The sequence below is a fragment of the Lissotriton helveticus genome, chromosome 7 (genome assembly GCF_964261635.1).
Source record: "Lissotriton helveticus chromosome 7, aLisHel1.1, whole genome shotgun sequence".
NCBI lineage: Eukaryota > Metazoa > Chordata > Amphibia > Caudata > Salamandridae > Lissotriton > Lissotriton helveticus.
This window is the reverse complement of record NC_136068.1, coordinates 1501435163-1501507251: the sequence shown is the minus strand read 5'-3', so window position 1 is coordinate 1501507251 and position 72089 is coordinate 1501435163. Positions and strand designations below refer to the sequence as shown.

Genomic DNA, 72089 nt, shown 5'->3' with positions numbered 1-72089 from the left:
ATGTCTTTCCTGGACCGGAATCAAGCATCCTAGGACCGGTTTCTGGCTATCAGCCGTCTTCAGCCAAGATAGCTTGACTCCAGTGGTGTGGAGAGCATGGGACTCACGTCTGAGCATACCCATCCCACTTGGGGTGACAAATGCAAAACAACAGTTGATGGACAGAATGCAGAACAATGTCATACATTCACCCCAGTACAGAGATCTGGGCCTAAATCCATTGTTTTGTTGCACTCCACACCCCCTCAGTTCAGAAATGGCCATATGCAAATCAGCCTTGACCCTGTGCCTCATGGGAACAGTCCAGCCTGAACTGCCAAGCCATGTCTTTCCTGGACCGGAATCAAGCATCCTAGGACCCGTTTCTGGCTATCAGCCGTCTTCAGACAGGATAGCTTGACTCCAGTGGTGTGGAGAGCATGGGACTCACGTCTGAGCATACCCATCCCACTTGGGGTGAAAAATGCAAAACAACAGTTGATGGACAGAATGCAGAACAATGTTATACATTCACCCCAGTACAGAGATCTTGGCCGAAATCCATTGTTTTTTGCACTCCACACCACCCCAGTTCAGACATGGCCATATGCAAATCAGCCTTGACCCTGTGCCTCATGGGAACAGTCCAGCCCGAACTGCCAAGCCATGTCTTTCCTGGAACGGAATCAAGCATCCTAGGACCGGTTTCTGGCTATCAGCCGTCTTCAGCCAAGATAGCTTGACTACAGTGGTGTGGAGAGCATGGGACTCACGTCTGAGCATACCCATCCCACTTGGGGTGACAAATGCAAAACAACAGTTGATGGACAGAATGCAGAACAATGTCATACATTCACCCCAGTACAGAGATCTGGGCCGAAATCCATCGTTTTTTTGCACTCCACACCACCCCAGTTCAGACATGGCCATATGCAAATGAGCCTTGACCCTGTGCCTCATGGGAACAGTCCAGCCCGAACTGCCAAGCCATGTCTTTCCTGGACCGGAATCAAGCATCCTAGGACCGGTTTCTGGCTATCAGCCGTCTTTAGCCAGGATAACTTGACTCCAGTGGTGTGGAGAGCATGGGACTCACGTCTGAGCATACCCATCCCACTTGGGGTGACAAATGCAAAACAACAGTTGATGGACAGAATGCAGAACAATGTCATACATTCACCCCAGTACAGAGATCTGGGCCTAAATCCATTGTTTTGTTGCACTCCACACCCCCTCAGTTCAGAAATGGCCATATGCAAATCAGCCTTGACCCTGTGCCTCATGGGAACAGTCCAGCCTGAACTGCCAAGCCATGTCTTTCCTGGACCGGAATCAAGCATCCTAGGACCCGTTTCTGGCTATCAGCCGTCTTCAGACAGGATAGCTTGACTCCAGTGGTGTGGAGAGCATGGGACTCACGTCTGAGCATACCCATCCCACTTGGGGTGAAAAATGCAAAACAACATTTGATGGACAGAATGCAGAACAATGTTATACATTCACCCCAGTACAGATATCTTGGCCGAAATCCATTGTTTTTTGCACTCCACACCACCCCAGTTCAGACATGGCCATAAGCAAATCAGCCTTGACCCTGTGCCTCATGGGAACAGTCCAGCCCGAACTGCCAAGCCATGTCCTTCCTGGACCGGGATCAAGCATCCTAGGACCGGTTTCTGGCTATCAGGCGTCTTCAGCCAGGATATCTTGACTCCAGTGGTGTGGAGAGCATGGGACTCACGTCTGAGCATACCCATTCCACTTGGGGTGACAAATGCAAAACAACAGCTGATGGACTGAATGCAGAACAATGTCATACATTCACCCCAGTACAGAGATCTGGGCTTAAATCCATCTTTTTTTGCACTCCACACCACCCCAGTTCAGACATGGCCATATGCAAATCAGCCTTGACCCTGTGCCTCATGGGAACAGTCCAGCCCGAACTGCCAAGCCATGTCTTTCCTGGACCGGAATCAAGCATCCTAGGACCGGTTTCTGGCTATCAGCTGTCTTCAGCCAAGATAGCTTGACTCCAGTGGTGTGGAGAGCATGGGACTCACGTCTGAGCATACCCATCCCACTTGGGGTGACAAATGCAAAAGACCAGTTGATGGACAGAATGCAGAACAATGTCATACATTCACCCCAGTACAGAGATCTGGGCCGAAATCCATCGTTTTTTTGCACTCCACACCACCCCAGTTCAGACATGGCCATATGCAAATGAGCCTTGACCCTGTGCCTCATGGGAACAGTCCAGCCCGAACTGCCAAGCCATGTCTTTCCTGGACCGGAATCAAGCATCCTAGGACCGGTTTCTGGCTATCAGCCGTCTTTAGCCAGGATACTTGACACCAGTGGTGTGGAGAGCATGGGACTCACGTCTGAGCATACCCATCCCACTTGGGGTGACAAATGCAAAACAACAGTTGATGGACAGAATGCAGAACAATGTCATACATTCACCCCAGTACAGAGATCTGGGCCTAAATCCATTGTTTTGTTGCACTCCACACCCCCTCAGTTCAGAAATCGCCATATGCAAATCAGCCTTGACCCTGTGCCTCATGGGAATAGTCCAGCCTGAACTGCCAAGCCATGTCTTTCCTGGACCGGAATCAAGCATCCTAGGACCGGTTTCTGGCTATCAGCCGTCTTCAGACAGGATAGCTTGACTCCAGTGGTGTGGAGAGCATGGGACTCACGTCTGAGCATACCCATCCCACTTGGGGTGAAAAATGCAAAACAACAGTTGATGGACAGAATGCAGAACAATGTTAAACATTCACCCCAGTACAGAGATCTTGGCCGAAATCCATTGTTTTTTGCACTCCACACCACCCCAGTTCAGACATGGCCATATGCAAATCAGCCTTGACCCTGTGCCTCAAGGGAACAGTCCAACCCGAACTGCCAAGCCATGTCTTTCCTGGACCGGAATCAAGCATCCTAGGACCGGTTTCTGGTTATCAGCCGTCTTCAGCCAGGATAGCTTGACTCCAGTGGTGTGGAGAGCATGGGACTCACGTCTGAGCATACCCATCCCACTTGGGGTGACAAATGCAAAACAACAGTTGATGGACAGAATGCAGTACAATGTCATACATTCACCCCAGTACAGAGATCTTGGCCGAAATCCATTGTTTTTTGCACTCCACACCACCCCAGTTCAGACATGGCCATATGCAAATCAGCCTTGACCCTGTGCCTCATGGGAACAGTCCAGCCCGAACTGCCAAGCCATGTCTTTCCTGGACCGGAATCAAGCATCCTAGGACCGGTTTCTGGCTATCAGCCGTCTTCAGCCAAGATAGCTTGACTCCAGTGGTGTGGAGAGCATGGGACTCACGTCTGAGCATACCCATCCCACTTGGGGTGACAAATGCAAAACAACAGTTGATGGACAGAATGCAGAACAATGTCATACATTCACCCCAGTACAGAGATCTGGGCCGAAATCCATCGTTTTTTTGCACTCCACACCACCCCAGTTCAGACATGGCCATATGCAAATGAGCCTTGACCCTGTGCCTCATGGGAACAGTCCAGCCCGAACTGCCAAGCCATGTCTTTCCTGGACCGGAATCAAGCATCCTAGGACCGGTTTCTGGCTATCAGCCGTCTTTAGCCAGGATAACTTGACTGCAGTGGTGTGGAGAGCATGGGACTCACGTCTGAGCATACCCATCCCACTTGGGGTGACAAATGCAAAACAACAGTTGATGGACAGAATGCAGAACAATGTCATACATTCACCCCAGTACAGAGATCTGGGCCTAAATCCATTGTTTTGTTGCACTCCACACCCCCTCAGTTCAGAAATGGCCATATGCAAATCAGCCTTGACCCTGTGCCTCATGGGAACAGTCCAGCCTGAACTGCCAAGCCATGTCTTTCCTGGACCGGAATCAAGCATCCTAGGACCCGTTTCTGGCTATCAGCCGTCTTCAGACAGGATAGCTTGACTCCAGTGGTGTGGAGAGCATGGGACTCACGTCTGAGCATACCCATCCCACTTGGGGTGAAAAATGCAAAACAACAGTTGATGGACAGAATGCAGAACAATGTTATACATTCACCCCAGTACAGAGATCTTGGCCGAAATCCATTGTTTTTTGCACTCCACACCACCCCAGTTCAGACATGGCCATATGCAAATCAGCCTTGACCCTGTGCCTCAAGGGAACAGTCCAACCCGAACTGCCAAGCCATGTCTTTCCTGGACCGGAATCAAGCATCCTAGGACCGGTTTCTGGTTATCAGCCGTCTTCAGCCAGGATAGCTTGACTCCAGTGGTGTGGAGAGCATGGGACTCACGTCTGAGCATACCCATCCCACTTGGGGTGACAAATGCAAAACAACAGTTGATGGACAGAATGCAGAACAATGTCATACATTCACCCCAGTACAGAGATCTGGGCCTAAATCCATCGTTTTTTTGCACTACACACCACCCCAGTTCAGACATGGCCATATGCAAATCAGCCTTGACCCTGTGCCTCATGGGAACAGTCCAGCCCGAACTGCCAAGCCATGTCTTTCCTGGACCGGAATCAAGCATCCTAGGACCGGTTTCTGGCTATCAGCCGTCTCCAGCCAAGATAGCTTGACTCCAGTGGTGTGGAGAGCATGGGACACACGTCTGAGCATACCCATCCCTCTTGGGGTGACAAATGCAAAACAACAGTTGATGGACAGAATGCAGAACAATGTCATACATTCACCCCAGTACAGAGACCTGGGCCTAAATCCATCGTTTTTTTGCACTACACACCACCCCAGTTCAGACATGCCCATATGCAAATCAGCCTTGACCCTGTGCCTCATGGGAACAGTCCAGCCCCAACTGCCAAGCCATGTCTTTCCTGGACCGGAATCAAGCACCCTAGGACCGGTTTCTGGCTATCAGCCGTCTTTAGCCAAGATAGCTTGACTCCAGTGGTGTGGAGAGCATGGGACTCACGTCCTGAGCTGTTGCCAGGTGAGGTGAGGTATCCACCCGTGAAATTATTGGTGATGACAACAAATCCTGTAGATTTTTTCAAAAAAGATATCACAGGTGTTTGTATATTGTATTGTTCCAATTTCACTATTATTTTATCACATAGTTTTTTGCAGTAGCAATTGTCATCTATGTCCTGAAGAAGGCCGCAATCGAAGATTGCAAAACAACAGTTGATGGACAGAATGCAGAACAATGTCATACATTCACCCCAGTACAGAGATCTGGGCCTAAATCCATCGTTTTTTTGCACTCCTTCCCACCCCAGTTCAGACATGGCCATATGCAAATCACCCATGACCCTGTGCCTCATGGGAACAGTCCAGCCGGAACTGCCAAGCCATATCTTTCCTGGACCGGAATCAAGCATCCTAGGACCGGTTTCTAGCTTGACTCTAGTGGTGTGGAGAGCATGGGACTCACGTCTGAGCATACCCATCCCACTTGGGATGACAAATGCAAAACAACAGTTGATGGACAGAATGCAGAACAATGTCCATACATTCACCCCAGTACAGAGATCTGGGCCTAAATCTATCGTTTTTTTGCACTCCACACCACCCCAGTTCAGACATGGCCATATGCAAATCAGCCTTGACCCTGTGCCTCATGGGAATAGTCCAGCCTGAACTGCCAAGCCATGTCTTTCCTGGACCGGAATCAAGCATCCTAGGACCGGTTTCTGGCTATCAGCCGTCTTCAGCCAGGATAGCTTGACTCCTGTGGTGTAGAGAGCATAGGATTCACGTCTGAGCATACCCATCCCACTTGGGGTGACAAATGCAAAACAACAGTTGATGGACAGAATGCTGAACAATGTCATACATTCACCCCAGTACAGAGATCTGGGCGTAAATCCATCGTTTTTTTGAACTCCACACCACCCCAGTTCAGACATGGCCATAAGCAAATCAGCCTTGACCCTGTGCCTCATGGGAACAGTCCAGCCCGAACTGCCAAGCCATGTCTTTCCTGGACCGGAATCAAGCATCCTAGGACTGGTTTCTGGCTATCAGGCGTCTTCAGCCAGGATATCTTGACTCCAGTGGTGTGGAGAGCATGGGACTCACGTCTGAGCATACCCATTCAACTTGGGGTGACAAATGCAAAACAACAGTTGATGGACTGAATGCAGAACAATGTCATACATTCACCCCAGTACAGAGATCTGGGCCTAAATCCATCGTTTTTTTGCATTGCACACCACCCCAGTTCAGACATGGCCATATGCAAATCAGCCTTGACCCTGTGCCTCATGGGAACAGTCCAGCCCGAACTGCCAAGCCATGTCTTTCCTGGACCAGAATCAAGCATCCTAGGACCGGTTTCTGGCTATCAGCCGTCTTCAGCCAGGATAGCTTGACTCCAGTGGTGTGGAGAGCATGGGACTCACGTCTGAGCATACCCATCCCACTTGGGGTGACAAATGCAAAACAATTGTTGATGGACAGAATGCTGAACAATGTCATACATTCCCCCCGTGTACAGAGATCTGGGCCTAAATCCATCGTTTTTTTGCACTCCACCCACCCCAGTTCAGACATGGCCATATGCAAATCAGCCTTGACCCTGTGCCTCATGGGAACAGTCCAGCCCGAACTGCCAAGCCATGTCTTTCCTGGACCGGAATCAAGCATCCTAGGTCCAGTTTCTGGCTATCAGCCATCTTCAGCCAGGACAGCTTGACTCCAGTGGTGTGGAGAGCATGGGACTCACGTCTGAGCATACCCATCCCACTTGGGGTGACAAATGCAAAACAACAGTTGATGGACAGAATGCAGAACAATGTCATACATTCACCCCAGTACAGAGATCTGGGCCGAAATCCATCGTTTTTTTGCACTCCACACCACCCCAGTTCAGACATGGCCATATGCAAATGAGCCTTGACCCTGTGCCTCATGGGAACAGTCCAGCCCGAACTGCCAAGCCATGTCTTTCCTGGACCGGAATCAAGCATCCTAGGACCGGTTTCTGGCTATCAGCCGTCTTTAGCCAGGATAACTTGACTCCAGTGGTGTGGAGAGCATGGGACTCACGTCTGAGCATACTCATCCCACTTGGGGTGACAAATGCAAAACAACAGTTGATGGACAGAATGCAGAACAATGTCATACATTCACCCCAGTACAGAGATCTGGGCCTAAATCCATCGTTTTTTTGCACTCCACACCACCCTAGTTCAGACATGGCCATATACAAATCAGCCTTGACCCTGTGCCTCAAGGGAACAGTCCAGCCCGAACTGCCAAGCCACGTCTTTCCTGGACCGGAATCAAGCATCCTAGGACCGGTTTCTGGTTATCAGCCGTCTTCAGCCAGGATAGCTTGACTCCAGTAGTGTGGAGAGCATGGGACTCACGTCTGAGCATACCCATCCCACTTGGGGTGACAAATGCAAAACAACAGTTGATGGACAGAATGCAGAACAATGTCATACATTCACCCCAGTACAGAGATCTGGGCCTAAATCCATCGTTTTTTTGCACTACACACCACCCCAGTTCAGACATGGCCATATGCAAATCAGCCTTGACCCTGTGCCTCATGGGAAAAGTCCAGCCCGAACTGCCAAGCCATGTCTTTCCTGGACCGGAATCAAGCATCCTAGGACCAGTTTCTGGCTATCAGCCGTCTCCAGCCAAGATAGCTTGACTCCAGTGGTGTGGAGAGCATGGGACTCACGTCTGAGCATACCCATCCCACTTGGGGTGACAAAGGGAAAACAACAGTTGATGGACAGAATCCAGAACAATGTCATACATTCACCCCAGTACAGAGATCTGGGCCTAAATCCATCGTTTTTGTGCAGTCCACACCACCACAGTTCAGACATGGCCATATGCAAATCAGCCTTGACCCTGTGCCTCATGGGAACAGTCCAGCCCGAACTGCCAAGCCATGTCTTTCCTGGACCGGAATTAAGCATCCTAGGACCTGTTTCTGGCTATCAGCCGTCTTCAGCCAGGATAGCTTGACTCCAGTGGTGTGGAGAGCATGGGACTCACGTCTGACCATAGCCATCCGACTTGGGGTGACAAATGCAAAACAACAGTTGAGGGACAGAATGCAGAACAATGTCATACATTCACCCCAGTACAGGGATCTGGGCCTAAATCCATCATTTTTTTAAACTCCACACCACCCCATTTCAGACATGGCCATATGCAAATCAGCCTTGCCCCTGTGCCTCATGGGAACAGTCCAGCCCGAACTGCCAAGCCATGTCTTTCCTGGACCGGAATCAAGCATCCTAGGACCGGTTTCTGGCTATCAGCCGTCTTCAGATAGGATAGCTTGACTCCAGTGGTGTGGAGAGCATGGGACTCACGTCTGAGCATACCCATCCCACTTGGGGTGACAAATGCAAAACAACAGTTGATGGACAGAATGCAGAACAATGTCATACATTCACCCCAGTACAGAGATCTGGGCCGAAATCCATCGTTATTTGCACTCCACACCACCCCAGTTCAGACATGGCCATATGCAAATCAGCCTTGACCCTGTGCCTCATGGGAACAGTCCAGCCCGAACTGTCAAGCCATGTCTTTCCTGGACCGGAATCAAGCATCCTAGGACCGGTTTCTGGTTATCAGCCGTCTTCAGCCAGGATAGCTTGACTCCAGTGGTGTGGAGAGCACGGGACTCACGTCTGAGCATACCCATCCCACTTGGGGTGACAAATGCAAAACAACAATTGATGGACAGAATGCAGAACAATGTCATACATTCACCCCAGAACAGAGATCTGGGCCTAAATCCATTGTTTTTTTGCAATCCACACCCCCTCAGTTCAGACATGGCCATATGCAAATCAGCCTTGACCCTGTGCCTCATGGGAACAGTCCATCCCGAACTGCCAAGCCATGTCTTTCCTGGACCGGAATCAAGCATCCTAGGACCGATTTCTGGCTATCAGCCGTCTTCAGACAGGATAGCTTGACTCCAGTGGTGTGGAGAGCATGGGACTCACGTCTGAGCATACCCATCCCACTTGGGGTGAAAAATGCAAAACAACAGTTGATGGACAGAATGCAGAACAATGTTATACATTCACCCCAGTACACAGATCTTGGCCGAAATCCATTGTTTTTTGCACTCCACACCACCCCAGTTCAGACATGGCCATATGCAAATCAGCCTTGACCCTGTGCCTCAAGGGAACAGTCCAACCCGAACTGCCAAGCCATGTCTTTCATGGACCGGAATCAAGCATCCTAGGACCGGTTTCTGGTTATCAGCCGTCTTCAGCCAGGATAGCTTGACTCCAGTGGTGTGGAGAGCATGGGACTCACGTCTGAGCATACCCATCCCACTTGGGGTGACAAATGCAAAACAACAGTTGATGGACAGAATGCAGAACAATGTCATACATTCACCCCAGTACAGAGATCTGGGCCTAAATCCATCGTTTTTTTGCACTACACACCACCCCAGTTCAGACATGCCCATATGCAAATCAGCCTTGACCCTGTGCCTCATGGGAACAGTCCAGCCCGAACTGCCAAGCCATGTCTTTCCTGGACCGGAATCAAGCACCCTAGGACCGGTTTCTGGCTATCTGACGTCTTTAGCCAAGATAGCTTGACTCCAGTGGTGTGGAGAGCATGGGACTCACGTCCTGAGCTGTTGCCAGGTGAGGTGAGGTATCCACCCGTGAAATTATGGGTGATGACAACAAATCCTGTAGATTTTTTCAAAAAAGATATATCAGGTGTTTGTATATTGTATTGTTCCAATTTCACTATTACTTTATCACATAGTTTTTTGCAGTAGCAATTGTCATCTATGTTCTGAAGAAGGCCGCAATCGAAGATTGCAAAACAACAGTTGATGGACAGAATGCAGAACAATGTCATACATTCACCCCAGTACAGAGATCTGGGCCTAGATCCATCATTTTTTTGCACTCCTTCCCACCCCAGTTCAGACATGGCCATATGCAAATCACCCATGACCCTGTGCCTCATGGGAACAGTCCAGCCGGAACTGCCAAGCCATATCTTTCCTGGACCGGAATCAAGCATCCTAGGACCGGTTTCTAGCTTGACTCTAGTGGTGTGGAGAGCATGGGACTCACGTCTGAGCATACCCATCCCACTTGGGATGACAAATGCAAAACAACAGTTGATGGACAGAATGCAGAATAATGTCCATACATTCACCCCAGTACAGAGATCTGGGCCTAAATCCATCGTTTTTTTGCACTCCACACCACCCAAGTTCAGACATGGCCATATGCAAATCAGCCTTGACCCTGTGCCTCATGGGAATAGTCCAGCCTGAACTGCCAAGCCATGTCTTTCCTGGACCGGAATCAAGCATCCTAGGACTGGTTTCTGGCTATCAGGCGTCTTCAGCCAGGATATCTTGACTCCAGTGGTGTGGAGAGCATGGGACTCACGTCTGAGCATACCCATTCCACTTGGGGTGACAAATGCAAAACAACAGTTGATGGACTGAATGCAGAACAATGTCATACATTCACCCCAGTACAGAGATCTGGGCCTAAATCCATCGTTTTTTTGCGTTGCACACCACCCCAGTTCAGACATGGCCATATGCAAATCAGCCTTGACCCTGTGCCTCATGGGAACAGTCCAGCCCGAACTGCCAAGCCATGTCTTTCCTGGACCGGAATCAAGCATCCTAGGACCGGTTTCTGGCTATCAGCCGTCTTCAGCCAGGATAGCTTGACTCCAGTGGTGTGGAGAGCACGGGACTCACGTCTGAGCATACCCATCCCACTTGGGGTGACAAATGCAAAACAACAGTTGATGGACAGAATGCTGAACAATGTCATACATTCCCCCCGTGTACAGAGATCTGGGCCTAAATCCATCGTTTTTTTGCACTCCACCCACCCCAGTTCAGACATGGCCATATGCAAATCAGCCTTGACCCTGTGCCTCATGGGAACAGTCCAGCCCGAACTGCCAAGCCATGTCTTTCCTGGACCGGAATCAAGCATCCTAGGTCCAGTTTCTGGCTATCAGCCATCTTCAGCCTGGACAGCTTGACTCCAGTGGTGTGGAGAGCATGGGACTCACGTCTGAGCATACCCATCCCACTTGGGGTGACAAATGCAAAACAACAGTTGATGGACAGAATGCAGAACAATGTCATACATTCACCCCAGTACAGAGATCTGGGCCGAAATCCATCGTTTTTTTGCACTCCACACCACCCCAGTTCAGACATGGCCATATGCAAATGAGCCTTGACCCTGTGCCTCATGGGAACAGTTCAGCCCGAACTGCCAAGCCATGTCTTTCCTGGACCGGAATCAAGCATCCTAGGACCGGTTTCTGGCTATCAGCCGTCTTTAGCCAGGATAACTTGACTCCAGTGGTGTGGAGAGCATGGGACTCATGTCTGAGCATACCCATCCCACTTGGGGTGACAAATGCAAAACAACAGTTGATGGACAGAATGCAGAACAATGTCATACATTCACCCCAGTACAGAGATCTGGGCCTAAATCCATTGTTTTGTTGCACTCCACACCCCCTCAGTTCAGAAATGGCCATATGCAAATCAGCCTTGACCCTGTGCCTCATGGGAACAGTCCAGCCCGAACTGCCAAGCCATGTCTTTCCTGGACCGGAATCAAGCATCCTAGGACCGATTTCTGGCTATCAGCCGTCTTCAGACAGGATAGCTTGACTCCAGTGGTGTGGAGAGCATGGGACTCACGTCTGAGCATACCCATCCCACTTGGGGTGACAAATGCAAAACAACAGTTGATGGACAGAATGCAGAACAATGTCATACATTCACCCCAGTACAGAGATCTGGGCCTAAATCCATCGTTTTTTTGCACTCCACACCACCCCAGTTCAGACATGGCCATATGCAAATCAGCCTTGACCCTGTGCCTCAAGGGAACAGTCCAGCCCGAACTGCCAAGCCACGTCTTTCCTGGACCGGAATCAAGCATCCTAGGACCGGTTTCTGGTTATCAGCCGTCTTCAGCCAGGATAGCTTGACTCCAGTAGTGTGGAGAGCATGGGACTCACGTCTGAGCATACCCATCCCACTTGGGGTGACAAATGCAAAACAACAGTTGATGGACAGAATGCAGAACAATGTCATACATTCACCCCAGTACAGAGATCTGGGCCTAAATCCATCGTTTTTTTGCACTCCACACCACCCCAGTTCAGACATGGCCATATGCAAATCAGCCTGCCCCTGTGCCTCATGGGAACAGTCCAGCCCGAACTGCCAAGCCATGTCTTTCCTGGACCGGAATCAAGCATCCTAGGACCGGTTTCTGGCTATCAGCCGTCTTCAGACAGGATAGCTTGACTCCAGTGGTGTGGAGAGCATGGGACTCACGTCTGAGCATACCTATCCCACTTGGGGTGACAAATGCAAAACAACAGTTGATGGACAGAACTGCAGAACAATGTCATAACTTCACCCCAGTAAAGAGATCTGGGCCTAAATCCATCGTTTTTTTGGACTACACACCACCCCAGTTCAGACATGGCCACATGCAAATCAGCCTTGACCCTGTACCTCATGGGAACAATCCAGCCCGAACTGCCAAGCCATTTCTTTCCTGGACCGGAATCAAGCATCCTAGGACCGGTTTCTGGCTTTCAGCCGTCTTCAGCCAAGATAGCTTGACTCCAGTGGTGTGGACAGCATGGAACTCATGTCTGAGCATACCCATCCCACTTGGGGTGACAAATGCAAAACAACAGTTGTCTACTGTGAATTCCCATAGAAGCCCATGTTCACACCAGAACATGGGATTCTAAGGGCATTCACAAGGGCGTATTATCAAGCCCATTATTGCCACTTTAGCTGCAGTTTTCTGCCGCTAAAGCGGCGATATTGTTACAAAAATCTTGTTGTGGGTCCAAATCATGCTAGTCCTCCTTCACATTGGCTAATTCCTCATTGTGTATAAACTGTACATAGCTGTTGATGTGTCTCGTCTTTGTAGGCCAAATTGCTTATGGCACATCACTGACAATTGTTTGTGACATTCTACCAGATGCAGTAACACTGGATTGGAATGACCATGCGATCAGGAACTGTTGTACTGCCATGTGTCTGTTTATTGGTTTAAATGATTTGGGATTCCTTTTGTGAGGTAGATGATATGGCTCCAACTGATGACATAGACCAATTTTATTTTTATCATTCTATAGGAAATTGCCTGATATATCCCCTCCTTATCTTATCTTATCTTAAGGGGATTTTCTATAGCGCTTTGACACCATAAGTTTCCTGGCGCTGATTGAGTGCTGAGAGGTGTAAAAGCGGGGGTCTAGCCAGACTGTGTGAAAAGGCAGGTTTTCAGGAGTTTTCTGAATGCCAGAAGAGAGTTGGAAGATTTAAGCGGAAGGGACAGCGGCTTCCAAAGATTGGGAGCCAGGTGAGCAAATTTACGGCCGCCAAATTTTTTAAGCTTGATTGAGGGGACGACTAAAAGTTGGCGATGAGAGGACCGTAGGTTGCGAACCGGACAGTAGAGAGTGATCAGGAATTTAAGGAAGGCGGGAGAAGTCCCAGACACAGCCTTGAATGTCAGGCAGCCGATCTTGACCGCAGCTCTCTGTTCAACCGGCAGCCAATGGAGTCTGCGAAGTAATGGTTTCGCAGACTGCCACTTCGGGATTTTATAGGCCAATCTAGCCGCCTGGTTCTGTACAATTTGGAGCCTGTGGAGGAGGGATTTGGGTAGGCCATGGTACAGAGAGTTTGAAAGGCGGGAGAGCACCAAGGCGATCAACACTTTTATCAGAGCCTCAGGTGTAAGAAGGTGAGAGGCTTTCCTGATTTGTCTTAGCTGGAACATTCATGATGACACAACAGCACCCACCTGAGGCTTGAGGGAGAGCTCCGTGTCAGTAATGACCCCAAGACTCTTTGCTGACTTGGCCGGGACAGGCGGGGAGCCAAGCTCCACCGGCCAGAACTGTGGACCCCAGTAAGTGGGGCTGTTGCCCGGTAGAATTAGCTCTGTTTTCCCCGGGTTCAGCTTGAGCTGGTTAAAATTCATCCATTGCTGGATGTGTAACATAACCTCTTGACAGTCGAGAGCTGCATTGGGAGTGTTGAGGGGAAAGATAATTTGCAGATCGTTTGCGTAATTGAAGACGGTGATGTTCCACCTCTTCAAGGATGGATGAGCGGTTGGAGATAAAGATTAAAAAGCAGAGGGGATAGGGATGATCCCTGGGGCACTCCGCAGGTGGATGGTACCTTAGCGGCCGTGAAAGGGCCTAAACGAACCGCCTGGGTTCTGCCCGACAAAAAAGATTTAAGCCAGGCAGAGGCCAGGCCCCGGATGCCGGCCTGCTCGACACGGTGGACAAGGATGTTATGGTCCACCGCGTCGAATGCCGCCGACAAATCCAGTAGAACGAGCGCCTGAGGTGCCCCTTTATTGGCATTACCCCTTAAGGAATCCATAACTGCCAGGATCACAGCCTCGGTGGAGTGGGCTGGTCTGAAACCGGCTTGATTGGGTTCCAGATAGTTGGAACACTCGATGAATTGAGAGAGGCAACTGGTGACGTGTGCCTCCAAGAGTTTGGATAGGTAGGGGCACCAGAACAGCCTCCTAAAGGAGTTGGGTACCACACCTGTCCCAAGAGAGGTGTTTAACAAAGGCAAAATGTGGTCCGGCAGAGCCAGGCAGATGTCGTGGAAAACTAGAGGGGGGGCAACAATCATTGGGCGAGCCAGATTTGACTCGGGCAGCGAGTTTGGCCAGAGTGATGGAATCGAGAACAGGGAAGGATGATAGTAAGAGTGGGTTTCCAGAAGAGGAAGCTAGTGTGGCAGCGGAAGAGGCAGGAGGAATAGTATTCTTAATCTTGATGATTTTTCCGATGAAGAAAATGTTTAAGGCGTTGCAGGACTCTTGGGTGGGGGCCTGAAAGGGGAGGGTCCTGGTGTCAGACGTGAGCTCACTCATGACTCTAAAAATCTCCTTGGACTTGTTAGGGGCAATGAGGATCCTTTCAGAGATATGTGAGGATTTTGCTGCTATAATTGCATTTTTGTATTTTTTCCGTGCAGCGACGTATACCTCTCTATCGGTGGGCGAGTAATTACGTCTCCACCTAAGTTCCATCTGGCGCAGTTCAAGTTGCTGAGTTTTCAGGGTGGCATTAAACCACCTGTGTGATTTGCAGTGCCGGGAGCAAGGGAATCTGGAGAGGGGGGCAAAATGGTCGCTGGCTTTGGTAATCCAGCTGGAGAAGTCCTCCTCCAGAGTGTGGACAGTCGCGACACTGCGCGGCGGGGGACAAGTCTCAGCCAAGAACGAAAGAAAATCTTGAGAATCAAGGGCGCTCCATTTACAAGCGACCCCACCTGCCAGAGGAGGAACCTTCACACGGCCCCTGACTGTGATCACAGTGTCGATCAAATGATGGTCCGACCAGATGCAAGGAGTGATCACGCGGCAGGAGAGCGTGAGGTTGTGGGTCCAGATATGATCTAGAATATGGCCCCTGATATGGGTAGGAGAAGTGACAAGTTGGGTCATGTTAAGACTAGAGAGGACTTCAAACAGCTCGGCCGCATGGGGGCCAGCGTCGCTATCATTGTACCAGTAGTTAAAGTCACCAAGGACAGCGACTCGGGCAGATGAGGTGATCAGGTTGGCTAGCTGGTCGCTGAAAGCGACGGGAAATAGAGGCATAGAATGGGGGGGGCGATAGAGAACAATAAGGGTAAGGGCTCCCCCTCCAGTTTCCAGGCTGATGATGAGATTATCCACATCAGCGAGGGTGAAAGAGGACGTGGAGATGAATTTGAACTCCTTACGAATGACAGCTGCCACCCCTCCGCCAGCGCGACCAGAGGGTCGGTTCATATTGAGCATGTAGTAGTCGGGGGGCAAGGATCCCCTCCTTCCATGTTGGTATGGTCTGCACCCGAAAATATAATCACTGACACAGAATATTTGAGTCATGTTTGATTTGCTATGTTTCTGACATCATGCCAGCCTATGATTGGGACAATGAAATGGATATGTTATAAGACAAGCCACTTGTAAGTACATGTTGGTGTGACATAGTGATCCTGAGCTGCACATTATTTACCTGCAACATATACATGCATACACAAGTAGCATGTTTTGGCACTGTAAAGTTCACATGGGAGTTCATATATACATTGCTAAATGTGAGGGTTACTTCAGCAAACAATGAGATTGTGACTTGTGTTATTTTTAAAGTGTTAAAGATGAAGAGATACATTGTGAAAAACAAACATAAAAAAGTGAAGTAGTCAGGTGAATGAAACCACAGTTGTAGATGCCAAATTTCAAAATACTACACCCATCAGAAAGGGAAAAGTATTCAGGTATAGTTCACAGAGTGAATGTGTTATACACACTGGAGGAAATTAATAGTTGAAGTGTCTTGCTGGTGGTGGGTGTCTTGCCATCCACACCTAATGGATTTTTACATCGACATCCCCACTTGAGACCGCTGGTGGGATCCGCTGCTGCAGAGACAGGGGTGTCCACCAGCATTTCTTCCTCTGCCAGGGACTCTCTTCCTGTGGCTGCTGCAGATGTAGAAGGCCCATATGTAGTTGGACCACCGGAAGAGGTAGATGGTAGTGGAAAAGCCCTGCACAGGGTTGTGCTGACATCCTGCAGCACCTCAATGAGCAGGCCCGTGTTGGTGTTGTGGGTGGCTAGCTCCTGGTGTATGTGCCTCTGCAGCTGTTATATCTCTCAGATTTCCATCAATACCTGGCCCATCACGTCTTGGGAGTCCTGATAGGCTCCCAAGACTTGGTTGATGGTGGCATGGGTGTGAGTGGCCCCAGTGGCCTTGCTCAGTGTTTCCACAGAACCCCTTCCATGAACCCTACCAGTATGTGACCTTGGCCCAGGGTGCACTCTCCCAATGATTTCTGGTTCCTCTGTTACTGGGCTGGTGATGGCCACCTCAGAATCCAGGACTGGGCACCACAAAATGGTGGCGACTGTGCTAGGTACACATATTGTGGGGACTGGGGTTGGCTGAGGTGTTGTAGCTGGGGTGGGAGGTGGTGGTGTGGGCATAGTGAGATTCACTGTTGACGTCTGCCTAGGCTGACCAGATGTGCTTGGACCGTCATCCACGTCCACATGTCCAGAAGTATTGTCATCACTGAGGGCTTCATCCAGGAGTGGAGTGGGAGTCTGTTAGGTTGCCAAGGTGCTGTGCCAGATCAACCTATTGTGAAGTAGAGAACATTGTTATTGGTGGCAGTTTGGTATTTACCTCCAAATGTTTGGTGTCACGGTAAGTAGAGGCCTTGGCATTGAACTTGTTAACAAGATATTTGGACACATTCAATACATTTACTATAATTGAGCAGCTAATTAGATGTGCTGATATGCTGCATTTTGGATTTAGGAATGAACATGACATCTCCCAAACATTTAAGCCAACATAGTGGAGACGTAACATATGTATTTGACCATTCCAAGGCCTAGTTGTGTTCAATACTGGTGAACACACAACTTGGTTGTATATTTAGAATGAGATATCATGTGAGCAGTGCAGAGTCAATGGGTCACCTGCCACTTCTAATCAGCTGACTTAGCATATTGCCTAATAATATTTGAGGTACACACTTGGTATTGTGTCGCTCATGCCTACAATAGTTTCAGTTGAGAAGCCAGCACAACATAAAGATACATAGGCAGAAATGTCTCTGAGTAGAGCATTGTATGTAGATTGTTCATTCCATGAGAAATAAACATCAGTTGTTACATGTCAGACAAGTGAGAATGGGCAAAATCACTATGGCATCTTGTTTCCTGTTACAGAAACTGGACCTCTTCTCTTCTTCCTAACACTTGCAAAATGGTTACAGTAACTTACTTGTGGTCAAAATACATTTGGACTGTACCATACATTTACATGTTGACACATGCTGAGATCTGGAATGATGATTTAATAGTAATATACTTACAATCACCATTCCAACATGTGGCATGTAATGGAGATTGATAAATGTGATCTTATATTCAACATTACACATTGATACAGACATTCAAACACCTCTGATTCTTTGAATAGTGCAGGTTAGGAAAGTAGATCGACAACACAATAGCAAAAGCTGAGACGAGAGCATACAGTTCTTGAAGTATTGTGACAGTTATTGAGATGTAACTTACCAGACTCCACTCCCCCAGCTATTCCTGTCAAGCCCTCAAAATACAGGATGACCAAGACCTTCTCCTTTCAGGTAAAGAGTTGTAATAGGGCACTGAGAAGAGCACCACCAGTTCTCTGGGCCTCCAGTTGTTGCTTGGAGGCCAAGGAACAAACCTTTCCCCTTAGTCATTCCACCTCTTCCCAATTTCCTCCTTTGCCCACTGGGTGGTACCTACGGCATTCACTCTGTTGACTATCCTGTCCCACATTTACCTTTTCCTACTGAGAGGAGTATGATGGACCTGGGTTTCAAACAATTGTGGCTCTACTCCTATGATTTCATCCACCATAACTGATAACTCAACCTCTGAAAAACGTGGATTTTTTGACGTGACATGACAATAAATTAAGTTCACAATGGCAAAAACACTAAAGAATATCAGGAAAAAATGCAAAAAAATGTGCGCAGAGTCTTCAATGGGATAGGGGAAACAAGGGCTGCCTTATCTAAAAAAAAAAAGTGTGGTCTCCGTCTTGCTGTGCTGTAGTGGAGAGGCAAAGGAACATGGCCTGGGATGGAGTGTGTTTTATAGTGTGATTTGCAGGTGTGTCCCCTTGGCCAATGGATATCAGCTGTGTTGTTTTTCTATCCATCTGATGGGCACTGTTCTGGTGGTTTGCTGAGAGCGTACCGTGACAGCCTACCGCCGAAAGGGGACCACCAGTACATCTGTAATTGACTTGGCGGGAAGCTGCAACCCAACGTTGTAGTCCACCGTGGGCCAGGCAGGACACATTCCGTCAATGGCAGTCAGTAGTTCAGGCTGCATGCATTGTAATATGACAGGTAGAAGACCACTGGCTCAGTGGTCTTCTTGGGACCACCACATTGCGGTATGGCAGTAAGACTACCAAACTTGTGATCAGCCCTAAAGCCACAGATGGAGCTTTATATTGCTGCAGGTAACTGCAAACAACATTCTAAAATAAGCTTTCATGGCATCTACAGAGTCAGATAGGAGCCAAATGGGTTCCATCATAAAACATCGAAATACATTACACTCAGCACCCTATCAACATGTCAGATTTGCCTAACCATGCTTGCGAGAGAATGCGGTTGATTTCTTTGGTCCTCATCAGATTGGACATCATCTAATGGTCATTATTGATGAATACTTCTTTTTTCCCTTGGTAGAAGATCTTTCATCTATTGCTTATAAAAAGTTTATTGAAAGATTGGATGGTATCTTTGCAACATGGGTTATCCCTGTGATCTTAAAATCTGACAACAGTCCACCCTTCAATAGTTGAGAGTTTTGAGACGTTCTCAGCCATCTCAATGGAAGCGCCAGAAAAGCACTCCTCTTTGGCCTTGTTGAACGATTCATGAGTACTTTAAATAAAGCTGTGCAGCGTGCTGCATTAGAGAAGCTCGTCCTCAAGATTATTTTAAATACCAATCTTCAAAGATTAATGATTGACCCCTCACTTTACTACAAGGGAAAGCTCTGCAATGTTAATTTTTGGAAGAGCCATGACAACAAAGTTAACTCAATGTACGAACCTCAGATCAAAGATGGAGAAGGCGATTTGTACAGAAGATTTTGGTTGCAAACGAAAAATGAAAATGTATGCTGACAAGCAATATCATGTGTAAGATATCACTAGTTTGCAATCCAGAAGAAAAAAGCTGAGGTCTTACTGCCCAAAGGACACATGGTGACTGCCCGATTTCTTGGGAAGTCCCTCACTAGAGATTCTTTTCACTTCAGACATGTGGCTCTTTACTCACCAAACATCAATGTCACCGTAGAGGCTGGGTCCAGACAGACAGTTAATGATCCTGCGACTGCTTTTGCTTCCACCTCACCTATGCAGATCACTAACACTCTGACTGTCAGCTCCCGGCTTCTAATGACCCAATGACGACATGTGAGTCAAGCGCCCGGAAGGCTCATTGAAGAGTTATAAATACATATGTATTTGTAATTATTTATATATTCATTTATTTATTTATTGTTAAAAGGTATACGTTTTTATTTAACAAAGGGTAACTTGTAGTGTCATGTAAATCAAGAATGACAGGACTCTTTTGGTTCTTAATGGACTCTGTAGACCTGTGACGTAAGTGTTGGAAGGTAATGAAATTAATGCAGGTTTCGAACAGAGAGTTCTTGCTTGCATGCTGTTGAATAAAGACGTGCATAATAACTCTCTGTGTGGGACATAATAATTGGTGAGTGCCTGGACTGGGGAGGATGCTACTAATGCCAAAAGGCCTTATTGTAGTCGCACACAGACAGCTTTTTAAATGAAACACAATATTATACAAAACTATATTAATATACGATATTAAAAACCTAAAAAAGGTTGTTGAAACAGCACAGACTCCCTATTCTTGAGCAAGCGTCTTTTCAGCCAGCTCAGGCCAATCATGCTTGAGATCAGTGCAGGGGTCGCATGGGGAGTCCGATGGTCTCCCAGGGACTGCTGGGACCAGAGAGAGAGGAGTGCAAGGCGGCATAAGGTAAGTCTATTTTTTTGATTTTTTTTAGTATTAACCCCAACCACAGTATCTCTCACCTGCTTCCCACTGGCCCCCTCGCTACACCACATCCCCACCACTCGCCACACCAGTCTTTGTCTCCACCAGCCACCACTGCTGTCATTACTTTTACTGCTTTTAATTTAAAAACTAACTTAAAGGTAGCTCAGAATGTTCCCATCAAAGACCAATGTGGAAATTAGGAGTAAACTAAATAGAATTTAAATATAATTTTACCGCTGTGGGAGGGTGGGAAGCTCTACAATCAATTTCACTGTGAAGGTGAGCCAGCTTGCTGATAATTAAGTTATATATTTGATCCAAAGCACCAGTAAAACTGCAAGAACTTTAAAGAGGCACAGAGTTTGGTATGTGCTCCTCACAGTTACAGTTTGTGCACAGGGTCCTGTAAAACCCCTAGGTGATCTAGTGAGCCTGGGATGGGTCTGGTTGAGAACAACAGTTGTCTGAGGAAACCAGTTCGATGTCACAAGAGGCTTAAGTGGCTAGACAGTAACCCTACCCCTAAGGTGCAGCCATTGAGTGTTGATCGGATTCGATATGTATATCTTAGAGTCCTGCTATGTGATTACCTCTTTCTTTGCTGCTACTTGCATGGTGCTTCCCATTCAGCTGCTGGAGAAGGATTAACTGTCCTGAATTAAGGACATTTTAAAAGACCACCTCCTCTCTTTTACATGCAGCCGATTCCTCACGGCGGCACTCATTAAGGGGCTAGCATTGCTCTGACAAGCATTTACTTTTCTGTGTCATGTATTTAAAAAGCATGTGAAATGGCCATGTGCACTAGAAATGGAAAATATTTACTGTCATCTATTGTTCTTTATTCCTAGAGGTGCAGCTAAACGTCAGACTCTGTGGTATGAAGCAGTTAAGAGGCTGCTAAGTTTAAATGTATGCTAGAAAACAAAATCACTTCCATAATAGAACATAATTTCAGTAACTCCAAAACCAAATGTAAACAAGTTATGTCTGTATGTCCGAATATCATCTAACATAAATATTATGTCCTACATTTTATTTTTAAAAGTAGCACCCCTTTGGGTGTAGATTTTCTATTGAGGTCATGATATTAATGTTAGATGATATTCTGACAGTAAAATTCAGATACTGCATCAAGCAATGCTGAGCATTCAACGTTGGAAAGACTTAGGGGCCCATTAGGATGCCACCCTAGCGGTGCTGGGACCGGCCGCCAGTGGTGCGGAGGTCCCGCACCTGCGAGTAGGATGCCACCACCACCGTGGTGGTGGCATCCTTCATTCCTAGCATTGTGGCGGGTGGTGCTCACAGCAATGCCCGCCACAATGCTGGGAATGCACTGTGTGCATTGTCATGCACAAGGTGACAGGCAGCGCGAGGTGCCTGCCATCATGTCCATGACAATGCAGGGGGGTACCATAGGTACCCCCCATGTGCACCCCCACCTCCCAATACCCTGGGGGCCCGCAAGCTGCAGTGACAATGTCAATTTGGGCCTCAATTGTCACACATGTTCCCCTATTAAGTAATATTTACCCTACCATGTGGGTAGCAAGGTGCTCTTAGGGATGACATTTAGGGGTCGATTCCGATCCGTTAAAAATCTCCGTCCGTACGACTCACATCCGGAGCCGTTTCCGTACGACTCGTACGGACGCCGTACGACCGGACGATTCCGATCGGGCGACCCGGATGCGATTCGTACGGTCCACGTCGATTCGTACGGAAAAGCGCACGATCACCTACACACCGTACGGCGCGTACCCCTCATGTTCGCAGGGGTACGCGCCGTACCCCTGGGATCATGGGGGTACGTGTCGTACACCCAGCGTACATGGGGGGTACGTGCCGAACACCCAGCGTACATGGGGTACGGCACGTACCCCATGTACGCTGGGTGTACGGCACGTACCCCCATGATCGCAGGGGTACGGCGCGTACCCCTGCGATCATGGGGGGTACGCGGCGTACCCGGGGGGGCCGTTCCGTACCTGTTTCGGGGCGAACTCTGACTGTAAGACAGTTTCCAGCTCCCGTAGAAAAAGGGTCGTACGGAGCGTACACAACACGGATCGTACTTGCCGGGTCATAAAAAGCAGCCGCGAAGCGTATGGACGTCGTGTACAGCGGCTTCCGAGGGCAATTCGTACGGGGATTTCATTCGTACGGTCCCTGGTACGATTCGGACGGATAGCTGCATCGGGTGTGGATCGTACTACGTCGTTCGTACGGAGACGGTTACGGGTACGATTCGTAAGGAAAAAATGCTCCGTACGACGATTCGGAGCGCTTTTTACGGGATCGAAATCGACCCCTTAATATTTAAAATCAGGTGTTCCTATCCGTCAAAGAGTGAATTTGACGGATGTATGTCATTACAACGCATGCTTTTACCACGCATGCCTTTACAACGCGGTTTTTACATCGCATACCATTACAACGCATAGTGCTTCTGGGTGCTGGATAGTGAATAGTTTAATTTACTATTCCAACTCCAGTCCCCGTGGACACTAGGGAAGTTTATTGGATAGTAAATTAACCTATTCCCTATCCTATAGCGCCCCCCAGAGCAATGCGTTGTAATGGTTTGCGTTGTAATGGTTGCGTTGTAATGGTAGTGCGTTGTAAAAGTTTCGTTGTAAGTGATGTTTTCTGAATTGGACAGGTCTGGCCAGCAAGGTTTAAGCTGCTGTTGTCAAGCTACACAGATATACATATACTTTGGCCTTATAGGAAAGTTCAATATGTCAGTCAGGTTTTAAGTCAATTTCAACATGTTTTAGGGGTCAGAGCTCATGTCCTGGACACTGGATAGCAGAGTACCAGTGTCTGAGTTCAAGATTATTAGTTGGGGGTGTGCAAACTTGCATAATCTACTTTTGTGTAATTACAGAAACATTACGAAAAATTAAGCAAAAATATGTGAAATCAAATTTTGCCTAAATGTTTGGTGCAAGGATACATTTAAAGAAGAGAACTGTGAACAACAGCCAGTTACATCCTATTGTGCCTAGGCATTAACGCTAATTTTATTTACCCCAAATGACTCTGAATTGTGCCGTTCACTGTAGATCTTTACACCAAATGGCACATAATTATACAAAGTGGCACTATACTCAGGCATGGACCTGGGAAGAGGGTTCTTCCTAAGAAAGGCCACTAATAGAGAATGCAGTACTTTTGGAAAGTGGGTCAGCAACACATGCCTTCATCCTTGCCTTGTATCTAACACATTACGGACAGTGCCTAACAAACAAGGAGCAGGAAAAGTACGCAAGATTGGATAGCTGAGGTGGGCACTCGGGTAATGGGTGATGGGCCAGTATCTGAATTACTACTGAAGGCCTCTTTTCTTGCCACCTTGATGGATGATTTGGTCTATGTTTTTGGTGTTCAGATGGTGCCAGCTGCTCATTGGGCACCTGTGCCGTATTTCTGGAGGCAGGTGGGCTTCTATTACCTCCCTTTAAACAATAGGGCGGAGATATCATTCTCAGTCTCTCACTGAGGCTGCCCATTAATGTATGCAATTGAGCAGGGGCAGTGGGCCTGAGCAGAAGTGGCCTCACTTATATTGAGGTATGATTCCCCATTGCAAACTAATCAGTGTACAAAGAGTACAACATTTGCATTTTTAATCTCAGTGAAGTTAAGAAAACATACCTCTTTTAGACAAACACCTCTCCTTCTATTTATAATCCTGAAAAGGTGCTATCTGTAAATATGGGCATTTTTTTTTAGGTTGCCCGGGCCTTTTATTGTTTTCAATCCAGCCCTGAATGTACGTGCTTTTCAAGTTACAGATACGCAACGAAAGACAAAACTGATTGGCGGTGCCAGAAAATCTAAGAAGCAGAAAACAGCAGAAAACAAACTTCTTGCTTACAGCCCACCCTCGTCACTGTTTTCCTGGAGAACTTTCAAGGCATGAGTCCAAGGAAAATTTCATGTCCTGTGCCTTTTAAAAAAATGCTAACACACACGAGCTGTCCTTGTTTGGGATCGGTGAGCACGCACAATTAAGTTAACATTATCAATTGACCCCATGTTGTGTGTGACACGTTCAGCCAGTCGTTACTTAGTAATCTCTTGTAACCAATACTTCAAATGGTGAAAGCGAAACTGCAAATTCTAGAAGGCACTGTACTATAGGCTAAATGTCAGGCAAGCATGAAGGAGCCCCCAGGACATGGTTTATGTTGCAGAACCAAGGTGAACTCCTTGTTACAACACCTCCAATTCCCAGCCCAAGCCTTTGTGTTTAATAGCTATTATCTGGTACTTTAGTCCAAATGCTGAATAATATGTAGTGGACAAAAGCTATAACCATTGTGTTATATGGATGTGGTTTCTACAGTGACCTTTGGAGTCCTGTGGCAATCTTTCACTTAACTATCGCTGGTAAAAATGAATTCCATTAAGGGTAATGAATAATGCTGTACTGGAGTGTGTGCTGGCAGCTCTCAGTAGGGATGGCTTGATAACTGAGTCATTGTGATTGAGGTAAAGGGGTGAACAGTAAGACCGGCAAGCAGTTTTTTGGTTTTGACTGCACAGCGCTTGCACTGTAATTGTGAAATCTATTGTTAGTATATAGCTTAAAAGGGGCTTACATCTCGCCCCCTTGTTTTTCATTGGTTCCTGTGCTTGCCACTTCCTTTTCCTCCATTTCTATTGGTTTTAGCAAATTATTTCCTGTTCTTCCTCGTGTTTGCTCTTATCAGTTTCCCATGGCCCAAGTGCTGTTTACATCCACTTTGTGGGACATTTGTTGTTTCTCACATTTGCCTTGACAGCTGTACATTGGATGTCACTTTGGCTCCCTACCTTGTGCTACCGACACAATGTACATCTCACACATAGCTCGATTGTAAACATTGTTACTTGCTGTTGCTTTTAGACAATGCAGACAAACAGTTGATTTTGTATCTGTTATTGGCACAAAATTGTTTTCCATGAGACTTGGAATGCATTGTTCTCCAAGTCTCTCTTGCAGCCCTAAGCCCTGCCCCCTAGGTTACAGGTTTCATCTTGACTTGAGGAACGGCATTGAGTAACTGCAGAAGTTTTACCAGGTAACCTTTGTTTCACTTCTCCTTGTTGTGGCTCACATTATCCTCTATTTCTTGTTTAAGTGTGCCTTTACCCTCTATTTAATGCAGCTCTGTAAATGGAGTTGCCTGTCTTACAACCCTGATGGTGTTGTTTGATAGCAGTGTCCTGTAACTATTTGAAGTGGTAAGACATCACAGAAGCTTATTGCGGCACCATGACACTCCAAGAGTTAACTGTGTTTCAAATCTTTTCAACTCTTAACTGACACCGTCGGTTAGAATACACTTATCAGTATTCCAGTGGACATAGCACGCTGGCATTGTATGCTGAGCTGGTGATCTCCACGACCCCTATGGCTCACACTGATCTTTCAGAACGGGGTGAGTCTCTAGGATGTATTGCCCTTTCTTCCTTCATTTACAGTGTTATGAATGCAACAGCTCTGTCAGCGAAGGATGCAACTTTCTGACAACTACTCTAATGGCTTTTGCTTTCCAACTTTCCATTTTAGACCCTAATGTTTTTTTGCCAATTTGCAGCACTGCTGTTTCCATTATGCAAGCATCCATGAGTTGCTTTCTCTACCAACGTCCACTCTCATTCGCACCCCTTCCCGCATCATGCAGTGTCCCTCCGTCTAGATAGCCATGCACACTTTGTTTCAGAGAGGGATTTATTGGTGTGCGATTGTTGGGCTACCTGATGAAAACTTGAATAAGCCATCTGCCGTCCTCATCCCTAAAACTTCCACAATGAGTGGCAGAGTCTGGTAGGAATAGAGAGTTGAAGACCCATGAATCACTGAAGAAATGCTGCCACAAGCCACTTCCTCCGAACAGATCTTTACTCTCCTTCTGCTATTGAAGCACTAAATTCTTCTTCCTCGGTGTCGGGCTCTGCTTCCCAGCTTGCCATGCCAATGAACTTAATAACCAGTCTGCAGGGGATAACACAGAAACACATGTAAAGTGCCCCTCTTTCCAAACTTTTGCTGATGGGTTTTCTTGGTTGCCACAAAGACTCTGTCCTTTAACTTGGACACCAGCGATCCTGATACTGGGTTATTCATTTATCTTTCGAACACTGTCTTCTAGATCAATGCCTATGCCTTATTTGTGCTTTCAGTTCTCAATCCATACAGCCATTCCTCCAGGCTCTGTTAGCACTCCCCACTCTATAATCCCTCTATAGTCTCCCTCAGTTTGTGTTTCTTCATGCATGCTTTCATTCATACCTCTACAGCCTGTTAAGGTATTTTATATATTTGCCCTATGAGCTGTCTCTTTGTCCTGTGAGCTGTCACTTTACCCTGTTGACCTCCCCAATTATCGTCCATGATTGAAATAGAAAAGCAAATCAGCCTGAGTTCTACTGATGTTTGCAACAATTACTACTTTTATGGTTGTATTTATTTAGTGTACAACTCATTCTACAACTAGGTTGATACACGAGTAACTGTGTTGTTTTTGGTACTACTACCGTAATGAATTCACAATATTTCTATTCTTACTATAGCAGTATAGAACCCGTCTCGTCATATGATTCATAGTATGCATCGCATACCGCCATTTTTTCAAAATAAGGCCATTGCAGATAGCAGAGCAGCCTTGTTTCCTCTCTAATGATCAGTTCTTTTTTTTATTTTTATTTCAGTACATTTTTATTGATTTGTACATATACATACACATACATATAAGACATATAACATACACTTTAAATGGACAACTCGTTCCAGGGTTTCTGTCCAGCTCGTTTGGGTTGTGTATCTCTACTATACAGATGTATAAATACTAGGCTGATCCCCCTATCCAACTGTCCCCTTATAGGGTGGGGAGGAGGTGTACAGGGGAAAGGAAAGAAGAAAGGAGAAATTGAGAAGAAAAAGATACAAGAAGTTGATTTGTTTACCTCGTTTGTGAGCTTTGCCTATAAACATTTGCATTGCTTAAACACAGTGAAACCTGACAAAATCCATTAAACCAAATAGGGGTAACAAATAAGGCCCTGGTCAAAATCTCATATTAATAGATCCATTCACAGCTTCTGGATTTAGGGAAATGGGACTATATATGTTTATTGAGAAATACAAAGATGTTGCTGAACTGCTTGATATTAAAAGTCCAGGAAAACTAGACTCTTATGGGTTAGCTTGGGGTATCATTACTATAGTATTCTTAAGAACAGGAAAAGCTGAAGCTTCTTTCCTCCCCCAATTACAGAGGACGCAGCTTACATAGACCTCTGCGCGACGTAAGAGCACTGAGCCAGAGAGCAAATCGTACATGAATCCAATGGGTAATTGCCTTTTAAAACATCACAATATAAAAAAAAACATCACCAATACTGTCGCAGAGTCCGAGAATGAAAGGCAGCAGTGGCTTATGATTATACACTGCGCTTGTTTACCATGTTTTGGGATGGTGCTTCTCCGTGTTTTTTCCTTCAGGATTTTGTACACTGTGTTCTAGATTCGAATTCTACTTGGTAGTGAATCCTTTGTGTATCGCCCCTTTGAGCTTAATTACGCATATACTGTTGTATCTGAAAGACTGGGAGCACAGGTCTGTGCCAAATTTGGCAGCACTGCGCTCCAACATTTCCAAAAGGCAGGCATGCGCTGTATTTTCAACAATAGGACCCACCCCTGCGTTTTCTGTAGCGCTGCTGCTGTATATACAACTTTGTAATTATTTTAAAAATGTACATTATAAATGAAGATGTATATGAGAGTTGGTTAACAAAGAGTATCACAGTGATGAGAATAAATATATAAGATGAACTGTATCTATTAGAGGGTATGTGTTTACGAGTTTAGTTGGGGAAGTAAGAGAAAAATGAATTAGTTCCTCTATTATATTCTGTATTTTATTGAAAATAATAGTACAGTCTTGTGGAAAGTTGCAATGAGGAACTAAGAATGTTTTAAATGGCTAAACATCATGTGCAGAATAGATATATCCATCATTTGCACTTTGGAAGTTGTAGTACTTTCAGGAGGTGCAGTTGCAGAATGGTGGAGAGTGGTGGAGAAAGGGGTCGTGACCGCTGAAGACCTCTCAGCAATCCAGCTGTGTGGGACTTACTCAAAGTAACAGGAAGGCTTGTTGGCCTCCGAGGACCCTCAGCATCCAAGGGAACTTCATCCCCCAACCAGTAGTGTGCAAGGGGGTACGTTTGCACAATGATGGAGAAAGGGGGAGTGGCCTCCGAAGTTCTCCCAGCAATTGCGCTGGGTGGGACTTATTGTAGGTAATAGGAGGGCTTGTTGACCCCCAAAGACCCTCTGGAGCCAAGGGGATTTCAACCCCCAAACAGAAGTTTGCAAGGAGGTACGTTTGCACAATGGTGGAGAAAGGGGGCGTGGCCTCTGAAGACCTCTCAGCAATCGCGCTCTGTGGGACTTACTGGAGGTAACAGGAGGGCTTGTTAGCCCCTAAGGACGCTCAGCATCCAAAGGGACTTCATTCTCCCACCAACACTGCACCAGGAGGCACGTTTGTAGAGTGGTGGACGAAGGGGTCATGGCCGCTGAAGACCTCTCAGCAATCCAGTTGTGTGGGACTTACTGGACATAACCAGAGGGCTTTTGGGCCCTAAGGACCCTGAGCATCCAAGGGGACATCATCCCCCAACCAACAGTGTACCAAGAGGAGCATTTGTGGAGTAGTGGAGAAAAGGGGTGTGGACTCCGAAGTCATCTCAGCAATTGCGTTCTGTGGGACTTACTGGAGGTAACAGGAAGGTTTGTTGGACCCAAAGGACCCTCAGAAGCCAAGAGACGTCATCCCCCAACTAGCAGCACATGAGGAGTCACAATTGAAGAGTAGTGCCCCCCTTCCTTGGGCTTATTTTGACCCAGAGGACTCCATCCCCCAGGGCCAGGTATCTTTAGAATGGGGAGAGAGGGCGTGTGGGCCCCGGTCCCCGGAACAATTACTGCCCCTGGGACCCTATTCCCCACAGGCCCAGATTTTTAATTTTTAATTTTTTTCTAATGAAGGAAGGGGGGGGGCAAGGGCTGATTTTGGCGATGCAGAGCGTATCCACCGGGGCCTGGCTGCCCTGGTTTCACCCAGGGCATCCACTTTCTCATGCTGGGGACTGCAGAGGGAGCCTGAAGGCCCCTGTAGTCCCTGCTGGCTCCCCACATCCTGCGGGAGCCGGCATTGCTTTTTGACAGAGGGAGCTGCTGAACATGCAGCTCCCTCTGGCCAAAGCAGTTTAGCTCAGTTTCTAGTAAGAGAGAGCATTTTTTCTGCTCTCGCTTATTAGAAGCAGAGCAGCTTTTGCTATGGCTGGGTGGGAGCAGTAATGCTCCTGCCAAGCCATAGCAAACTGGGTGTTCAGGGGTGCGCACCCTGGGACATTACAGGAGCTGACCCTGGAAGGTGGTGGTCACCAGGGCAATCTTTTGCTCCAGTAGGGGGAGCCACATGGCCCCCCTCAATTCTTAATTTTGCCCCTAGTAGGTGGTGGTCCCTGGGGCCATGAGGGGGCCAGATACCCCTGCATTATTTGTACTTTTAGCCCCATTGAGGTGGCGGTCTCCAGGGCAAACAAGGGGGGCACATGCTCCCCTGCAGTTATATCATATTTTGCCCCCTGGAGGTGGCGGACCCTGGGGCTGTGAGGAAGCTGAGAGTGGGTCTGCTTTGCCACCAATTAGGTCTTAGCACACGATCCGGAGGGGTCGTGGACTCACCGTCTCTCTATATGCACAACTGGAACTTTCTTAAAATACCTCAGCAATTGCTGAACAGATTTACATCATTTAACAGAAAGGTTGCCTTCTGGACTAACAGCTACCTGTCTGACAAATTTGATGTAATTCCGGTCAGCCATTCGGGCTGTAGCCTTGTCTAAAGTTCCTATGGAAATTAACATGGGGAAAACATGTTTTGGGCCCCCTCAGGTCCCTCTTGACGGATCACACTGAAATTTTCAAGACAGTAGTTAAAGTTAGTGGCAAACTCGTTTTGAAACTTTTATTGGCAAATTAGAAAACGCTCTTTCTATGGAAGCTAGGTCCTAACTATAACTAACTATATATATAGTGAAAGCCTCTGGGACCAGCCCTGCTTTACAAAACTCTGTATTCCAGGATGAAACAGAAGGATGGCACACACGAAGAGCAGTTTATTAGGCTTGAACTGCTCCCTCAAGCAATCATCACGCAAAGTGCGACGTGCATGTATCCCCCAAGTCAGACTTACGCCTTTCGGCCGTAGCCTTCTATTGGATAATTTATATTTAGTCACTGGAAAAAACAAAGGTTACAGGGACTTTATAGTTAGGCTGATCATTTACTCGTACAAAACCAGAGAAATTCAGCAGTTATAGTTAGCTCAACTATCTATAACTAGTGCCCCTGCAATACACTGCTTACGACCTCATCTCACATATGACATGTGTGTGACCCCCTGCAGGGATGAGTGAGTGGGTAAATCAGTGGCTATATGGGTTTGTGAGTACATCTGCATGGGGGTGTATTGGAGAGAGAGTGTGCGTATGGCTGTGTCAGTGATTGAATGGTACTGTCAGTGGTATATGAGTGAGTAACTGCATATGTGAAAGGAAGTATAGTTGAGTGTTGGAGTTTATAAGTTACTGTATGGTGAGTGAGTCATTGTGAGAGTGGCTGTGTGTGCTTGTGTCAGTGATTGTATAGGTGAGTAAATATGTCTGAATAAGTGAGTTGGTGTATGTGTAACTTTATAGGTGAGTATGTGGCTGTGTGATTGACTCTATGGTTGAGTGACTAGGTTTGTGAGTAGCTCTATGGGTGACTGAGAGTGTGTGAGTGGCAGTGTGGCTATATGAGTAGATATTTCAGTGGCTTTATTAGTGAGTGAGTTGGTGTGTGAGTAGCTGTATGGTTTCAGAGTAGATTTGTGTGTGTAGGCCTATGAATCAGTGAGTGGGTAGCTAAGTACTGGTATGGGTGTATCAATGGTTTTGAGAATGGTAGTGTGAAAGTTGGAGTGGGTGTATGAAAGGTTATATTGGGTGTGAGTCGCTGCATCAGAGATTCTGTGGATTATGTCATCAGTGATGTCACTGACCATGTCATGAGTGATGTAATATGTGAGGTCATAAGCAGTGCATTGTGGGGGAACGAGTTATAGTTAGCTCAGCTAACTGTAACTGCTGAATTTCTCTGATTTTGTACGAGTGAAATATCAGCCTAACTATAATGTCCCTGTAACCTTTGTTTTTTCAGTGAATATCTAAGGCTTTTTTAATCCTATTTCGTCACTATAACAGCCCTGCAACCTTTGTTTTTTTTAATGAATTTCTAAGGTTTTTTAAATAATAATTCCTAACTATAGCTTACCTGTAACCTTTGATTTTTTTCAGTGAATTTCCATGGTTTATTAAGCAGCAATAGACTTTGCAGAATGGTGTGGGCAGGGGATGGGGCCTCTGACCAACTCTCAGACATCCCGCTGAGTAGGACTTATTGACAGTTCCAGGAGGGATTCTTGGTACTCTCTACGTACTTACATAAGTGCATGAGTAAAGCCTGATTGTTTCATCAGTGCATGTATGTGTCTCAGTATTTCAATGACTGCATGGGCTGTAAGTGGGTGTTTAGATGGCTGCATAGGTCCTGCACAAATGTTATAATTGCATTGGTGTAGCCTTGTCAATCGCATAAGTCAATTGATAGTACCTAGGTGATTAGATTAATGTATACATTGGGGCCCATTAGGATGGCGGGCGGACTTTTGTCTGCCCGCCACTAATTAATGGGGCTCCAAAAATAAGAAAAAAAGAAAAATGTAGTTGATTCTAGTTTTTGAGGATTTTGAGGAAATTGTAAAAAGATATAAAATATTTCTGATAGACATAAATAAAATTCATTTTTGATTAAATTCTATTCATAAGATTGGTTGAAAGGACAATTGTTTTTTTCATTGTCGCTTCTACGTATGGTCAAATTTTGGTGCAGTACTGGCAACTTGTTTTGCTATTTCAGGCCATGGAAGGGCTGGCGGGGATTGGCTTTGGGGGCCCGTTGGGGCCCCGTGGGGTGGGGCATAGGGGTGCACTTGGGGGTACCCATGGTACCCCTCTGCAGTTCCCGGCACCGCATGGTGCCTGCCACGTGGTGCAGGGAAATGCTGTGCATTCCCTTTTACCATTGCGGATGGTGCTGCTGCCAGCAGCACCGTCAACAATGGTAAAAGGCCAGGATGCGCCTGCCAGTATGGCGGGCGCATCCTAATTGGGCCGGTGGTACTGCAGCACGTATGGTGGTTAGTCCCATCACCGTTATGATGGTGGATGGGCTGATGTCCGCCCGCCATCATAATGAGCCTCTTAGTTACAAAATATAGCATTTGTTGATGGTACTATAATAAGTTTAAGAATAGTAGTGTGTTCTAAGGTGGTTTTACATTTCGAAAAAGCCTTCTGCTGGGATTTCATATATCATCTTGGAGAGAAAACAGTTTTCTCATGATTTTCCCTTGAAAGTTATGGAAGGTATACCAGAAGCTAAAATGCACAGCATATTTTCAGTAAATTCACACTACCTTTCTAAGCTAAATGTAAATGAAATCTGCCATTCTCAGTAAACCATGCAGTTCCAACATTCATACATGCCAACAGACCTGATTCAGGCAGGTGACTCCCAATGTTTTTTTTTTCCCCAAAAGGGCTTTATATTTTCTGTCTCCTGACTAGAAGCTTTTCTTTTTCAATGTGAGTCAATGGGAAAAATCAATTCCCCATGTTTTTTTCGCCAAAATGTCCCTCTTACCAAGTTCAAAATGTTGGTAAATAAGGTACATTGCATCACGGAGGGCAGGGGGAATGGGGTAGGGACTTGGACTCAGATAACGGAGGACCAGAGAAAGATGAGCATGGGCACCAAACTGACCTTACAAAGCAGGCATCAGGGGTTGTGGCAGCACAATACACCACACAGGGAAAGCGGGAAGGCATTTCATCACAATGGAACATGGAAAACAATAGGGAGGGGACAGAGCCATGCACATTGGCAACATAGAGCAGAGGAGAAAGAGGCAAGGGCATCAAGCTGACCATACTGGACTGACAGAGGGGACAGTTGAAGCATAATGGACCATGAAGGGCACAGGGGCACAACAAAGGACCAGAACCGGCAGGAGGGAGGGGATGGGGTCTGCACATGGAAAACAGAGGCTGGGGGCAAAGGGGGCAGGGCAGGAGCATCAAACTGACCATGGAGGGCAGGAGGGATGGGCACTGGAAGTATAACACACAATGGAGGGCAACAGTGAGACTATACTAGCAGACATTGAGACATTGGAGAAAAGGTGTGAGGGGGTCAGGGGCAGCAATCTGATTACCCAGGGCAAGTGGGAGGGGATGTAGCAGCACAGAAGACCATGCATGGCACGCAGGAGGGTTAGTGGCAGCACACCTGCCATGGTGGGCCATGGTAGACAAGAGAGAGAGGACAAGGAGCACAAAGGACCATGGAGGACAGAAGCGAGGGGTAAGGGCTGGACACACACAAAAGAGGGCAGGGGAAGGACTTCACAACAGACTACGCAGAGAAGGTAGGAGCAGTTGCAGCGAAACAGAGCATGAAGCACAGAGAGAAATGGCTGTAAAATGGACCATGGTGGACTGGAGAGAGGGGATGGGGCATGGAACATGGACAGGCAGGGTGGAGGTGGCAGGGACAGGCAGCAGCCATCTGACCAGGCTAGCCAGGAAGAAGGGGCAGTGGCAGCTCAACAGAACACTCTGTGTAGATAGGCATGTGGCAGGTCCATGGAATATGGTGGGCATAAAGGAGGGAGCAGGGTATTCACACAGACATCAGAGAGCAAGTGGAAGGAGAGTAGGGGTGGCAAGCTAATCACAGAGGCTAAGCAGGAGGGAAATGAAGAGACATAGAATTAGGCAACGGAGGGCAGGGACATCAAGATAAATGGAGGGCAGTGGCAGCACATCATACCATGCATGGCAGGAGGAACGGGGCTCGTGCATGGACTCAGACAACAGAAGGTAGGGAGGAGGTAGATGGGGCACCAAGCTAACTGTTCAGGGCAGGCAGGAAGGGCAGTGGCAGAACAATAGCCACAATTGGCTGTAAGGTTGGAGTAAGGTCATGGACTTGGACAATGGATGGCCAGGAGGAAGAGAGCTGGAGCAGCAAGCTTGTGTGGGGGCAGCACAATACAAGGCCAGGCTCTATGTTTAACCACCTACTGTGCATTTCAATTGTCAGTTAATGTAAAAAACACCTTAGAAATTCCCTGGAAAAACCAAAGGTTGCAGGGTCATTATCCTTAGGAAATAGAGTTTAAAAAAAACTTAGAAATTCACTGAAAACAGAAAGGTTAAACGAATGCTATAGTTAGGCTCCGACTTCACTCGTACAATACCAGTGAAATTCAGCAGTTAAAGTTACCTGAGCTAACTATAATTTATGCCCCTCAATGCATTGCTTATGACCTCACATATTGGATCACTCATGACATGGTTCATTACTCATGACATCACTGATGATATCTCAAACGACATTACTGATGACATCATTCAGTAATTGTTAGTGTTTTTTTTTTAAAGTTTATGAGTTTTAAACACATATACTAAGGTACTACATAAGTACCACATACTCCCAGATATACATATTTCGTTGTCTGTAGCATCTCAAAAACTACAGAACCGATTTACACCAAATAAGAAAAACTGTCATCTCCAGAACATAATCTAACTTTCTCCAAAAGTTTGGGCACTTCTGACAAGCGGTTTGGGCTCTTGGGGTATCCAAAGACTTTAGGTATTTAACTTGGGAAACACACTTCTTTTGACCTCTGCCTTTTTCCATGCCCCCAAAACTTTCCATGCACAGCTAGAAGATTGTGAAGATTCATCAAAGGATATAAGCAAATTATAAAACACTAAAAATTCCCTTGACATCCTAACCCATATCCACACAAACCCCTAAAAATGCCCTTGCCAATTAAAAACCCATACCCAAACTATACCCTAAAAATTCCCTTGCCACCCTAAACCCTAACACATCCTTGGCTTACCAAAGACCCATACCAACCCAAAACCTAAAAATGCCCTTGCCACCCAAAAACCCATACCCACGCTAAACCCTAAAAAATCCTTTGCACCATTACCCCAAACAAATCCCTTACCACCAAAATACCTATACCCAACCTAACCTTAAAAAAATGCCTTGCCACATAAAAACCCATACCCACCCTAAGCCCACATCCACCCTAAACCTAAAAAGTCCCTTGCCACCCAAAAACCCATACCCAACCTAACCCCTAAAAAATCCCTTAACACCCATAATACCCACACCCAACCTTAACCCTAAATATTCCTTTGCACCCCAAAAACCCATACCCACCCTAAACCCTAAAAACTCCCTTTCCACCCAAAACCCATACAAACGCTAAAACCTAAAACATTCATTACCACCCAAAAACCCATACTCACCCTAGACCCTTAAATTTCCCTTGGCACCCAAAACCCCTAACCATCTTAAACCCTAAATATTCTCTTACCACCCAAAAACCCACACTCACCCCAAAGCCCAAAAAATCCACTTGCCACCTAAAACCCCATACCCATGCTAAACCCTAAAAAATCACTTATCATAAAAAAAACCATACCCACCCTAAACCCTAAAAAGTCCTTTGCCACACAAAAAAACATACAAACGCTAAACCCTAAAATATTCATTATCACACAAAAGCCATACCCAACCTAAACCCTAAAGGTTTCCTTGCCAACCAAAACCCTTACCCACCATAAACCCTAAAAATTCCCTTATCACACAAAAACCCATACCCATCCTAAACCCTGAGAATTCCCTTGGCACCCAAAAACCGATATCCACCCTAGGCCTAAAAAAAGACCGTTATCACCCAAAAATCCACACCCACCCTAACCCCTAAAAAAATACCATCCCACCCAAAAACCCATACACACCCTAAAAATGCCCTTGCCACCCAAAAACCCAAACACACCATAAACCCTAAGAACTACCTTACCACCCAAAAACCCATAACCACCCAAAATGCTAAAAATTCTCTTGGCCCATAAAACCCATTCACACCCTAAATCCTAAAATATCCATTAACACTCAAAAACCTACACCCACTCTTAACCGTAAAAAGGTGTTTTCCCCCCAAAAACCCACACCCACCCCAAACCTTAAAAATTCCATTGGCACCCAAAAACCCACACCCACCCCAAACCTTAAAAATTCCCTTGGCACCCAAAACCCCATACCCACCCTAAACCCTAAACGATTCATTACCACCCAAGAACCCATGCCCTCCCTAAACCCTAAAAAGTCCCTTACCACCCTAATACCCATATCCAACCTAAACCCTAAAAAATATTTTGCCATTCAAAATCCCTCACCCACCCTAAAAACTAAAAAAACCCTTGCATCCTAAAACTCATGCAAACGCTAAACCCTAAAGATTACCTTTCCACCCAAAACCCATATCCACCCTAAAACCTAAAAAATCCCCAACCACCAAACAACCCATACCCACCCTAATTCCTAAAAATTCCCTTGCCACTCGAAAAACCCAAACCCATCCTATTCCATGAAAAAATCCCTTACCAACCAAAAATCCACACCCACTCTAAATCCTAAAAACCCATCCCCACATCCATTCTCAAGCCCTCTCAGAGACAGTTCAACCCATTTACAGATCCACTCAGAGACTGACGCACCCATTGAAAAACCCAGTCAGATATTGAAGCACCCTTTCACTGTCCTACTCAGACATTGATGCATATTCTCACCGACCTATTCACAAAGTTATACAATCACTCACAGAGTCTTTCAGACACTGATGCATCCTCTCACAGATCCTCTCAGAGAGCAACATACTCAGTTACTGACCCAGTCAGACACCGATACATCCAGTGACAGATTTATTTAGTTTTGTATGAGTTACACCTGAGCCTAACTATAACATGTCTGGAACCTTTGTTTTTTTCAGTGAATTTCTAAAGTTTTTTAAATGCTAATTCCTAACTATAACGTTTCTGTAACCTTTGTTTTTTGTCTCACCTTACTCTGTGCCTGTGTGTTAACTGATATATGATTTATTTAATGAAGATACACTGCTGTATGCAGAATGGGGAAGATTAAGAAGCATATTGTGGTTCTTTATTTTTGCATTGTGTGTCTTGTTTTTTGTAATGATGTTTAAAAATTGTATGGTGCATATTGGAAATGTATTTTGGAAATGAGTTAGGTTTCTGCTTTGTTTTGTAGTGGTCATTGAAATGGGCTGTGCTTTGTGTCAAAAACAATTTACTATGGAAAAAATTTTCTGGTAAAAAGGCTGGCTTTTAAATTTTGGTCAAGGATCACATTGAGTGTCTGTGTGAAATAAGGAATTACATTTTCAAATTTTTTAATAATGTCACCTGTGCCTTCTAACAGTTTGCCTCTCTTAGCTTAAAAGGTACTCTGTGCCTGTGTCTCATGTCACTTTGCACGTGCATAATCTATCTTTTTCTGTGTGTCATTTCTCTCCTTGTGTGTGTGTCATGACATGTGTCTCATGTGCCTAAGATCAGACTGTGAGTCAAGCTTGATGATTTTAAATGGATCTGGGTGAATAATTTGCTTAGTTGATGAGTTTATAAATATGGAAATACATGTATTCCTAAAGTCATTCAGGCTTTAGACATAACATTCCTTTTTCATTTCAACGGCACACCCTGGATCTTCATTGCACAGTTAGAGCCTACTTGTAAAGTAAGAGGCCTAACAGACATGCTGCCTATGATTTCCTAGCAGTACATATGCTAAGGTCTAACTGACTTTAAGAAAATATGTATTTCCATATTTTTAAACACATCAACTAAGGAAATTATTCACCCAGATCCCTTTAAAATCGAGCCTGACTCCAGTGTAATCTTAGGCACATGACCAAGATGTTACAAGTAATGATAAATGAATGTTATCTCTTGCTTATATATAGGTGGCCTGTTTTTTGACAGTAGAGACAGTTAAATAATGTGAGCAGAGACACACATACTGCTTGCAGAGACAGACATGGTACATTACATGTAACATCCTGGTCATGTGCCTAAGATCACACTGTTAGTGAAGCTTGATTTTAAATGGATCTGGGTGAATAATTTGCTTAGTTGATGAGTTTAAAAATATGGAAATACATGTTTTCTTGAAGTCAGTTAGGCTTTAGACATAACATTCATTTCTCATTTCAACGGCACACCCTGGATCTTCATTGCACAGCTTAGAGCCTACTTGTAAAGTAAGAGGCCTAACAGACATGCTGCCTAAGATTTCTTACTAGTACATATGCTAAAGTCTAACTGACTTTAAGAAAACATGTATTTCCATATTTTTAAACACATCAACTAAGCAAATTATTCAACCAGATCCATTTAAAATCGAGCCTGACTCACAGTGTGATCTTAGGCACATGACCAGGATGTTACATGTAATGAGAAATGAATGTTATGTCTTGCTTATATATAGGTGGGCTGTTTTTTGCCAGTAGAGACAGTGAAATAATATGAGCAGAGACACACATACTCCATGCAGAGACAGACATGGTAGATTACATGTAATATCCTGGTCATGTGCCTAAGATCACACTGTGAGTCAAGTAATATTTTTAAGAAAATTCCAGAAAACAAATCTGTCATATGCTTGATGCCAACTCTGTAAGAATGTTCAATCTTCAACAACAAAATGTTAAAGTTAGAAAATCACGAGATTGTGAAACTGGAAGCTATTGATAAAATAGAACATGAAGGAGCAACTATTATTTTGTCAGAAAAGTTGAAATCAAAATTGGATTCTTTAGAGAAGACAATATCTAAAAATGCTGGTTTGGAAAAGACTCTGTATGCATCTTTAAATTGTCGTATAATTTTATGACATAATTTACATGTGGAAAGAGGTTTAGTAAATGGAGCAATGGGTCATGTTGTTGATTTTGTGAATTACCGAAATAGAGATGGAATTGAATTTATAAAAATAAAATTTGATGGTATTGAAGAAGTACAAGAAATCAGTCGTTCTTCTGCCCGATTTTTGCTTGTGAAAGATTTATAAGTCCGCAGAAAACAGTTTCCTGTTTCTTTGGCATATGCGGTGACTATTCATAAATCTTAAGGCTTAAGTGCAGATAGTGCTTTGGTGAATATTGGAAGTTCTGTGTTCAAGGGGGGTATGGCATATGTTGCTTTATCTTGAGTCAGAACTTTATCTGGATTGTACTTGATTGATTTTGATGAGACAAAGATTAATGCAGATCTAAATTGTGTGCAAGAATATAATAGGTTAAGAAGAGAGTATGCTCCAAATTTACCTCAATATCCTCTATTTGAAAAGCGTGTGGTAGGCCGAAAAAGAAGAAATGAGAAAAATTGTAGCGAAGTTGTAGCAAAAAGAAAAAAAGTAGATTAACCAGTAATTGTAAGCAGAAATGAAAAGGATTCAGTTAAAGATGTTGGATTTCAGTTTGAAAACAGTGCTGGTGTCAACTGCTATGCTAATGTTGTGGTTAATGTTGTTTTTCTTCTCCAAAATGTACAACAGATTGCTGAAAATCGTGATCAAACATTTTGTTGTTTGTTGAATTCTGTGTTTGAGAAATGTAGCAGTGATAGAACAAAAATACAAAGTGTTTCTGAAATTCAAAATGTTTTAGACATATGTTCTGGTGTAAATCAATTTTCACAGAATATTCAGCAAGATTGTCAAGAATTTCTAATGTATATGCTTGTTGTATTGCGAGATTAAGGTGTAGATGTAGAAAATCTTTTTGGCCTTTCTTATAAATGACAGCATGACTGCGACAATTGCTCCTTTTCAAGTAGTACTACAATACACACTGAAAGATTTATATATTTGACTTTACCAGACGGCAAATCAGTGTCATTTAATAATCTAGTTAGACAAGCGAATCAAAACATGGTCTGTACTCAATGTAAATCTGCAATGCTATCAACATTATTTATACAAAGATATGGACAGTATGTAATTTTAATGCTCCAACGATGTAGACCTGATGGAACTAAATTGACAACTTTAATTAAAAATGTTGTGGCTTCTCAATTATCCATTTCTGGAAGATCCTTTGCAACTGCAGCAATCATTTACCATGATGGTCCTTCAACAACATCAGGACATTACACAGCTTATTTAAAATGTCAAAAAGGCTGGAAACACTGTAATGATACTCAATTGACTTTCAAGCAACATTTGCCTTCTGACTTACAAAATTCTTACCTAGTGTTCTTACAACCGAAATTTTAGAGAAGGTAATTGGCCTATGAAGATTGCAGCAGTTAATAAAACTTAGTTTGCTGTTCAAAATTACTTTCCGAGTAAGAGTGATCAAGATAATAAAAAACATGTAGTTCTCATAGAGGTAGTATAAGTATTTCACGTAATGTGTGCTGTGAGTATTATAGAAAATATTAATAAAAAGTAAGCTACAGGTGGAAATGAAACTATTGTTTCATAATGTAAAAGATGTTGGAGCTTTTCTTTCAGAAACTCGGATAAATGAGAGATTAAGAATACTCTTGAGTAATTTCCAAAGAAAAGGACTTTCCATATACTATTTGGCCTCGTGGAAAAGTACGTGGATCAAAAGTGAGTTAAGATATGTTTTTTCTAAATTTTACATTATTTATTGAAACGTTGTATGGGTTTTTTAAACACAATTATTTTGATTGTGGTTTTTTTTGCTCGCTGTTATATGATGAGTAGTATTGAAGTCACTCTTTTAAGTGAAATTCAGTATATTCCTAGAACAGCAAAAATAAACCATATAACATGTTGTACAAATTACTTTGTATTTTGTATTATCAAATATATATTATTCTCCCCTTCTCTTATGCTCACTCACCTTTTTCCACCCTCTATCACTCCTCTTAACTCACCCTCACTGGCCTTCTCTCACTCTCCCTCACCTCCCTTCCCTTATTCCACTTTCCTCACTTATCCTCATTCTCCATTCCTTCACTGCCCTTTCCCTTTCTCCCATCCACCACTTTCCAGCTGTCAGTCACTCTACTTCACTCCCCTTCCCCTTCTTTCCTTTCTTTGTTCCCACAATAATTTCCCTTCTCTCACTCACCTTAGTCCACTACACTCACTCCTTCTCTCACTTCCTCTGTCCTCTCACATCCTCACTCCCCTTCCCTCACTCCCTCTCTCTTAGCCTCACTCTCTCGGTCCTCTCACTCTCTCACTCCTCTTCCATCATGCTCACTCCCTTTAACTCACCCACACTGCCTTACTTACCTTTCTTTGCTCTCTCACTCAGTCCCTTTCTGTCACTCGTTCCTTCACTACCTCTATGTCTTCACTCCTTCACTTCTCTTGTCTCATGCTCACTTGCTCTTATCCTCCCTCTATCTTCTCTCTTTCCTCAACCCCACTGTCCTTCACTCACCCTCCCTCACCCTTGTTCCCTTACTCCGGTTCCCTCAGTTATCCTCATTCATCCTCCTTAACTCCCCTTCCTCTTTCTCTCCTCACGCACTCACCTTTTCCAAGTCCCTTTGCTTCACTTCTCTTCCCCTTCATTCCTTCCTTTGGTCCCTCAGTCATTCTCCTTCCCTTACTCACCTAACTCCCCTTTACTCACTTTTTCTCTCACTCTCTCTGTTCTCTCATATTATCACTTGTCTTCCCTCACTCCCTCTCTGTTACCCTCACTCCCATTGTCCCCTCACTGTCTTACGACCCTACATTCACCCTCACTCACCTTCCATCCCTCATTGTCATGAATCCACCGTCACTCACTCCTGCTTCCCTGTCACTCACTCCCCTTTCTTTACTCCCCTTTCTTCCTTTAGTTTTCCTAATGCACATTCCTTTAGTATCTTACTCACTTTCACTTCATTTCTCTCTCCTGCTCTTCTTCTCTGTCACTGAATGTATCCATGTCATTATACTTTTAGTAATTTGCTCTCCCTCTAATTCTTTTTCATTCTCTATGACCTTCACCATTCCTTTGTTTTCCTTTCTGAGTCCTTCACTCCTACTTTATCTCTTACTACCCTTTTATGACTTTTAATCTCCTGCTTTGTATTTTGTATTGTGAAATCTATATTGTAAATATTATAACTTACTATTTTTTTCTCTTTCACAGATATTAAATTTACTGAAAATATGTAATTAAGTTTACATTATTTATAAGGTAAGTTTGACGTACAAAATTTACTTTCTCAACACACTTTTCCTTAACCTCACTACTCTTCTCTCACCCACCCACCCACACCCCTGTTCCCTTTCTGCGCTTCCCTCACTTATTCTCAATCCCCACGTTTACTCCCCTTTTCCTCACTCCCCTCCCGCACTCACCTTCTTTCAGTCCTTCTCCTTTACTTTCCTTCCTCTCTCTTCCCTTCCTTCACTCCTTCACTCTTTTCCCTTCCCTTACTCTCCTTACTCCACTTCACTAACTCCTTCTCTCACTCCCTCTGTCCTCTTACTTATACACTCCCCTTCCCTCATTCTCTCTCTGTTAGCCTCATTCTCTCCGTCCTCTTAGTCTCTCACTCGTCTTCTCTTACGCTCACTCCCTATAACTCACCCATACTCCCACACTCACTTTCTTTCACCTCTCCTGTTTTACTTCACTTCTTCTCTCTTCCCTTCATTCACTCCTTCACTCTTTTCCCTTCCCTTACTCTCCTTACTCCACTTCAATAACTCCTTCTTTACTCCCTCTGTCCTCTTACTTCTACACTCCCCTTCCCTCATTCTCTCTCTGTTAGCCTCATTCTCTCCGTCCTCTTAGTCTCTCATTCCTATTCTGTCACGCTCACTCCCTATAACTCAGCCACACTTCCACACTCACTTTCTTTAAGATCTCCTGGTTTTCTTCCCTTCCTCTCTCTTCCCTTCCTTCGCTCCTTCACTCTTTTCCCTTCCCTTACTATCCTTACTCCACTTCACTAACTCCTTCTCTCACTACCTTAGTCCTCTTACTTCTACAATCCCCTTCCCTCATTCTCTCTCTGTTAGCCTCATTCTCTCCATCCTCTTAGTCTCTCACTCCTCTTCTGTCACGCTCACTCCCTATAACTCAGCCACACTCCCACACTCACTTTCTTTCACCTCTCCTGTTTTACTTCCTTTCCTCTCTCTTCCCTTCCTTCACTCCTTCACTCTTTTCCCTTCCCTTACTCTCCTTACTCCACTTCACTAACTCCTTCTCTTACTCCCTCTGTCCTCTTACTTCTACACTCCCCTTCCCTCATTCTCTCTCTGTTAGCCTCATTCTCTCCATCCTCTTAGTCTCTCACTCCTCTTCTGTCACGCTCACTCCCTATTACTCTGCCACACTTCCACACTCACTTTCTTCCAGATCTCCTGTTTTACTTCCCTTCCTCTCTCTTCCCTTCCTTCGCTCCTTCACTCTTTTCCCTTCCCTTACTCTCCTTACTCCACTTCACTAACTCCTTCTCTTACTCCCACTATCCTCTTACTTCTACACTCCCCTTCCCTCATTCTCTCTCTGTTAGCCTCATTCTCTTCGTCCTCATAGTCTCTCACTCCTCTTCTGTCATGCTCAATCCCTATAACTCTGCCACACTTCCACACTCCCTTTCGGTCAGATCTCGTGTTTTACTTCCCTTCCTCTCTCTTCCCTTCCTTCGCTCCTTCACTCTTTTCCCTTCCCTTACTTTCCTCACTCCACCTTAATAACTCCTTCTCTTACTCCCTCTATCCTCTTACTTCTACACTCCCCTTCCCTCATTCTCTCTCTGTTAGCCTCATTCTCTCCGTCCTCTTAATCTCTCACTCCTCTTCTGTCAAGCTCACTCCCTATAACTCAGCCACACTTCCACACTCACTTTCTTTCAGATCTCCTGTTTTACTTCACTTCCTCTCTCTTCCCTTCCTTCGCTCCTTCACTCTTTTCCCTTCCCTTTATCTCCTTACTCCACTTCACTAACTCCTTCTCTCACTCCCTCTGTCCTCCTACTTCTACACTCCCCTTCGCTCATTCTCACTCTGTTACCCTCATTCTCTCCGTCCTCTTAGTCTCTCACTTCTCTTCTGTCACGCTCACTCCCTATTACTCTGCCACACTTCCACACTCCCTTTCGGTCAGATCTCGTGTTTTACTTCCCTTCCTCTCTCTTCCCTTCCTTCGCTCCTTCACTCTTTTCCCTTCCCTTACTTTCCTTACTCCACTTTAATAACTCCTTCTCTTACTCCCTCTATCCTCTTACTTCTACACTCTCCTTCCCTCATTCTCTCTCTGTTAGCCTCATTCTCTCCGTCTTCTTAGTCTCTCACTCCTCTTCTGTCACACTCACTCCCTATAACTCAGCCACACTCCCACACTCACTTTCTTTCAGATCTCCTGTTTTACTTCCCTTCCTCTCTCTTCCTTTCCTTCTCTCCTTCACTCTTTTCCCTTCCCTTACTCTCCTTACTCAACTTCACTAACTCCTTCTCTCACTCCCTCTGTCCTCTTACTTCTACACTCCCCTGCCCTCATTCTCTCTCTGTTACCCTCATTCCTTCCGTCCTCTTAGTGTCTCAATCCTCTTCTGTCACGCTCACTCCCTATAACTCAGCCACACTCCCTCACTTATTTTTCTTTCAGATCTCCTGTTTTACTTCCCTTCCTCTCTCTTCCCTTCCTTCGATCCTTCACTCTTTTCCCTTCCCTTACTCTCCCTACGCCACTTCACTAACTCCTTCTCTTACTCCCTCTGTCCTCTTACTTCTACACCCCCTTCCCTCATTCTATCTCTGTTAGCCTCATTCTCTTTGTCCTTTTCTTCTCTCACTCCTCTTCTGTCACACTCACTCCCTATAACACAGCCACACACCCACACTCACTTTCTTTCAGATCTCCTGTTTTACTACCCTTCCTCTTTCTTCCCTTCCTTCGCTCCTTCACTCTTTTCCCTTCCCTTACACTCCTTACTCCACTTCACTAACTCCTTCTCTTACTCCCTCTGTCCTCTTACTTCTACACTCCCCTTCCCCCATTCTCTCTCTGTTAGCCTCATTCTCTCTGTCCTCTTAGTCTCTCACTCCTCTTCTGTCACGCTCACTCCCTATAACTCAGCCACACTCCCACACTCAGTTTCTTTCAGATCTCCTGTTTTACTTCCCTTCCTCTCTCTTCCCTTCCTTCTCTCCTTCACTCTTTTCCCTTCGCTTACTCTCCTTACTCCACTTCACTAACTCCTTCTCTCACTCCCTCTGTCCTCTTACTTCTACACTCCCCTTCCCTCATTCTCTCTCTGTTACCCTCATTCTCTCCGTCCTCTTAGTCTCTCACTCCTCTTCTGTCACGCTCACTCCCTATAACTCAGCCACACTCCCTCACTTATTTTTCTTTCAGATCTCCTGTTTTACTTCCATTCCTCTCTCTTCCCTTCCTTCGCTCCTTCACTCTTTTTCCTTCCCTTACTCTCCTTACTCCACTTCACTAACTCCTTCTCTTACTCCCTCTGTCCTCTTACTTCTACACTCCCCTTCCCTCATTCTCTCTCTGTTAGCCTCATTCTCTCCGTCCTCTTAGTCTCCCACTCCTCTTCTGTCACGCTCACTCCCTATAACTCTCCCACACTCACTTTCTTTCACCTCTCCTGTTTTACTTCCTTTCCTCTCTCTTCCCTTCCTTCGCTCCTTCACTCTTTTCCCTTTACTTACTCTCCTTACTCCACTTCACTAACTCCTTCTCTTACTCCCTCTGTCCTCTTACTTCTACACTCCCCTTCCCTCATTCTCTCTCTGTTAGCCTCATTCTCTCCGTCCTCTTAGTCTCTCATTCCTCTTCTGTCACGCTCACTCCCTATAACTCAGCCACACTCCCTCACTTATCTTTCTTTCAGATCTCCTGTTTTACTTCCCTTCCTCTCTCTTCCCTTCCTTCGCTCCTTCACTCTTTTCCCTTACTCTCCTTACTCCACTTCACTAACTCCTTCTCTTACTCCCTCTGTCCCCTTAATTCTACACTCCCCTTCTCTCATTCTCTCTCTGTTAGCCTCATTCTCTCCGTCCTCTTAGTCTCTCACTCCTCTTCTGTCACGCTCACTCCCTGTAACTCACCCACACTCCCACACTTACTTTCATCACCTCACCTGTTTTACTACCCTTCCTCTCTCTTCCCTTCCTTCACTCCTTCACTCTTTCCCCTTCCCTTACTCTCCTTACTTCACTTCACTAACTCCTTCTCTTACTCCCTCTGTCCTCTTACTTCTACACTTCCCTTCCCTCATTCTCTCTGTTAGCCTCATTCTCTCCGTCCTCTTAGTCTCTCACTCCTCTTCTGTCACGCTCACTCCCTATGAATCACCCACACTCCCACACTCACTTTCTTTCACCTCTCCTGTTTTCCTTCCTTTCCTCTCTCTTCCCTTCCTTCGCTCCTTCACACTTTTCCCTCCCCTAACTCTCCTTACTCCACTTCACCAACTCCTTCTTTTACTCCCTCTGTCCTCTTACTTCTACACTCCCCTTCACTCATTCTCTCTCTGTTAGCCTCATTCTCTCCGTCCTCTTAGTCTCTCATGCCTCTTCTGTCACGCTTACTCCCCATAACTCAGCCACACTCCCACACTCACTTTCTTTCACCTCTCCTGTTTTACTTCCTTTCCTCTCTCTTCCCTTCCTTCGATCCTTCACTCTTTTCCCTTCGCTTACTCTCCCTACGCCACTTCACTAACTCCTTCTCTTACTCCCTCTGTCCTCTTACTTCTACACCCCCTTCCCTCATTCTATCTCTGTTAGCCTCATTCTCTCCGTCCTTTTCTTCTCTCACTCCTCTTCTGTCACACTCACTCCCTATAACACAGCCACACACCCACACTCACTTTCTTTCAGATCTCCTGTTTTACTTCCCTTCCTCTTTCTTCCATTCCTTCGCTCCTTCACTCTTTTCCCTTCCCTTACACTCCTTACTCCACTTCACTAACTCCTTCTCTTACTCCCTCTGTCCTCTTACTTCTACACTCCCCTTCCCCCATTCTCTCTCTGTTAGCCTCATTCTCTCCGTCCTCTTAGTCTCTCACTCCTCTTCTGTCACGCTCACTCCCTATAACTCAGCCACACTCCCACACTCAGTTTCTTTCAGATCTCCTGTTTTACTTCCCTTCCTCTCTCTTCCCTTCTTTCTCTCCTTCACTCTTTTCCCTTCGCTTACTCTCCTTACTCCACTTCACTAACTCCTTCTCTCACTCCCTCTGTCCTCTTACTTCTACACTCCCCTTCTCTCATTCTCTCTCTGTTACCCTCATTCTCTCCGTCCTCTTAGTCTCTCACTCCTCTTCTGTCACGCTCACTCCCTATAACTCAGCCACACTCCCTCACTTATTTTTCTTTCAGATCTTCTGTTTTACTTCCCTTCCTCTCTCTTCCCTTCCTTCGCTCCTTCACTCTTTTCCCTTCCCTTACTCTCCTTACTCCACTTCACTAACTCCTTCTCTTACTCCCTCTGTCCTCTTACTTCTACACTCCCCTTCCCTCATTCTCTCTCTGTTAGCCTCATTCTCTCCGTCCTCTTAGTCTCTCACTCCTCTTCTGTCACGCTCACTCCCTATAACTCAGCCACACTCCCACACTCACTTTCTTTCAGATCTCCTGTTTTACTTCCGTTCCTCTCTCTTCCTTTCCTTCTCTCCTTCACTCTTTTCCCTTCCCTTACTCTCCTTACTCAACTTCACTAACTCCTTCTCTCACTCCCTCTGTCCTCTTACTTCTACACTCCCCTTCCCTCATTCTCTCTCTGTTACCCTCATTCCTTCCGTCCTCTTAGTGTCTCAATCCTCTTCTGTCACGCTCACTCCCTATAACTCAGCCACACTCCCTCACTTATTTTTCTTTCAGATCTCCTGTTTTACTTCCCTTCCTCTCTCTTCCCTTCCTTCGATCCTTCACTCTTTTCCCTTCCCTTACTCTCCCTACGCCACTTCACTAGCTCCTTCTCTTACTCCCTCTGTCCTCTTACTTCTACACCCCCCTTCCCTCATTCTATCTCTGTTAGCCTCATTCTCTCCGTCCTTTTCTTCTCTCACTCCTCTTCTGTCACACTCACTCCCTATAACACAGCCACACACCCACACTCACTTTCTTTCAGATCTCCTGTTTTACTTCCCTTCCTCTTTCTTCCCTTCCTTCGCTCCTTCACTCTTTTCCCTTCCCTTACACTCCTTACTCCACTTCACTAACTCCTTCTCTTACTCCCTCTGTCCTCTTACTTCTACACTCCCCTTCCCCCATTCTCTCTCTGTTAGCCTCATTCTCTCCGTCCTCTTAGTCTCTCACTCCTCTTCTGTCACGCTCACTCCCTATAACTCAACCACACTCCCACACTCAGTTTCTTTCAGATCTCCTGTTTTACTTCCCTTCCTCTCTCTTCCCTTCCTTCTCTCCTTCACTCTTTTCCCTTCGCTTACTCTCCTTACTCCACTTCACTAACTCCTTCTCTCACTCCCTCTGTCCTCTTACTTCTACACTCCCCTTCCCTCATTCTCTCTCTGTTACCCTCATTCTCTCCGTCCTCTTAGTCTCTCTCTCCTCTTCTGTCACGCTCACTCCCTATAACTCAGCCACACTCCCTCACTTATTTTTCTTTCAGATCTCCTGTTTCACTTCCCTTCCTCTCTCTTCCCTTCCTTCGCTCCTTCACTCTTTTCCCTTCCCTTACTCTCCTTACTCCACTTCACTAACTCCTTCTCTTACTCCCTCTGTCCTCTTACTTCTACACTCCCCTTCCCTCATTCTCTCTCTGTTAGCCTCATTCTCTCCGTCCTCTTAGTCTCCCACTCCTCTTCTGTCACGCTCACTCCCTATAACTCTCCCACACTCACTTTCTTTCACCTCTCCTGTTTTACTTCCTTTCCTCTCTCTTCCCTTCCTTCGCTCCTTCACTCTTTTCCCTTTACTTACTCTCCTTACTCCACTTCACTAACTCCTTCTCTTACTCCCTCTGTCCTCTTACTTCTACACTCCCCTTCCCTAATTCTCTCTCTGTTAGCCTCATTCTCTCCGTCCTCTTAGTCTCTCATTCCTCTTCTGTCACGCTCACTCCCTATAACTCAGCCACACTCCCTCACTTATCTTTCTTTCAGATCTCCTGTTTTACTTCCCTTCCTCTCTCTTCCCTTCCTTCGCTCCTTCACTCTTTTCCCTTACTCTCCTTACTCCACTTCACTAACCCCTTCTCTTACTCCCTCTGTCCTCTTAATTCTACACTCCCCTTCTCTCATTCTCTCTCTGTTAGCCTCATTCTCTCCGTCCTCTTAGTCTCTCACTCCTCTTCTGTCACGCTCACTCCCTATAACTCACCCACACTCCCACACTTACTTTCATCACCTCACCTGTTTTACTACCCTTCCTCTCTCTTCCCTTCCTTCACTCCTTCACTCTTTCCCCTTCCCTTACTCTCCTTACTTCACTTCACTAACTCCTTCTCTTACTTCCTCTGTCCTCTTACTTCTACACTTCCCTTCCCTCATTCTCTCTGTTAGCCTCATTCTCTCCGTCCTCTTAGTCTCTCACTCCTCTTCTGTCACGCTCACTCCCTATGAATCACCCACACTCCCACCCTCACTTTCTTTCACCTCTCCTGTTTTACTTCCTTTCCTCTCTCTTCCCTTCCTTCGCTCCTTCACACTTTTCCCTCCCCTAACTCTCCTTACTCCACTTCACCAACTCCTTCTTTTACTCCCTCTGTCCTCTTACTTCTACACTCCCCTTCACTCATGCTCTCTCTGTTAGCCTCATTCTCTCCGTCCTCTTAGTCTCTCACTCCTCTTCTGTCACGCTCAATCCCCATAACTCAGCCACACTCCCACACTCACTTTCTTTCAGATCTCCTGTTTTACTTCCCTTCCTCTCTCTTCCCTTCCTTCGCTCCTTCACTCTTTTCCCTTCCCTTACTCTCCTTACTCCACTTCACTAACTCCTTCTCTTACTCCCCCTGTCCTCTTACTTCTACACTGCCCTTCTCTCATTCTCTCTCTGTTAGCCTCATTCTCTCCGTCCTCTTAGTCTCTCACTCCTCTTCTGTCACGCTCACTCCCTATGACTCTGCCACACTTCCACACTCACTTTCTTTCAGATCTCCTGTTTTACTTCCCTTCCTCTCTCTACCCTTCCTTCGCTCCTTCACTCTTTTCCCTTCCCTTACTCTCCTTACTCCACTTCACTAACTCCTTCTCTCACTCCCTCTGTCCTCTTACTTCTACACTCCCCTTCCCTCATTCTCTCTCTATTAGCCTCATTCTCTCCGTCCTCCTAGTCTCTCTCTCCTCTTCTGTCACGCTCACTCCCTATAACTCACCCACACTCCCACACTCACTTTCTTTCACCTCTCCTGTTTTACTTCCTTTCCTCTCTCTTCCTTTCCTTGGCTCCTTCACTCTTTTCCCTTCCCTTACTCTCCTTACTCCACTTCACTAACTCCTTCTTTTACTCCCTCTGTCCTCTTACTTCTAAACTCCCCTTCCCTCATTCTCTCTCTGTTAGTCTCATTCTCTCCGTCCTCTTTGTCTCTCACTCCTCTTCTGTCACGCTCACTCTCTATAACTCACCCACACTCCCACACTCACTTTCTTTCACCTCGCCTGTTTTACTTCCTTTCCTCTCTCTTCCCTTCCTTCTCTCCTTCACTCTTTTCCCTTCCCTTATTCTCCGTAATCCACTTCACTAACTCCTTCTCTCACTCCCTCTGTCCTCTTACTTTTACACTCCCCTTCCCTCATTCTCTCTTTGTTACCCTCATTCTCTCCGTCCTCTTAGTCTCTCACTCCTCTTCTGTCACGCTCACTCCCTATAACTCAGCCACACTCCCTCACTTATCTTTCATTCAGATCTCCTGTTTTACTTCCCTTCCTCTCTCTTCCCTTCCTTCGCTCCTTCACTCTTTTCCCTTCCCTTACTCTCCTTACTCCACTTCACTAACTCCTTCTCTTACTCCCTCTGTCCTCTTACTTCTACACTCCCCTTCTCTCATTCTCTCTCTGTTAGCCTCATTCTCTCCGTCCTCTTAGTCTCTCACTCCTCTTCTGTCACGCTCACTCCCTATAACTCTGCCACACTTCCACACTCACTTTCTTTCAGATCTCCTGTTTTACTTCCCTTCCTCTCTCTACCCTTCCTTTGCTCCTTCACACTTTTCCCTTCCCTTACTCTCCTTACTCCACTTTACTAACTTCTTCTCGCACTCCCTCTGTCCTCTTACTTCTACACTCCCCTTCCCTTATTCTCTCTCTGTTAGCCTCATTCTCTCCGTCCTCTTAGTCTCTTACTCCTCTTCTGTCACGCTCACTCCCTATAACTCACCCACACTCCCACACTCACTTTCTTTCACCTCTCCTGTTTTACTTCCTTTCCTCTCTCTTCCCTTCCTTCGCTCCTTCACTCTTTTCCCTTCCCTTGCTCTCCTTACTCCACTTCACTAACTCCTTCTCTTACTCCCTCTGTCCTCTTACTTCTACACTCCCCTTCCCTCATTCTCTCTCTGTTAGCCTCATTCTCTCCGTCCTCTTAGTCTCTCACTCCTCTTCTGTCACGCTCACTCCCAATAACTCAGCCACACTCCCACACTCACTTTCTTTCAGATCTCCTGTTTTACTTCCCTTCCTCTCTCTTCCTTTCCTTCTCTCCTTCACTCTTTTCCCTTCCCTTACTCTCCTTACTCAACTTCACTAACTCCTTCTCTCACTCCCTCTGTCCTCTTACTTCTACACTCCCCTTCCCTCATTCTCTCTCTGTTACCCTCATTCCTTCCGTCCTCTTAGTGTCTCAATCCTCTTCTGTCACGCTCACTCCCTATAACTCAGCCACACTCCCTCACTTATTTTTCTTTCAGATCTCCAGTTTTACTTCCCTTCCTCTCTCTTCCCTTCCTTCGATCCTTCACTCTTTTCCCTTCCCTTACTCTCCCTACGCCACTTCACTAACTCCTTCTCTTACTCCCTCTGTCCTCTTACTTCTACACCCCCCTTCCCTCATTCTATCTCTGTTAGCCTCATTCTCTCCGTCCTTTTCTTCTCTCACTCCTCTTCTGTCACACTCACTCCCTATAACACAGCCACACACCCACACTCACTTTCTTTCAGATCTCCTGTTTTACTTCCCTTCCTCTTTCTTCCCTTCCTTCGCTCCTTCACTCTTTTCCCTTCCCTTACACTCCTTACTCCACTTCACTAACTCCTTCTCTTACTCCCTCTGTCCTCTTACTTCTACACTCCCCTTCCCTCATTCTCTCTCTGTTAGCCTCATTCTCTCCGTCCTCTTAGTCTCTCATTCCTCTTCTGTCACGCTCACTCCCTATAACTCAGCCACACTCCCTCACTTATCTTTCTTTCAGATCTCCTGTTTTACTTCCCTTCCTCTCTCTTCCCTTCCTTCGCTCCTTCACTCTTTTCCCTTACTCTCCTTACTCCACTTCACTAACTCCTTCTCTTACTCCCTCTGTCCTCTTAATTCTACACTCCCCTTCTCTCATTCTCTCTCTGTTAGCCTCATTCTCTCCGTCCTCTTATTCTCTCACTCCTCTTCTGTCACGCTCACTCCCTATAACTCACCCACACTCCCACACTTACTTTCATCACCTCACCTGTTTTACTACCCTTCCTCTCTCTTCCCTTCCTTCACTCCTTCACTCTTTCCCCTTCCCTTACTCTCCTTACTTCACTTCACTAACTCCTTCTCTTACTCCCTCTGTCCTCTTACTTCTACACTTCCCTTCCCTCATTCTCTCTGTTAGCCTCATTCTCTCCGTCCTCTTGGTCTCTCACTCCTCTTCTGTCACGCTCACTCCCTATGAATCACCCAGACTCCCACACTCACTTTCTTTCACCTCTCCTGTTTTACTTCCTTTCCTCTCTCTTCCCTTCCTTCGCTCCTTCACACTTTTCCCTCCCCTAACTCTCCTTACTCCACTTCACCAACTCCTTCTTTTACTCCCTCTGTCCTCTTACTTCTACACTCCCCTTCACTCATTCTCTCTCTGTTAGCCTCATTCTCTCCGTCCTCTTAGTCTCTCACTCCTCTTCTGTCACGCTCACTCCCCATAACTCAGCCACACTCCCACACTCACTTTCTTTCAGATCTCCTGTTTTACTTCCTTTCCTCTCTCTTCCCTTCCTTCGATCCTTCACTCTTTTCCCTTCCCTTACTCTCCCTACGCCACTTCACTAACTCCTTCTCTTACTCCCTCTGTCCTCTTACTTCTACACCCCCCTTCCCTCATTCTATCTCTGTTAGCCTCATTCTCTCCGTCCTTTTCTTCTCTCACTCCTCTTCTGTCACACTCACTCCCTATAACACAGCCACACACCCACACTCACTTTCTTTCAGATCTCCTGTTTTACTTCCCTTCCTCTTTCTTCCCTTCCTTCGCTCCTTCACTCTTTTCCCTTCCCTTACACTCCTTACTCCACTTCACTAACTCCTTCTCTTACTCCCTCTGTCCTCTTACTTCTACACTCCCCTACCCCCATTCTCTCTCTGTTAGCCTCATTCTCTCCGTCCTCTTAGTCTCTCACTCCTCTTCTGTCACGCTCACTCCCTATAACTCAGCCACACTCCCACACTCAGTTTCTTTCAGATCTCCTGTTTTACTTCCCTTCCTCTCTCTTCCCTTCCTTCTCTCCTTTACTCTTTTCCCTTCGCTTACTCTCCTTACTCCACTTCACTAACTCCTTCTCTCACTCCCTCTGTCCTCTTACTTCTACACTCCCCTTCCCTCATTCTCTCTCTGTTACCCTCATTCTCTCCGTCCTCTTAGTCTCTCACTCCTCTTCCGTCACGCTCACTCCCTATAACTCAGCCACACTCCCTCACTTATTTTTCTTTCAGATCTCCTGTTTTACTTCCCTTCCTCTCTCTTCCCTTCCTTCGCTCCTTCACTCTTTTCCCTTCCCTTACTCTCCTTACTCCACTTCACTAACTCCTTCTCTTACTCCCTCTGTCCTCTTACTTCTACACTCCCCTTCCCTCATTCTCTCTCTGTTAGCCTCATTCTCTCCGTCCTCTTAGTCTCCCACTCCTCTTCTGTCACGCTCACTCCCTATAACTCTCCCACACTCAGTTTCTTTCAGATCTCCTGTTTTACTTCCCTTCCTCTCTCTTCCCTTCCTTCTCTCCTTTACTCTTTTCCCTTCGCTTACTCTCCTTACTCCACTTCACTAACTCCTTCTCTCACTCCCTCTGTCCTCTTACTTCTACACTCCCCTTCCCTCATTCTCTCTCTGTTAGCCTCATTCTCTCCGTCCTCTTAGTCTCTCATTCCTCTTCTGTCACGCTCACTCCCTATAACTCAGCCACACTCCCTCACTTATCTTTCTTTCAGATCTCCTGCTTTACTTCCCTTCCTCTCTCTTCCCTTCCTTCGCTCCTTCACTCTTTTCCCTTACTCTCCTTACTCCACTTCACTAACTCCTTCTCTTACTCCCTCTGTCCTCTTAATTCTACACTCCCCTTCTCTCATTCTCTCTCTGTTAGCCTCATTCTCTCCGTCCTCTTAGTCTCTCACTCCTCTTCTGTCACGCTCACTCCCTATAACTCACCCACACTCCCACACTTACTTTCATCACCTCACCTGTTTTACTACCCTTCCTCTCTCTTCCCTTCCTTCACTCCTTCACTCTTTCCCCTTCCCTTACTCTCCTTACTTCACTTCACTAACTCCTTCTCTTACTCCCTCTGTCCTCTTACTTCTACACTTCCCTTCCCTCATTCTCTCTGTTAGCCTCATTCTCTCCGTCCTCTTAGTCTCTCACTCCTCTTCTGTCACGCTCACTCCCTATAAATCATCCACACTCCCACACTCACTTTCTTTCACCTCTCCTGTTTTACTTCCTTTCCTCTCTCTTCCCTTCCTTCGCTCCTTCACACTTTTCCCTCCCCTAACTCTCCTTACTCCACTTCACCAACTCCTTCTTTTACTCCCTCTGTCCTCTTACTTCTACACTCCCCTTCACTCATTCTCTCTCTGTTAGCCTCATTCTCTCCGTCCTCTTAGTCTCTCACTCCTCTTCTGTCACGCTCACTCCCCATAACTCAGCCACACTCCCACACTCACTTTCTTTCAGATCTCCTGTTTTACTTCCTTTCCTCTCTCTTCCCTTCCTTCTCTCCTTCACTCTTTTGCCTTCCCTTACTCTCCTTACTCCACTTCACTAACTCCTTCTCTCACTCCCTCTGTCCTCTTACTTCTACACTCCCCTTCCCTCATTCTCTCTCTGTTACCCTCATTCTCTCCTTCCTCTTAGTATCTCACTCCTCTTCTGTCATGCTCACTCCCTATAACTCAGCCACACTCCCTCACTTATCTTTCTTTCAGATCTCCTGTTTTACTTCCCTTCCTCTCTCTTCCCTTCCTTCGCTCCTTCACTCTTTTCCCTTCCCTTACTCTCCTTACTCCACTTCACTAACTCCTTCTCTTACTCCCTCTGTCCTCTTACTTCTACACTCCCCTTCCCTCATTCTCTCTCTGTTAGCCTCATTCTCTCCGTCCTCTTAGTCTCCCACTCCTCTTCTGTCACGCTCACTCCCTATAACTCTCCCACACTCAGTTTCTTTCAGATCTCCTGTTTTACTTCCCTTCCTCTCTCTTCCCTTCCTTCTCTCCTTTACTCTTTTCCTTCGCTTACTCTCCTTACTCCACTTCACTAACTCCTTCTCTCACTCCCTCTGTCCTCTTACTTCTACACTCCCCTTCCCTCATTCTCTCTCTGTTAGCCTCATTCTCTCCGTCCTCTTAGTCTCTCATTCCTCTTTTGTCACGCTCACTCCCTATAACTCAGCCACACTCCCTCACTTATCTTTCTTTCAGATCTCCTGCTTTACTTCCCTTCCTCTCTCTTCCCTTCCTTCGCTCCTTCACTCTTTTCCCTTACTCTCCTTACTCCACTTCACTAACTCCTTCTCTTACTCCCTCTGTCCTCTTAATTCTACACTCCCCTTCTCTCATTCTCTCTCTGTTAGCCTCATTCTCTCCGTCCTCTTAGTCTCTCACTCCTCTTCTGTCACGCTCACTCCCTATAACTCACCCACACTCCCACACTTACTTTCATCACCTCACCTGTTTTACTACCCTTCCTCTCTCTTCCCTTCCTTCACTCCTTCACTCTTTCCCCTTCCCTTACTCTCCTTACTTCACTTCACTAACTCCTTCTCTTACTCCCTCTGTCCTCTTACTTCTACACTTCCCTTCCCTCATTCTCTCTGTTAGCCTCATTCTCTCCGTCCTCTTAGTCTCTCACTCCTCTTCTGTCACGCTCACTCCCTATAAATCACCCAGACTCCCACACTCACTTTCTTTCACCTCTCCTGTTTTACTTCCTTTCCTCTCTCTTCCCTTCCTTCGCTCCTTCACACTTTTCCCTCCCCTAACTCTCCTTACTCCACTTCACCAACTCCTTCTTTTACTCCCTCTGTCCTCTTACTTCTACACTCCCCTTCACTCATTCTCTCTCTGTTAGCCTCAGTCTCTCCGTCCTCTTAGTCTCTCACTCCTCTTCTGTCACGCTCACTCCCCATAACTCAGCCACACTCCCACACTCACTTTCTTTCAGATCTCCTGTTTTACTTCCTTTCCTCTCTCTTCCCTTCCTTCGATCCTTCACTCTTTTCCCTTCCCTTACTCTCCCTACGCCACTTCACTAACTCCTTCTCTTACTCCCTCTGTCCTCTTACTTCTACACCCCCCTTCCCTCATTCTATCTCTGTTAGCCTCATTCTCTCCGTCCTTTTCTTCTCTCACTCCTCTTCTGTCACACTCACTCCCTATAACACAGCCACACACCCACACTCACTTTCTTTCAGATCTCCTGTTTTACTTCCCTTCCTCTTTCTTCCCTTCCTTCGCTCCTTCACTCTTTTCCCTTCCCTTACACTCCTTACTCCACTTCACTAACTCCTTCTCTTACTCCCTCTGTCCTCTTACTTCTACACTCCCCTACCCCCATTCTCTCTCTGTTAGCCTCATTCTCTCCGTCCTCTTAGTCTCTCACTCCTCTTCTGTCACGCTCACTCCCTATAACTCAGCCACACTCCCACACTCAGTTTCTTTCAGATCTCCTGTTTTACTTCCCTTCCTCTCTCTTCCCTTCCTTCTCTCCTTTACTCTTTTCCCTTCGCTTACTCTCCTTACTCCACTTCACTAACTCCTTCTCTCACTCCCTCTGTCCTCTTACTTCTACACTCCCCTTCCCTCATTCTCTCTCTGTTACCCTCATTCTCTCCGTCCTCTTAGTCTCTCACTCCTCTACCGTCACGCTCACTCCCTATAACTCAGCCACACTCCCTCACTTATTTTTCTTTCAGATCTCCTGTTTTACTTCCCTTCCTCTCTCTTCCCTTCCTTCGCTCCTTCACTCTTTTCCCTTCCCTTACTCTCCTTACTCCACTTCACTAACTCCTTCTCTTACTCCCTCTGTCCTCTTACTTCTACACTCCCCTTCCCTCATTCTCTCTCTGTTAGCCTCATTCTCTCCGTCCTCTTAGTCTCCCACTCCTCTTCTGTCACGCTCACTCCCTATAACTCTCCCACACTCAGTTTCTTTCAGATCTCCTGTTTTACTTCCCTTCCTCTCTCTTCCCTTCCTTCTCTCCTTTACTCTTTTCCCTTCGCTTACTCTCCTTACTCCACTTCACTAACTCCTTCTCTCACTCCCTCTGTCCTCTTACTTCTACACTCCCCTTCCCTCATTCTCTCTCTGTTAGCCTCATTCTCTCCGTCCTCTTAGTCTCTCATTCCTCTTCTGTCACGCTCACTCCCTATAACTCAGCCACACTCCCTCACTTATCTTTCTTTCAGATCTCCTGCTTTACTTCCCTTCCTCTCTCTTCCCTTCCTTCGCTCCTTCACTCTTTTCCCTTACCTTACTCTCCTTACTTCACTTCACTAACTCCTTCTCTTACTCCCTCTGTCCTCTTACTTCTACACTTCCCTTCCCTCATTCTCTCTGTTAGCCTCATTCTCTCCGTCCTCTTAGTCTCTCACTCCTCTTCTGTCACGCTCACTCCCTATAAATCATCCACACTCCCACACTCACTTTCTTTCACCTCTCCTGTTTTACTTCCTTTCCTCTCTCTTCCCTTCCTTCGCTCCTTCACACTTTTCCCTCCCCTAACTCTCCTTACTCCACTTCACCAACTCCTTCTTTTACTCCCTCTGTCCTCTTACTTCTACACTCCCCTTCACTCATTCTCTCTCTGTTAGCCTCATTCTCTCCGTCCTCTTAGTCTCTCACTCCTCTTCTGTCACGCTCACTCCCCATAACTCAGCCACACTCCCACACTCACTTTCTTTCAGATCTCCTGTTTTACTTCCTTTCCTCTCTCTTCCCTTCCTTCTCTCCTTCACTCTTTTGCCTTCCCTTACTCTCCTTACTCCACTTCACTAACTCCTTCTCTCACTCCCTCTGTCCTCTTACTTCTACACTCCCCTTCCCTCATTCTCTCTCTGTTACCCTCATTCTCTCCTTCCTCTTAGTATCTCACTCCTCTTCTGTCATGCTCACTCCCTATAACTCAGCCACACTCCCTCACTTATCTTTCTTTCAGATCTCCTGTTTTACTTCCCTTCCTCTCTCTTCCCTTCCTTCGCTCCTTCACTCTTTTCCCTTCCCTTACTCTCCTTACTCCACTTCACTAACTCCTTCTCTTACTCCCTCTGTCCTCTTACTTCTACACTCCCCTTCTCTCATTCTCTCTCTGTTAGCCTCATTCTCTCCGTCCTCTTAGTCTCTCACTCCTCTTCTGTCACGCTCACTCCCTATAACTCTGCCACACTTCCACACTCACTTTCTTTCAGATCACCTGTTTTACTTCCCTTCCTCTCTCTACCCTTCCTTCGCTCCTTCACTCTTTTCCCTTCCCTTACTCTCCTTACTCCACTTCACTAACTCCTTCTCTCACTCCCTCTGTCCTCTTACTTCTACACTCCCCTTCCCTCATTCTCTCTCTGTTAGCCTCATTCTCTCCGTCCTCCTAGTCTCTCACTCCTCTTCTATCACGCTCACTCCCTATAACTCACCCACACTCCCACACTCACTTTCTTTCACCTCTCCTGTTTTACTTCCTTTCCTCTCTCTTCCCTTCCTTGGCTCCTTCACTCTTTTCCCTTCCCTTACTCTCCTTACTCCACTTCACTAACTCCTTCTTTTACTCCCTCTGTCCTCTTACTTCTAAACTCCCCTTCCCTCATTCTCTCTCTGTTAGTCTCATTCTCTCCGTCCTCTTTGTCTCTCACTCCTCTTCTGTCAAGCTTACTCCCTATAACTCAGCCACACTCCCACACTCAGTTTCTTTCAGATCTCCTGTTTTACTTCCCTTCCTCTCTCTTCCCTTCCTTCTCTCCTTTACTCTTTTCCCTTCGCTTACTCTCCTTACTCCACTTCACTAACTCCTTCTCTCACTCCCTCTGTCCTCTTACTTCTACACTCCCCTTCCCTCATTCTCTCTCTGTTACCCTCATTCTCTCCGTCCTCTTAGTCTCTCACTCCTCTTCCGTCACGCTCACTCCCTATAACTCAGCCACACTCCCTCACTTATTTTTCTTTCAGATCTCCTGTTTTACTTCCCTTCCTCTCTCTTCCCTTCCTTCGCTCCTTCACTCTTTTCCCTTCCCTTACTCTCCTTACTCCACTTCACTAACTCCTTCTCTTACTCCCTCTGTCCTCTTACTTCTACACTCCCCTTCCCTCATTCTCTCTCTGTTAGCCTCATTCTCTCCGTCCTCTTAGTCTCCCACTCCTCTTCTGTCACGCTCACTCCCTATAACTCTCCCACACTCAGTTTCTTTCAGATCTCCTGTTTTACTTCCCTTCCTCTCTCTTCCCTTCCTTCTCTCCTTTACTCTTTTCCCTTCGCTTACTCTCCTTACTCCACTTCACTAACTCCTTCTCTCACTCCCTCTGTCCTCTTACTTCTACACTCCCCTTCCCTCATTCTCTCTCTGTTAGCCTCATTCTCTCCGTCCTCTTAGTCTCTCATTCCTCTTCTGTCACGCTCACTCCCTATAACTCAGCCACACTCCCTCACTTATCTTTCTTTCAGATCTCCTGCTTTACTTCCCTTCCTCTCTCTTCCCTTCCTTCGCTCCTTCACTCTTTTCCCTTACTCTCCTTACTCCACTTCACTAACTCCTTCTCTTACTCCCTCTGTCCTCTTAATTCTACACTCCCCTTCTCTCATTCTCTCTCTGTTAGCCTCATTCTCTCCGTCCTCTTAGTCTCTCACTCCTCTTCTGTCACGCTCACTCCCTATAACTCACCCACACTCCCACACTTACTTTCATCACCTCACCTGTTTTACTACCCTTCCTCTCTCTTCCCTTCCTTCACTCCTTCACTCTTTCCCCTTCCCTTACTCTCCTTACTTCACTTCACTAACTCCTTCTCTTACTCCCTCTGTCCTCTTACTTCTACACTTCCCTTCCCTCATTCTCTCTGTTAGCCTCATTCTCTCCGTCCTCTTAGTCTCTCACTCCTCTTCTGTCACGCTCACTCCCTATAAATCATCCACACTCCCACACTCACTTTCTTTCACCTCTCCTGTTTTACTTCCTTTCCTCTCTCTTCCCTTCCTTCGCTCCTTCACACTTTTCCCTCCCCTAACTCTCCTTACTCCACTTCACCAACTCCTTCTTTTACTCCCTCTGTCCTCTTACTTCTACACTCCCCTTCACTCATTCTCTCTCTGTTAGCCTCATTCTCTCCGTCCTCTTAGTCTCTCACTCCTCTTCTGTCACGCTCACTCCCCATAACTCAGCCACACTCCCACACTCACTTTCTTTCAGATCTCCTGTTTTACTTCCTTTCCTCTCTCTTCCCTTCCTTCTCTCCTTCACTCTTTTGCCTTCCCTTACTCTCCTTACTCCACTTCACTAACTCCTTCTCTCACTCCCTCTGTCCTCTTACTTCTACACTCCCCTTCCCTCATTCTCTCTCTGTTACCCTCATTCTCTCCTTCCTCTTAGTATCTCACTCCTCTTCTGTCATGCTCACTCCCTATAACTCAGCCACACTCCCTCACTTATCTTTCTTTCAGATCTCCTGTTTTACTTCCCTTCCTCTCTCTTCCCTTCCTTCGCTCCTTCACTCTTTTCCCTTCCCTTACTCTCCTTACTCCACTTCACTAACTCCTTCTCTTACTCCCTCTGTCCTCTTACTTCTACACTCCCCTTCCCTCATTCTCTCTCTGTTAGCCTCATTCTCTCCGTCCTCTTAGTCTCCCACTCCTCTTCTGTCACGCTCACTCCCTATAACTCTCCCACACTCAGTTTCTTTCAGATCTCCTGTTTTACTTCCCTTCCTCTCTCTTCCCTTCCTTCTCTCCTTTACTCTTTTCCCTTCGCTTACTCTCCTTACTCCACTTCACTAACTCCTTCTCTCACTCCCTCTGTCCTCTTACTTCTACACTCCCCTTCCCTCATTCTCTCTCTGTTAGCCTCATTCTCTCCGTCCTCTTAGTCTCTCATTCCTCTTCTGTCACGCTCACTCCCTATAACTCAGCCACACTCCCTCACTTATCTTTCTTTCAGATCTCCTGCTTTACTTCCCTTCCTCTCTCTTCCCTTCCTTCGCTCCTTCACTCTTTTCCCTTACTCTCCTTACTCCACTTCACTAACTCCTTCTCTTACTCCCTCTGTCCTCTTAATTCTACACTCCCCTTCTCTCATTCTCTCTCTGTTAGCCTCATTCTCTCCGTCCTCTTAGTCTCTCACTCCTCTTCTGTCACGCTCACTCCCTATAACTCACCCACACTCCCACACTTACTTTCATCACCTCACCTGTTTTACTACCCTTCCTCTCTCTTCCCTTCCTTCACTCCTTCACTCTTTCCCCTTCCCTTACTCTCCTTACTTCACTTCACTAACTCCTTCTCTTACTCCCTCTGTCCTCTTACTTCTACACTTCCCTTCCCTCATTCTCTCTGTTAGCCTCATTCTCTCCGTCCTCTTAGTCTCTCACTCCTCTTCTGTCACGCTCACTCCCTATAAATCACCCAGACTCCCACACTCACTTTCTTTCACCTCTCCTGTTTTACTTCCTTTCCTCTCTCTTCCCTTCCTTCGCTCCTTCACACTTTTCCCTCCCCTAACTCTCCTTACTCCACTTCACCAACTCCTTCTTTTACTCCCTCTGTCCTCTTACTTCTACACTCCCCTTCACTCATTCTCTCTCTGTTAGCCTCAGTCTCTCCGTCCTCTTAGTCTCTCACTCCTCTTCTGTCACGCTCACTCCCCATAACTCAGCCACACTCCCACACTCACTTTCTTTCAGATCTCCTGTTTTACTTCCTTTCCTCTCTCTTCCCTTCCTTCGATCCTTCACTCTTTTCCCTTCCCTTACTCTCCCTACGCCACTTCACTAACTCCTTCTCTTACTCCCTCTGTCCTCTTACTTCTACACCCCCCTTCCCTCATTCTATCTCTGTTAGCCTCATTCTCTCCGTCCTTTTCTTCTCTCACTCCTCTTCTGTCACACTCACTCCCTATAACACAGCCACACACCCACACTCACTTTCTTTCAGATCTCCTGTTTTACTTCCCTTCCTCTTTCTTCCCTTCCTTCGCTCCTTCACTCTTTTCCCTTCCCTTACACTCCTTACTCCACTTCACTAACTCCTTCTCTTACTCCCTCTGTCCTCTTACTTCTACACTCCCCTACCCCCATTCTCTCTCTGTTAGCCTCATTCTCTCCGTCCTCTTAGTCTCTCACTCCTCTTCTGTCACGCTCACTCCCTATAACTCAGCCACACTCCCACACTCAGTTTCTTTCAGATCTCCTGTTTTACTTCCCTTCCTCTCTCTTCCCTTCCTTCTCTCCTTTACTCTTTTCCCTTCGCTTACTCTCCTTACTCCACTTCACTAACTCCTTCTCTCACTCCCTCTGTCCTCTTACTTCTACACTCCCCTTCCCTCATTCTCTCTCTGTTACCCTCATTCTCTCCGTCCTCTTAGTCTCTCACTCCTCTTCCGTCACGCTCACTCCCTATAACTCAGCCACACTCCCTCACTTATTTTTCTTTCAGATCTCCTGTTTTACTTCCCTTCCTCTCTCTTCCCTTCCTTCGCTCCTTCACTCTTTTCCCTTCCCTTACTCTCCTTACTCCACTTCACTAACTCCTTCTCTTACTCCCTCTGTCCTCTTACTTCTACACTCCCCTTCCCTCATTCTCTCTCTGTTAGCCTCATTCTCTCCGTCCTCTTAGTCTCCCACTCCTCTTCTGTCACGCTCACTCCCTATAACTCTCCCACACTCAGTTTCTTTCAGATCTCCTGTTTTACTTCCCTTCCTCTCTCTTCCCTTCCTTCTCTCCTTTACTCTTTTCCCTTCGCTTACTCTCCTTACTCCACTTCACTAACTCCTTCTCTCACTCCCTCTGTCCTCTTACTTCTACACTCCCCTTCCCTCATTCTCTCTCTGTTAGCCTCATTCTCTCCGTCCTCTTAGTCTCTCATTCCTCTTCTGTCACGCTCACTCCCTATAACTCAGCCACACTCCCTCACTTATCTTTCTTTCAGATCTCCTGCTTTACTTCCCTTCCTCTCTCTTCCCTTCCTTCGCTCCTTCACTCTTTTCCCTTACCTTACTCTCCTTACTTCACTTCACTAACTCCTTCTCTTACTCCCTCTGTCCTCTTACTTCTACACTTCCCTTCCCTCATTCTCTCTGTTAGCCTCATTCTCTCCGTCCTCTTAGTCTCTCACTCCTCTTCTGTCACGCTCACTCCCTATAAATCATCCACACTCCCACACTCACTTTCTTTCACCTCTCCTGTTTTACTTCCTTTCCTCTCTCTTCCCTTCCTTCGCTCCTTCACACTTTTCCCTCCCCTAACTCTCCTTACTCCACTTCACCAACTCCTTCTTTTACTCCCTCTGTCCTCTTACTTCTACACTCCCCTTCACTCATTCTCTCTCTGTTAGCCTCATTCTCTCCGTCCTCTTAGTCTCTCACTCCTCTTCTGTCACGCTCACTCCCCATAACTCAGCCACACTCCCACACTCACTTTCTTTCAGATCTCCTGTTTTACTTCCTTTCCTCTCTCTTCCCTTCCTTCTCTCCTTCACTCTTTTGCCTTCCCTTACTCTCCTTACTCCACTTCACTAACTCCTTCTCTCACTCCCTCTGTCCTCTTACTTCTACACTCCCCTTCCCTCATTCTCTCTCTGTTACCCTCATTCTCTCCTTCCTCTTAGTATCTCACTCCTCTTCTGTCATGCTCACTCCCTATAACTCAGCCACACTCCCTCACTTATCTTTCTTTCAGATCTCCTGTTTTACTTCCCTTCCTCTCTCTTCCCTTCCTTCGCTCCTTCACTCTTTTCCCTTCCCTTACTCTCCTTACTCCACTTCACTAACTCCTTCTCTTACTCCCTCTGTCCTCTTACTTCTACACTCCCCTTCTCTCATTCTCTCTCTGTTAGCCTCATTCTCTCCGTCCTCTTAGTCTCTCACTCCTCTTCTGTCACGCTCACTCCCTATAACTCTGCCACACTTCCACACTCACTTTCTTTCAGATCACCTGTTTTACTTCCCTTCCTCTCTCTACCCTTCCTTCGCTCCTTCACTCTTTTCCCTTCCCTTACTCTCCTTACTCCACTTCACTAACTCCTTCTCTCACTCCCTCTGTCCTCTTACTTCTACACTCCCCTTCCCTCATTCTCTCTCTGTTAGCCTCATTCTCTCCGTCCTCCTAGTCTCTCACTCCTCTTCTATCACGCTCACTCCCTATAACTCACCCACACTCCCACACTCACTTTCTTTCACCTCTCCTGTTTTACTTCCTTTCCTCTCTCTTCCCTTCCTTGGCTCCTTCACTCTTTTCCCTTCCCTTACTCTCCTTACTCCACTTCACTAACTCCTTCTTTTACTCCCTCTGTCCTCTTACTTCTAAACTCCCCTTCCCTCATTCTCTCTCTGTTAGTCTCATTCTCTCCGTCCTCTTTGTCTCTCACTCCTCTTCTGTCAAGCTTACTCCCTATAACTCACCCACACTCCCACACTCACTTTCTTTCACCTCTCCTGTTTTACTTCCTTTCCTCTCTCTTCCCTTCCTTCTCTCCTTCACTCTTTTCCCTTCCCTTACTCTCCTTACTCCACTTCACTAACTCCTTCTCTCACTCCCTCTGTCCTCTTACTTTTACACTCCCCTTCCCTCATTCTCTCTTTGTTACCCTCATTCTCTCCGTCCTCTTAGTCTCTCACTCCTCTTCTGTCACGCTCACTCCCTATAACTCAGCCACACTCCCTCACTTATCTTTCATTCATATCTCCTGTTTTACTTCCCTTCCTCTCTCTTCCCTTCCTTCGCTCCTTCACTCTTTTCCCTTCCCTTACTCTCCTTACTCCACTTCACTAACTCCTTCTCTTACTCCATCTATCCTCTTACTTCTACACTCCCCTTCCCTCATTCTCTCTCTGTTAGCCTCATTCTCTCCGTCCTCTTAGTCTCTCACTCCTCTTCTGTCACGCTCACTCCCTATAACTCAGCCACACTCCCACACTCACTTTCTTTCAGATCTCCTGTTTTACTTCCCTTCCTCTCTCTTCCCCTACTTCGCTCCTTCACTCCTTTCCCTTCCCTTACTCTCCTTACTCCACTTCACTAACTCCTTCTCTCGCTCCCTCTGTCCTCTTACTTCTACACTTCCCTTCCCTCATTTTCTCTCTGTGAGCCTCATTCTCTCCGTCCTCTTAGTCTCTCACTCCTCTTCTGTCACGCTCACTCCCTATAACTCTGCCACACTTCCACACTCTCTTTCTTTTAGATCTCCTGTTTTACTTCCTTTCCTCTCTCTTCCCTTCCTTCTCTCCTTCACTCTTTTCCCTTCCCTTACTCTCCTTACTCCACTTCACTAACTCCTTCTTTCACTCCCTCTGTCCTCTTACTTCTACACTCCCCTTCCCTCATTCTCTCTCTGTTAGCCTCATTCTCTCCATCCTCTTAATCTCTCACTCCTCTTCTCTTACGCTCACTCCCTATAACTCAGCCACACTCCCTCACTTATCTTTCTTTGCTCCAACACTCAGTCCCTTTCTGTCACTCTTTCCTTCAGTACCTCTATCCCCTCACTTTCTTACTTTCCTTGTCTCACGTTCAGTTGCCTTTATCCACTCTCTAACACCACTCTTTCCTCAACCTCACTGCTCTTCTCTTACCCTTCCTCACCCCGTTGCCTTACTCCGTTTTCTTCATTTATCCTCATTCCCCTTGTTCACTCTCCTTCCCCTCACTCACCTCCCACACTCACCTTCTTTCAATCCCCCTACTTCACTTCCCTTCCCCTCTCGTCCCTTTCTTTGCTCCCTCACTCACTTTCCTTTCCTCTCTCACTGCACTCCACTTCACTGACTCCTTTTGAATTTGTAAAGAATACAGCTCTTTTTGGCGAATTGGAGGTAGTTCTAAAAAGAACTGTTTTTTTCTTCTTTTGTAGATTTTCTTTTTTTTTCTTTTTCCAAACGTTTTAAATTTTTTTTTTTTTCAGAACAAAAACAAAAGTAGGGATCACCAAACTGCTCAACAGGAGCAAAAAAAAAGGGAAAAATTAGGGCTGGGGAGGGCAGACGTGTTCTTCCCTTTTTCGTGCAATTAGCAGAATACTCTGCTCTCCGTAACAAAGCAGTTCGTCACACTGCTTACACTTAATTGCAATGTCCGTAAAAACAGGTTGAATATTTGGAATTAACTCAACTGGTCTTCTTCTCACGGATCTGGTTGGTCCTCCGGTGGAAGTTGAGGTGCCATCTCTTGGGGGATTAGGTGCCAGGTCCCTGACACTCTCCCGGGCATAGTTCTGGGGTGCTTCCTTTCAACATGCCGAATCATCGTGGAGTTTCCGAAACTATATTTTCTTGTGGGGTCACCCCGTGAAAGAATAGTATTGCAAATTTTGCACTCCACCTTTGGAGCATTTACCTTTTTATGTCCTTGTGGAATGGAAAAACATTTCCATATAAAGTGCTCCTTCACCTTTGGCTGAGGAGGGTCCTCTTGAAGAAACTCATCAGAGTCCTCACTGCTGCTTTGTGGTCTTGCAGCCATTCTTTCTGAAGAATTGAAGAGCAGAAGGGAATAGGTCTTGCTATCTCCAAAGTGAAAGAGGAAGTGAAGGAAATGGTTGGGGTGTTCATTAGTTGTAAAAAAAACTGTGAACAACCAATGAAAAGTGTTATTTTAAGGTCATATGACTTGACGCGCTTACGCTACGCGCACCGGAGCGCTTCCGGGGGCGCTTACGCGGCACATACGTAGGCGCTTCCGAGGGCGCTTACGCGGCGCGCCTTAAAGACGTTGTGTATGTTAAAATATGGTTATTTAAAATCAAAAATTCTACTTTTATAAGTATGCCACTGAATGTCTTGCATTATTATTTACTTTAAATACATACTTTTTTTTTCCACACGCGGGAATAGCGCTCTCGCTACGCTAACGGGTGTGCTTACCGGTGCGTGCACCCTGAGCGCTCCGGGGTAAAATGATAAAAAAAACAAAAATTATAAAAAATATAATAATTAATAGCTATAAAAAAAACTTAATAATTCACTTTAAAAATCGTAGGTCACAAACTCGAAATAGCAAAGAATTAGCTTTTAAAAAACCTTTGAAATCCACTGAAAAAATCAGAGGTTCCAGAAACGTTATAGTTAGGAATCAGCATTTAAAAAACCTTTGAAATTCACTAAAAAAACCATAGGTTTCACACTCGTTAAAGTTAGGAATTAGCATTTAAAAAACCTTTGAAATTTTACCTGAAAAAACCATAGGTTTCACACCAGTTATAGTTAGCTGAACATTTTACTCATACAAAACCATTGAAATTCCCACGTTATAGTTAGTTGGACTCACTATAACTCGCGCGCCCGCAATCCACTGCTGATGATGTCACATATTACATCATTCATGACATGGTCAGTGATATCACTGATTACATCACTGATGACATCTCAAATGACTAGCAAGTAGCACACCTATGATCCCATAGGTGTGTCTCCCATGGCACCAGTATCGTTGTTTGCTGTACTCTTACAGCTAAGTTCGTAAATAAAGCAGTCTTTCAACAAATGGTTCCTGTGTTCAAAAGTAATTGTATTTCAATTGCTTGTCCAATGTACATAACGTATAACAACTTCTATTAATTCCAATGCATTTCGGTGATATTATCCACCTTCATCAGGGAACATCTGTTAATTAAACAAAAATATGTACAATGTAACCATTTTTTAATCGATACATATTAATGCATATGCTTTTACTCAAAATGTATGCGTGTTTTAAACTCATGTTTACGCGCCTCTGGGATCGCCGAGTTCAACTCGTCTGTTACTCAAGCTGTTGTTACGTTTTAAAACAACTAGCTCATTTGAAATAACGGTCGTGAACTATAAACGTGCTGGTTATCCGTATTCTACGTTAGTGACTAAGGTTTCACTTATACCGATTAATCATGGGTAATGACCCTTCTCAAATAACCGCTAACGCATAGCTTAGCTTACTTTGTCTAAAGCTCACCTCTGTTGTTGCTAACACTTGATCCCGCTCTTCCGTGTGAAATTCTAACGCGGTTTGCGCGCCATGTCTTCATAAAACCTCAACCTGACGCCGCGCGATTGAACGCATGCGCAGTGTGTGTTTCTGACTTTTTTTTGACTTTTTTTACCTTAACGGTGAATTCGAATTGAACAAAACTTTAACATTCTAACCTTCACCTTCGTGTACAGGTCGAAATTAAACAGGACATCCTATGTGAACATATGCTGGCATCTTAAGTAATATACAGGGTATCAATTTCAATATAAATTAATACAATGATACAAATATACAATAAATCACAGATAGCATAGAAATTCAGTACGGTCATTTAAACCATGCGGTTTAAGGCTGTTCATATAATAAATCCAATGATTTTCGCGCTTTAGCAAGTTCTTTTTGTTCAATGTTCCTTCTTTTCTGGGTACTACTTCCAGTACGCACGCTCTCAATTGGTTCAAGTTGTGGCGTTTTTCTGTGAAATTTGTAGCAACCGTGGATTTAGTAGAGTGGGTTCTGATGTTGCTTTTATGTTCAGTTAATCTTACTTTTAACTTCCTTTCCGTGTGTCCCACATAGACTTGTCCACAGGGACATTTCAATAAATATACCACATTGGTGGTATCGCAGGTAGCATTAACTTTCAAGGGTATTCTCTGTCCTTTCATGGGGTGACTGATGTTTGTCCCCTTAATGATGTTGTGGCAATTCGCACAGTTTAAACATGGTACTGTTCCTCTGAATTTCTGATGTGGAATAGTTTGCTTGGATTTTTTCAATAATTCACCTATGTTTTTTCCTCGTGAATGTGCGAATAAAGGTTCTTGATCAAAGATCCCATTAAAATCTGGTTCCATTTTCACAATTTGCCAATTCTTATATATGATTTTTTTAAACCGAGTGCTTACGTTGGAAAACTTACTTACACACGTTAATCGTTGAGTTTTGCTGGTGGTTTTGTAAGTTAATAATTCTTCTCTGGTTTTCATCTGTGCTCTTACTTGGGACTTCTTGATCATTTCCTCTGGATAACCTCTTGCTGTGAATCTATTGGCCATGGTCTGTGATTGTTCTTGACATACGTGGTCCTCAGATACCACTCTCCTAACCCTGAGAAATTGTGTGTATGGGAGATGGTTCTTCAACGATGGAGGGTGGTGGCTGGTATATTGTAACAAGTTGTTCTTATCCGTGGGTTTACGGTATAAGTTCGTGGTAAGAATTCCATTGTTTAAAGTGATTTCCACGTCCAGGTATTGAATGGTGGTTTCATTGATGTTCCACGTGAATTTAATTCTCTCGTTTTTCTCATCCAAAATCCTTAATTGTTGTTCTAGCGCTTGTTTTGACCCTTTCCATATGATAAACATATCGTCAATGAATCTCATATATGCTAACAAATGAGTGGCCCATTCTTGATTATTGTAAATGTGTTCCTCTTCAAAAGATCCCATGAATAAATTAGCGTACGCCGGTGCGGCGCAATTTACCATGGCTGTTCCATTGAGTTGAATAAACCAACGTTTCTCATAAGTGAAATAGCTGTTCATAAGAGTAAACTCCATCAATTGCATCAAAAGAATCTGTGTTTCTTGGGGGTAAGTACTGTGTAGTAAATGACATCACTGATCTGTGATGTCATGAGTGATGTCACTGACCATGTCATGAGTGATGTAATATGGAACGTCATCAGCAGTGCATTGCGGGCGCATGAGCTATAGTTAGCTGAACTAACTATAACAGGGGAATTTCTATGGTTTTGTACGAAAGAAATGGCCAACTTTAACGCCCCTGAAACATATGGTTTTTTCAGTTAATTTATAAGGTTTTTTAAATGCTAATTCCTAACTATTATGTGTCTAAAACGTATGGTTTTTTCCTGAATTTCAAAGGTTTTTTTTAGTGAATTTAAAAAAAATGTAAATGATCATTTTTAAGTGTCAATTTTTTGGTACTGATTTTCTACACTTTTAACTGTTTATTTTTGAATATTGTATTTATTAAATAACATTATATATATTTTTTATGAAAATTGCAAAATAAATGTTTTAAAAAAATTCAAACTGAAATATTGTTTATTTTTTTGTTTTATTTTGTAAATGTAATATATTTTAATTATTTTCTTTATTATTTTTTTTAAAATTTTTTTTGGAGTCGCGCACCCAAAGCGTACCCATCACGATGGGTGTGCGGATTCTAGCCACCATTTTCGAAAAGTTGTGAAGGATCAGCGTACATTAAGCGACGGCTTCGTGTTTTTTCAGTTGCGTCATATACATTTAATATTACGTGATGTGCGCGATAGGTATGCAACGGATCCACGACTTCTGTGCCTGCGCATTCGTAACACATGCACATTATGGTACGCGATGCTTGCGCGGTGGCGGGTCCCGCGTGACATCATGTACGCGTAGGTGCGCGCTGGATGCGAGACTCCTGCAAAAAAAATGTATGTTTAAAATGATATATATGTATCTTTAATATACATATTAGGGCAAGAGATTATCTAAGATACTTATAAAAATAATATATTTGTACTTATATTAAACTTATATTACTTTTAAATGTACTTTTGCGAAGTCGCGTTGGGTGAGTGCTTTGTAAGCGCAGGGTGCGCAGATCCCATGTGACCTGAAAAAAAAGATTTGATTGGTTCATAACATTTCCCATTGTAACTATTGAAGGACCCCACCCTTTTCAATCATTCTTGTTGGAGCATCATTGGAGAGACATCTCTGTGCTTTCAAGAACCCTGGGCCCGATTCACAGAATTAACTTAAGACTCAATCCTAAACTTACTACTATTTTGGTATTCACAGAATGCACTTACTACTTTTGCCATTCACAGAA

At 45.6% G+C, this 72089-nt stretch overlaps 1 protein-coding gene across 1 annotated transcript; it reads right to left on the bottom strand.

The window, feature by feature from the left end:
- Positions 1-16331: 16331 nt before the first annotated feature.
- Positions 16332-70297, bottom strand: LOC144769553 (uncharacterized). The gene is given in 2 exon segments (XM_078653704.1): positions 16332-17156; positions 70166-70297. Coding segments are annotated over 2 exon segments (957 nt in total).
- Positions 70298-72089: the final 1792 nt, after the last annotated feature.